This window comes from Pseudochaenichthys georgianus, chromosome 5 (genome assembly GCF_902827115.2).
Source record: "Pseudochaenichthys georgianus chromosome 5, fPseGeo1.2, whole genome shotgun sequence".
Taxonomy (NCBI): domain Eukaryota; kingdom Metazoa; phylum Chordata; class Actinopteri; order Perciformes; family Channichthyidae; genus Pseudochaenichthys; species Pseudochaenichthys georgianus.
Genome location: NC_047507.1, coordinates 21,190,236 through 21,262,324, shown reverse-complemented (window position 1 = coordinate 21,262,324; position 72,089 = coordinate 21,190,236). Strand labels below are relative to the sequence as shown.

The following is a 72,089-nucleotide window of genomic DNA, read 5'->3' as shown; positions in this document are numbered from 1 at the left end:
AACGCTGACAACTCTTATGTGCAACTATTTATCACAGATAATTGTGCACTTTAAATGCTCGAGCACCAATCTACAGTTATGTTCACAGCGATCAGTACTCAATTCAACCTATGTATCTGTATGATTATTATTATTTTGTTGTTTTGTTCCCCATTGTAAAGCGTCCTTTTCGTGAAAGGCGCTATAAAAATTGAAATTATTATTATTATTATAACATTTGAATGCATTCAAATCTATAGGAACAGGAACATGTGTGCAGTGTGTCAGCTGAAAGGGGTTGAATGATTAAACTCTCAGTTTAATATTTGACTCCATCAGTCGTACAGAGGCGGCCACTCAGTCAGGCATTAGGACGGACAGCTGTGTTTAAAATCAACAGTAGTCCAGGTGCGGCAGGAGGCCATCTGGTGCCTGCAGTAGCCCACCTTCACCGGACCCTGTGTTGACTCAGGGGCCGCGAGCAGGACACGCCTCTCTGCCAGCCAGGAGCTTCTAAATCTGCTGAAATAATTCTGCGCTGAGGAGATTTGGTCAGTAAAAAAACATCTAACCTCCTCTAGTTTACGCCAAACACTGTGAATATAAAGTTTCTTGATAACTTTGATGAGAGAGGATGAATGTTTTATTTGTTTCATTTTGGACCAATTAGTTAACGTGAGAAGAATCATCCATTGTTGGAAATATTGAGAATAAACCACATTGCTAACCATTCCCTGCACTCTCACTTATTCATTCCCCACATCAAATAATATTATAATGAGTGAATCTGGTTGAGGACGGCCTCTCACATGATCATAACACTTGACCCTGTGACCCCCTCTTTACCCACATGATGACATGCTCCCGTACCCACGATCAACCCAGCTGAACTCAATGACACATGCTTTTCTTTTGGGTCACGCAACAATGCTTTTGTTGGACGGGACTTTTTTAACTTTTGCTCTGTGCAAGATACCAGCTTTTTAAAGAAAGAACTCACTCATTAAAGATTTTTCATACAGCAGTGGAGCAGTTTCAAAGAAATGCATAAAGTGTAATCACTGGCTGCTACACATCTGTTTGTAATAGTCCACATTGAAACCATGTTGGTTAAGGTGATCCAAGGTGGCCAACAGTAAAGTTAATATTTGGAATCACACTGCAGTTTCTCTTGACTCCAGCAGATTGGAAATAACTCTCAAGAAACGTAAACAAACAACCCGTGTGGTATCATTATGATTATAATGTGTGTGACTCTATGGCCTCCATGGACATTTTCTCTCATTTTCTCAACATTTCTATTTACTCTCAGCCTACTCTGGCATGTATCAGAACGAGAGGTCACCAAACAAGATCGCCCGTCATAACTTATTATCCATAGCCGGAGCAAGTCAGCCATGACCAACTGGTTTGTAAAGCAAAGTCTGCACAAACTAACAAACTAACAAATGACTGCAGGGGTCTGCTCTGGTGGGACAAAGTTAAAATGCAAATAGTTTATAATGTTTATTTCACTGAATTGAAAGGACGTCATACCATTGAGAAGATGAGATGCAGAAGGATGTCAGCAGGAAGTGAAAATGTCAGAGAGAAAAACGAGCTGGAGGAAGCGGGAGCCTGAGAGATCTTTCGGAAGAGACAATGTCTGCTTTCTGTCTGTCCTCTCAGTGAAGCCCGTCTTACACTGAAGAAGGACTCCATTGTGCGGACGTCTAGTGAGGGTTTTCTGTCTGAAGCTGCGGAGGGACAGTTAGTGGCACGACCATGCTGAGGAGCACCACAGGAAGACAACTTATCAAGGTCACTCTGCTGACCTCTGCTTCCTGCTCACCAGAATCACCAATTGTGGGACAGAGCAGCTTGCAGGCTTTTCAGATGACTGATTTCCCACCCAGACGCTCTCACTCACATCGCTCTTTCATTAATCTCCATTTGATGTTTTATTCCTCATCGCTCTTTCCTTTCCCTCTCCTCCTCGCAGCGCAGGATTGATGTCTCCTCTACTTCTTCTTATCTCTCCCCACCTTGAGTTCATCTGACTATGAGCCAGGCAGGCCGCACTCTCCCACACCACTGAACTCTGGGATGCTTCCTGTGTATGCAATATTTTGGCAAGACAGAGGTTACTTCTCTGTGCTTTCTATATCAGCCACATGAGCATCTTTCAGCCAAGAAAGATGGATAAAAACACCAGGCCAAAAACAACAACTAAATATGAATAATTGCCCTAAAATCTGACATTAGGGTACGTGTGCGATCTTAAGAGCGTCTTGAAAGACTGCGTATTTGCTTCCTGATTTCTGGGTGCAGGCAATATTCTGGTTTATTGACCGTAGCCTTCTGTGTCTATTTTACCAAGGTAAACTATGTGGCAATGTATGTGAGTGTGTGAGAGTGTGACATATTTGTGTTTGGCAGTGAAAGTGTGTGTTTGACTTAGCAGTGCTGTTGGAGGTGATGCCTTTGCCTTTGTGACTAGCACACATCGGACCATGTGGTTGTAAATGGACTCTGAATGCCCAAAGATTCCTTTCACAACAAGTCATTTAGAGAGTTTGTCACAATATGTGGCTTTGGCATCTGCTGTAGGGTTTGTTTGGAAAGACTTCTGGGACTTTTTGGTATGTATTGCAACCGTTTCCTAACATATCCAGTTTTAGCTCTGCAATGTGAAGGCTGCATGATGTTAAATCTTCTTTATCTGTATAAACAAAAAACAAACCTCACATAGTCATGAACAATTGCCTTTCCCTTGGGCTCTATCTTTTTTTAGACAAAGAGTGGGAAACTGCTGCTTTATGGGAGAGATAAAACACAAGGCTCTGCAAAAAATAGAAAAAACATTAATTGTCTCCAGAGAAGCTAATGTTTTTTTCCGTTCTCTTTACTGTGGTGTTTTTCAGTTTTTCCACAGTAGAGTGTGGACACATTACGGCTGCAGCCAATGCTCTTTGTAAGAGATGGCCGCAGGCCCTGCAGAGGCCGTGGCACTAACTGAGCCAAATGTGTGTGAACTGGGATGTGACATGGCACAGGCTCAGGCCCGTCCCGACTCACAGGCAGATACACAGATTTAATAATAGATAGCAAATAATAGAACTACATTCCAGAGGTGGTTGTTTATTAAAGTTTGAAAATCTGCACGACGGCAGAGAATGACTCTTCGTAATATTAAAGAAATTGAAAAATAGCATCAATGCAGGAAGAAAAAAGCTTGGCTTGGACTAACAGTAATGCTATTATGCATATTATATATTTATGGATTGCACACAGTGGATCATAGAAAGCAGTGATGACATAATAACCGCTGTAATGATCATTGATTTTCTGCAGTGGGGAAATCCATATCTGGTTTTGCAGAAAGCGAGTATGATGTAATGACTGTGTGTGGACTGGAATATACACTGAAACAGCTTCTCACTTGCAAACAATTCAACTAATTAGTGAAATAAGCAAAACGATCACTATTTTACTCTTTGAGGCTGTTTTATTTATACTATGGAAATGTGGGTTTGCTTGTAAAGCAGTGTGTTGTACTAAACAGAGGAAGCAGGGTCTGACCTAAGAGGCCCTGTTTGGCCATGAGAACCAAAGCAAAGTCCTCTGGGATATTTCACCCTGTGTCATCTTGTCTGTTATGATTCCCATGAACCACAGACCGGACTTTAGTAAGCAAAGGAAGAAAGCAGCTGTGTGATTTTAAATTGAGCTGGTGATGACTCCCTGGTTCTCCAAATCGTGTCACAACCAAATATACCTACTTTATATATGTACATAAAGGAAATGTACAGTGAACCTCCATAATGATAGAATTGTATTTTCATTATTTTTGTATATTCATTAATTCCTAGCCAGAAAGCTACTACAGGGCCAGGGTGGAAGTCTGTGTTTTATTAAGATATATAAGAACAGGAACAGCAATGAATTAATGACTCAGGAAATGATTTTTTTTAATTCTGGCCAGGTTATTATGGGGGAGTTTCTACCAGCCATTTTGTAGCCAAAAAAAGGAAGACAAAAAACAAAAAAGACCATTAATCACATTGATTCTTTGCCAGACTGCAGGCTAAACACCCCCCACACTTCACTTCCTGTCCCCCTCTCTGCTGGCTCATATAGGTTGATAGGAAAAGCTTTTGTATGTGTGTGTGTGTGGGCGTGCGTGCATGTGAGAAGTCTCTCTATAGTAACCTAAAGAGATACGTTTATTCTCCATGACTGAACTTTGTTTCTAGCAGTGCAGCAGACAGGCTTTTAACCGTAGTCATATTGTGTGGCAGATATATAAGCGGAACACTGCTAGGCATCTGTCCAACAGTAGTATTTTAAACTCTTCAGCTCCATAGACACTGTGTTTGATAAAGCCTTTAAACACCATCTCACAATTTACACCTTCTCTTCCTGTTTTACTAAAGGACACAACTGAATATGATATTCTGCTTTCACGACAACATGAGAACCTGAAATTCTGAGTAACGCAAACAACTTTGTGAATCAGTTCACTGGAATTAACTCAGGACCCAAAGTAATTCAAACTCATTCATGTGGTTATAGCCAATATCTCAGTATCCAGGCATCATGGTTTAACTGCAGCAGCATTTTGTAGACTTTCTCAGATGGAAACCTGCTTTCTCTGAGTGCTTCGCATCATGCCAAGTTGCCTCCAGCAAGATGTTCACATGATGTCATTTCTCTCTAGTTTCCAAGAAAACGTTTTCTCTGAGGCAGATCTATGTGATCAGAGTCAGCAGCCTCCTGTAACTGTAAATCTGTAGAAACTCAAAACAATGGCTCCCTTCATCTAAATCAAATAAAATGAAAATCACAAGTTTTTGTGACCAGATTTATCTGGCGTCTCAAACAAACATTGAACTTTTGTAGATTTCTAGATTTCTTTCTAGACTCATCCCTCCATCTAATATGCAGCAGTTACACTTATAGGAGTCTGGGTGAAAAAACTGATGAATCGTCAACATTTATTATCATTAAACCACTTCTGACTACTTTCTGCCACAAGGATTTTAATTGTTCTTCTGGGAGGAAAAATGTTTGTTTATTTATTAAAAGTAACTGAATTAGCTTCTTAAGTAAGCACAGTATTTGAATAATTTGGTTGTTCTTTTGTTAACTTATTCAGGTGTGAAAACTCGATTGAGAATTAAGTTCTAAGCATTATGCTTAATGCGGACAAGGCGTTTTCAAATAACTGAGCAAAATAAAAGCTTTTTTAAACACTTGCTAACATTTCCACTCTGCACAAAATAGCATTTTTTCTAATGTAAAACAACACTATGAAACTGATTTGTCATTAGTAAAAAGATCCTTTTTGACATAATTCAGTTACATGCTGATGTGTGACACCTGAAATCGGGTTTGGAAGTAAGGGGTGGTATTTTTTATGGTTAGAGAAACAGCCCCTCAAAATGCCGGTAACTGTCAAGTGAGATTAATGTAAGGTCCCTTTTTTAGTGCAATAATTCTGAATATGATTGGACAGTCTCATCAGAGACTTCGGGTAGCAGCTCTAATTAGAGCGTGTTTCTCTCAACACACAGGAATCACAGGGATGATTTTTGCCAAATTTAAACACATGGCCCATCTTCTCTTTCTGTGAAGGGATTATTACAACATGGGAGATGGGAGTGAGGGATTAGTGTGGATGGGTTCATGCTCACAGCGGTAGCCAGGACTATCAGTGAGGACCAGGGAGAAGAAAATCCTCTGCTTTTACAGTAATTAACAGAAAGTTTGTTGTGTGTCCACTACATCAGACTGGGCCACCCTGAAAGCATGCGACGCCTCAGCAGATCTGCTTTGGATCATCTTGTGTTTATGGCAACTGGTGCTAATATCTGCCAGAGAGTCTCACTTACTATAATCAAACTGTGGGTGACAACCATGGCTGATGCTTCAAAGTTTGAAAGGTAAGTCATTTTAATAATCGATGATGGTGGGCACAGTTGATCATCTTCCTTACCTAAGGTTGTTTAGGATCCTTTATCAAAGAAATGTTGGCTTGATAATGCAGTTCTGCTGAATAATAGCTTGATTTCTTTTGGGGCATGTTTTCATTTGAAATATTAGGCATGTCGGTGGACCCCAGATAAACCATGCAAGAACCAGAAGCAGAATCCAGACGTTGAGAAGCAAAAAAAAAATCTAATTTGTGGGATGAAGTCACCTGAACGTTTTCTGGCAGTCCTCAAAGAAGTTAAGAGAGAAGCCGTACAATGTGCTAAACCAATCTGTCCAACAGGAGCAAAGTGAGTCTCTATTTTTATGATTCTGTTCTCGGGTTTTTCACTAGAAATAATGTGATTAATTCTAGCCTTAATTACCACAATATATGACACAGTTGTTGCAGCCTTAAGTCTGCAGTGTTTAATCTAATTGGGGTGTTCAATTAATAAAGCTTTACATAATTCACAATGTACATGACAGGTCTCTTACTCACGGACAAACATAGATCTAGAGACTATGTGCTGTAGAGATGAGCAATGGCTTGGATCCATTGCTTCCTCTCTCGTCTCCTGCAATCCCCTTTCTCTGAATGATTCTCAGTGAGCTGGGAAGGTGATGTATTGATGCACTTTAGCAGATGCACACCACTGGGAACAAGCGTGTGCTAAAAAAGGGGAAAATCAGCCAGAAAAACCTGGAGTTGAAAAGTTCTTTTTTTCTGGGTTGTCACACACTGTTCCAAACGTCCACGTCATGGTGAATGTGTCCTGATAAGAGTTCATTATTCCCCAGCTGAGCGCTCAACAGTGTGCAGCAGTGACAAACCACCAGGAGACCCAGATAAAGAGGCTAACGTCACCCAACAAGAACAATCTCTCTCCTGTACCCTCCTGCGGCCTCGATAACAGACATGATTGGTGAGACATGCAAGGAGCATGGGAAATCGCTTTTTGGGGAAAATCCTTTATCTTTAAAATGTCTGGAGCTATTTGTCCTCCAAATGTTTGGTCAAAGCGAATATGTAAAGGTGAAGGTGAAGTGATCATTAGCTTATCTTGGTGGATATGTCACTCTTTGCGTGTTTTTTCCTCAGAGGACCCAGAACTAATAGGACCATTAACCAATGTGTGTGGATGAGTTGGTACCACCTGGAGGCTAGACCACAATGATAGCAGAGACCAAGTTAAATGAAGCAGGGGGCTGTTAGTGAGGCGTTCTGCTTCATAAAGCAAAGGGAGAGTAAACCTCTGCTCCATCTGCGACCAGCTGCTTCGCCTCTCTTCACCTCTTTCTGCTCGGACACTTGGGGAATTACCTCATCAGCCACACAGCGCTCTGTGTTGATACAGCCTCTGTTTCTTGCCTGTAAATAGCTCCGTTGCCCCGTTAGAAACCTCTCTGAAGAATTCAACTTTTTGTTGAGTAAGAAGAGAACTTTTATTGAGAACATAAAGTCCTCGGTGTCTAACGATTGTGCTCTAAAATATGCTTGAACATTTACTGAATGCCCTGCCTTATGTGGGCTGGAAAATCTGCAAATCTGAGATATTATCATGTTTTCAATGTATCTTTTCTATTATACACCAATTACACTAAGCCATACATTAACTTGCTCCATCACCCTGCCCCGAGTATTATATTTCTAATGAAAACAAAATGAACCTTCATTCATTTGCAGAGACAGTGTAGAGAGTTAAAGCCCCTTTTAATCCAGCAACAAGGCATCATTGTCACTATAATGAGCTGTAATGGAAATCAGATGACCATGGCGAAATAAATAAAATTGATTCGGGTGCCTTCTGCTAATGCAACATTATATTAACCAACCATATATCCTGTGTCGCATGCAAGATGTGAATGATAAAAAAGAGAAAGAGAAAAACTGATGTAAAGTTTAAATTATGAGACAATCTTTATTTCATTTAGCATAGTCACAGCATATAAAAAGTGGGAAACAGTCAAAGTGACTCCGACGGTTGTCCAGGATATACATGGCTCTGTGTCAGACGTAGCCAATGATATTGTTGCAGATTAACGGCTGTCTGCAGCGTGATTTCATGAGGGCTGCAAAGTTGTAAAAGTCTGGGTCCATCTCATTGAGGCCTGAGTGAGACTGGTGGAAAAAAGGGACTTTGGACTGAGATACCGCTACTGGACAGGACAGACGCTTTGCAGCATTCGCAGTTCTGTCAACGTGCGCAGAGTCTGTGGATCTCATCCTCACTCTGTCCTCTACACTTTTAGAAAACCCAACCAGTTTCTTCCTCATGTTGACAAAGAAACCCCTCCCCACTCTATTTCCTACATTCGGCTTCAGCTCATTGGGTTCAGGACAATCTGGCAACTCCATCCAGTTCTGTACGAGGTCTGCAAAGCTGTTGTCGCCCAGAACTAGAGGTTGGCGGTTGCGTCCCCTGGTCAGTAAAGAGTTCGTCCAGTCCTCTTGGTTTGCATCAAACGATGTCCACGTCTCTAGACAGGCGTCAGACGTGGATTTGGGACGGGTGCGTGCACTTGGATCTCTGTTTGTACGGAGGCAGGCTGAAGAGGACACCCGCACGTTCCTCGTCCTCCTGAGAACCACCGCTTCATCCTGCCAGGACGCTTCAGAGTAGCCTGAATCAAACTCCAAGCTTTTGTGACTGCTGGGAGAGCCCAGTCTGAGGCTCAGGCTGGAGTCGTCCTCGTCCTCCTCCAGAGGACTCGCCAGACAGCAGGCCGAGTCGTATGTGCTGGCCGTGCTGGCGTCAGATATCCTCAGGCGTGTGCGCTGCTCTCGCTGATATGCTCGCTGCTGACAGGCCCGAGCCACCGCAGAGTGGCACACCAACGCTGGGAGCTGGGTGCTGAGGGGGCGTCTGGCTGCAGGGCAGGTCCTACGGAGCTGTTTCAGGTCCTGCAGTGACCTCATCATGTACTGCATCTGCTCCCGTAAGCAGTCGCCTGAGTCAGGCAGGCACAGCTGAGGAGACAAAGAGAGAGAGGGAGAGTCAGACAAAGTGTCAATACATCCAACACCATGGCAGATCTGTTGATAGAGCCATGCTGAAAATAGCACATTACTCAGCCTAATTGAGGAGGCGTTGAAGAATGGCTCTAATAAGAGTTGACTAAATTCACAGTTCTTTGGCACGCTCAGACTTGCTTAAAGTCAGTTTGAAGCTATTAAAAAGAACTCATTTTCTGTTATTGTAATCACGAAGGTCAGCCGACCTGCTGATCAAAGAACGCACAATAGACAGATTTTCAAAACAAAGCAAATCCATCTGTCCATTAATTTACTCAACCACACCAACAACTTAGGGAACGCCCTGTTCTTATTGTGTCAGGTGTGATTCAACTGAAAACCCAGACAGAAGTTATAAGAGGGAGAGTTGTACTAATGTCTCCCCTCAGCTATTTCACTGCACACTGAAACAACATCTGCAGTATATCAAGGAATAACTGGGGTCTGCTGGATCCAGATTTAGCTGCAGGGGTCCTGCCTCTTTAAGGTTGCCTGCCTATGAAATTCACCAGTGACACACTAATATAATACTTGTGTTTCCTCTCTGACTCCTGTGCTGATTGGTCAGAATCAGCCAGTGAGCAGTGATGGCTCACTCTCAAACACAAACAGGGCATAAGAGACCATGTGACTGTGTGTGTGAGGCTTTAAGGGTAAACGTGAACAAAGATGAGGTCCCATATTCTTTGTAAACCAAGTCTAGCTATTCTGGTCTCTTAACTGAGCCTGGATTCATACCATAGTATATATGGGCTACTGAATAGTGTTTATTTTATATATAAAGTATGAGATATATACACACCAAAAGTCAGAGGAACCACAGGAAACAGGTTCATATGTGGCCATAGAGGTCACATCCAACACAAGGTACTTGACTCAATGCCAGCACTAACCTCTGAACCTGTCATGACCTCTCTACCCTGAATCTACACATTCCGTTTCAGTATGTAACCCTGCTGCAAGACCTTGGTTTTCATCATAACTCTGTGAGATGTTGCAAGAACTTGAGAAAGTACCCAAAGCTATTGTATGGAACAAAAAAAGCAGGGCATGCAATATCCGTAGCCTATAACTAAATAATCAATTAATATAATAAACTACTCTTCAAAATCAGTGAGTGTCCGTTAAACATCTCCATATGCTGCCATAACTGTCATTATTTACTCCAACAATGCTGCTGTGTTTAGATCATGAACTCACACTGTGGAGGCATCTGAGCATCACTGACCGTTCAGCCGTCTGCTGCACTGGCAGATGTTTACTCCAGTTGATCATATCATACTAATGATAGTAGCTAGGGCTAATATTACTCAAGGTAAGCAATGTATAGGCTAGTGCGTAAATGCAGCTCGGTTATAATGCAAACAATAAAGTACAAAACTGATTTCGAACAGAAAGCGAACTCACCATTTCTTCTCCTCTCATTTGTAAAACTCAGATTCTGCAAAAAAAAGAAAAGAACCAGTTTTAGAAAAACATACCCACACACACTTAGGCTAATCATTCCGTAAGAAATCACAACAGCGTGTAAAAAGTAGGCAACACAAGCACACACTCACTTCTAATATGGCACTCTATGTCCAAAGTAAGTAATATATCCCATAAACAGAGTTAAGCGTCCCGGTTCTTTCAGAAGGTGTTACAGTGTGTCTGCAGATGCCTCCTGAACAGAGGTGTATGATCTGAGTGACTCTTCAGCCCTGCTCGCCTCCTTTTACAGCTCCGCGCCCTGATGCATCGTGTCTGAATGAGCCAATCAGAGCGCAGGACGCACACACAGCTCTTTTACAGACCCGCTTCCGTGTGCAGATGAACCCAGCTGCAAGAGCTGCAAGAGCTGCAAAAGAGGAGAAATAAGTCCCATACATTGGATCTTAGATCAATATAGGAAAACAATTCCTCATTGTATACTTGATATTGTAGTTTCAGGAACCGTCTCCTAGATAAGATTATGATTATTTTTAAATTTCACATATATGTTTTTGATTCTAAAATGACATCATGCTTAAGGCTTTGAGTTGGTTTATGAACCTACTCGTAGAATTATATTATTTTTTAATTAATGGTTTATGTTTTGATCCTTCTCTGTAACTGTATGTGCCCATGATTTAGTTTGTTGCATTATGATCTGTCTTCTTCCCCCCTTAGCATTTTATATACTGTGCATTTTTGTAGACAATGTAGACAAAAGTATGATCTCCCATGAAGATATATTTTGTTTTCTATTCTAGAATAATTTGAAGACTATCAAATATTCACATTTGAATCTGTGGTTTAATTTCTTCTTCATACATTCAATATCATTAATTGAGTACTTTGAATTATTATGAATGTATTCATGTGAAAGAAAAAGGAGTGATAGGACATAATTGCCTGCATTTAACGTAAGTGTGTTATTCAACACTAAATGCAGGCAATGATGTCCTATCACTCCTTTTTCTTTCACATGATTGTTTTAAAGTTGCATAGCAAAAACAATGTAAGCAACCAAACCCTTTTCTTGGGCTGCTTGTCATCTGAATAAAAGAAGCTTGTCCTACTGGTGTTAATGTTAATCACGGGATCAGTGTTTAAATACCTCCATGTTAATGTCATAATCCGGCACTCATTGGTCATTGAGCCTGCAACCCTGACAGTCGTTGGGCCCTCAACATTCAATTCACACTATTCACTAAATGGATGTTTATGCAAATCTGAGAGGAATGCATCTGTTCATTACTGTAGTGGGTAAATCCAGATCTGATGACCTGCTGTTCGGGTGCAGATTTGTCTCCACAGCAAGGACAACATTAGCATACAGGTACTTGCAGCATGTCCAGACCTTGTTAACCGACTAGACCCTAACACATCCTGCTCGGGTCTTATTTGACTACTTTAGGGAGATCTTAAGCACTTTAATACTGAAAACTGTCTCTTTTTCAGACTTTTCTTCAGTGAATTCTGTCAAATGCTCATATTCTAACACACATTTGCACATTAAGCTTCAATATACAGGACAAGCTACAGTACACACTTACATTGAACATATTATTTTCACAGAGTGCATGTTTTTGTTAACGCCAGGCTTTCACTTGTAAACGAGATAACGTTTCTAAGAAAAAAGCATACCACCCTAAAAGCCCCCAGTCCTTACACTATCCATTAAGTAATTACACATGCCTGGTAATGGAACTGTGATTATTTCAATTTTCTATACAGACTGACCTTTATTCTGAGTCTCTCTGCTTTTAGGAATCCCTAATGGCTATAATCATTAAATTAGTTGGTACTTGAACACATGAATGGTTTACTTCCCTTTATGAAACGGGATTTTAACATCATGCTGGTGTTTTTTTATTTTTCAGAACATTCATAGATATGGCAGTGGTGATGTCCATTAAGTATAAATCCCTAAACAATCAGTATTTTGTTCAAGGCAGGTCACACACCATCAGAAATAAGTATTTTAGCCCCCCCTCCCCCCCTTTTTTTTCTTCTGGTTGTCGGCATGTCATTTCTGGCTAGTGGCTACAGATGAAAATAATTAATTTGACCAGATATTATTGATGCCATGGCTCACAGCTTAAATGCAAGACTAATAAAACCAATAAATTCAAAGCAACATGTTTTGACACAAATGTTTGATTAAAAATTGGCTTCAACAACAAATATGCTTGCTTTGAAAATATTGAATTTTACTTTGAAAGATACCCAAAAAGAAAATGAATTCAAGATAACATTTTTACTGTTATTTGTGCAAAACATGTAAACGTTACTCTGGTTAGTTGTGTGTCTCTGCAGGCAGGGTGAATGGTAGATTCTTTGAGATGTAGAACTGCAGTGCCCTCTAGGGAAAAACTGCAGAAGGTTTATACAAGTGAATTAAAAAAGTAATGTGCAGTTTTATAATAATAATAATACATGTATTTTGTAAGCGCTTTTACAGGTGCTCAGAGTCGCTTTACAGAGGTAGTAAAACATCTCTATATTTTCTTTCACATGACATCTCTATCTTTTCCACATCTTTTCCACACTTTCACACTCAGTAAGGATGATAGTAGTTGTAATTGTTGTATTGATTATTTGTTAAATATATTTAGGCTATATCATATTGCTTTTCTGTATGTCCTTGATTATTGGTGAGCAGCACCGTTCATTTTCATTAGCGTATTCCTGTAAACTATGTGATCATTTTAAATTGAATTTAAAATTAGCAGGATTTTGTCTGTGTAACACTGGGCAGTAAACTGGTCAGCGACTCACAGATTTGGTTGAGAAATCAATGGTTATACTGTAAGACCTTCTGAGTAGACCATATCTGTAACATATAATGCTGCCAATTTCACCAAATGTGCTGTTGCTTGATCTTCATCTGTCTGAAAAATGAGTATTACTATTGTGGAGGGCATCTGGAGAGGATTGGCAGGATGAGTAGAGGGTCATTAAGCTAATATGAGCGTAATTAATTATCCATGTTGTCCATGTAATATGGATCACACCCTGAACAGCTTCCTAATCATTTTATATTAAGTTAAATCCAGACATATAAAATAGGTTGAAGCATATCGTAAATGTGTCAAACGAGGCCTTTTAAAAACTTGAATAAGGATTTGACAATAAATAATGGTTTTCACAAAACACTGGTCATTGTCTGTCCTCGTATTTCTTCTCTTAGATGGTCTACGGAAGAATGTGAGCGCTAGGCATTAGCAGTATTTATTTTTCGAAATAAATAAAATCTCCCTCCTTTAATTTATTTGTTCTCATTTTGAATGTATTCATAAAATAACTAAATCATCTTACTCCCCCTTTGTCATCATATGCCTGGCTCTTATTTTCTTTTTAATTGTCTGTCTTTCATTTATATTACAGGGGTTTCTACGGAGCCCCCTAGGGGACATGGAGAAGAAAAAAAATAATAATTTGAACAAAAAATAAATAAAAATGTTTTGCGAGATATCGCAAAACCTTTGCGAGATCTCGCAAAACCCCTTTGCGAGATCTCGCAATACTTTTCATTTAGTACTTCCTGGTCAGTTCGGCTGCTACGGCAACACAGAAAGCACAACAATGGAGTGGTTCATCGATTTTACTTTGAGCTTGGCCTTAAATATAAAGATATAACATCAGTGCTTGGCAATAGGCACGGGTTTCACACATTGACTGTATATATAAAAGGGTTTCACATAAGTGAAGACACCTCAAGAGAACACTCAGAGCGAGGGGACATGCACGTTCCTCTGAGCTGAGTTATTGACAGATTCGAATTTCGCGGATCAATAACTCATGAACATAACGTTGTAAAAATACAAACAACATGACTTTACAATCATAGCAAGGTAGACAACGAGCTACAGAGTCGTTTTTATCAGAACAGTTCGATACGCGCCGTCATCCGAGCTAAACATCAAGAATTGGTCACAATCTGCAGCTGGAGGAAGGAGAAGAGTGCTTAGAGACCGTCTACAAACTGCAACGGGGTTTTGCGAGATCTCGCAAAGGGGTTTTGCGATATCTCGCAAAACATTTTATTTTTATTTTTTTTCAAATAATTTTATTTTTCTTCTCCATGTCCCCTAGGTGGCTCCGTAGGTTTCTGAAACCACTGTGGTGGAAGTAGAAACCACTATTAGCCACGTGTCTCTCAAACTCAACAGCCAGCAATCTTTTATAAAACAAACTTCTCCTTAATATTCACCTCTTCATCTGGTAAATAAGGTAAATCATACTTAATCGAGAACATTTTGTGAAGGCAAAACTGAGACACTGGTGTTTGTAGGAATTGATATCCTTACATTAGTCGTCCACTAGATGGGGCCATCGGCCAGTTTAATTTCAGCAGGAAGTTGTGGTTCGGTCAGCCTGTGTGTTGTCTGTATAACACAGAATAATTATACCCAATATGTACAGGAATGTTGACATTTTCAAAAAAGCCCGGGGCTTTTAATGTGTGATTGTTTTTGTATTGCTTGATTTTAAATTTGACTTTAATTATTTGTTGTTCTTTTCTTTTCACTATCTCTGTAAAGCAACTTTGAGCACCTGTAAAAGCGCTAACAAATGTATCTACACCGAACAAAAATATAAACGCAACACTTTTGTTTTTGCTCCCATTTTTTATGAGATGAACTCAAAGATCTAAAACATTTTCTATATACACAAAATAACCATTTATCTGAAATATTGTTCAAAAATCTGAAAAAATCTGTAATAGTGAGCACTTCTCCTTTGCCGAGATAATCCATCCCACCTCACAGGTGTGGCATATCAAGATGCTGATTAGACAGCATGATTATTGCACAAGTGTGCCTTAGAATGGCCACAATAAAAGGCCACTCTGAAACGTGCATGTTTGCTTTATTGGGGGGGTCCGAAAAGCAGGCAGTATCTGGTGTGAGGGGTAGGGGTAGGGTTAGGGTAATGTTGTGAATCGAGTGGCCTGTGTTCGTCGTCCATTACATACGCCTGCCCATACCATAACCCCACCACCACCATGGGCCACTCGATTCACAACATTACCCTAACCCTAACCCTACCCCCAGGCCCGGTTCTACGGGGGTGCATAAGGGTGCATTGCACCCTCATTTGAAAAAGTAAAAGTGAAAAAAAAAAAAGTGAAAAAAATTAAAAGTGTAAAATATTACATTTTGCCTACTATTACTAACAATAGTAGGAATAATAATAATAATAAGAAGAAGAAGAAGAAGAAGAAGAAGAAGAAGAAGAAGAAGAAGAATATAGTTTAAATAAAAATAAATTGTAATTGTGGTTGAATAGCATTGTCTGCTGCATTTATTTGATCAATTTAAACGGTAAGTAACATTATTATGTCAGGTGCGCGTGACCTGTGCCGCTGCACATTCATCATCTGCAAGGTGCTTACACAGCAGTCAATGATGGAAAATGGTTAAAACAACCAGCCCTTATCGCCAGCATACACTGCATCTACTGCAGGTAATAACAGTTCAGATCATGGGGACATTACGTTACTGTCGTGGACACTAACGTCCTCCTGCCCGACTCGCCGGCTTTGCCCGCCTCGCCCGCCTCGCCCACAGAGGCGGAGCAGCCACAGCCGTCTTCGTTACCCCAAACACCACCACCCCTCGGCGGCCCGCAAGTGCCAGAGGACCTCTGCAAAACAGAGCCTGCCCAGGTATATTTAAAAAAGTACCCAACTCGCCTGTACAGTGGGGTAAGGCGCTCATATTGCAGCTCATGGTTTCAAAACAGAGATTGGCTGGAATATTCATGTAAAAAAGATGCCATCTTCTGCTATGCATGTAGACATTTCGGTTCAAGTAAGTCAGATGCCTTCACCACAACTGGCTGCAACAACTGGCGCCATGCTCTTATGGCTACGTGATAAGGGACTGGGAAGGCATGATCAAGCAAAGAGCACATAGATCCATAGATCTCTTAATGTTGCTCTCAAAGTGCACCAGATTGATGCTTTTAACTTCAATATTTAAAAAAAATCTTCCCGGGGGAGCATGCCCCCGGACCCCCACAGAGGAGGTGAGGACCCCCATAGAGGGTGTTAGGTACACTCCCCACTTAAAAAAAATAGCACTACTAACCCTACCACTGCACCCTCTCTAATCTCAGATGCACCCTTAGTCATTTTTTTCTGGAACCGGGCCTGCCTACCCCTACCCCTCACACCAGATACTGCCTGGTTTTCGTACCCCCCCCCAAACCCCCCCCAATAAAGCAAAACTGCACGTTTCAGAGTGGCCTTTTATTGTGGCCAGCCTAAGGCACACCTGTGCAATAATCATGCTGTCTAATCAGCATCTTGATATGCCACACCTGTGAGGTGGGATGGACTATCTCGGCAAAGGAGAAGTGCTCACTATCACAGATTTTTTCAGATTTTTGAACAATATTTGAGAGAAATGGTTATTTTGTGTATATAAAAAATGTTTTAGATCTTTGAGTTCATCTCATGAAAAATGGGAGCAAAAACAAAAGTGTTGCGTTTATATTTTTGTTCAGTGTATTATTATTATTATTATATGTAAAAGGCCTGAAGCGAGATTCTGTAACTTTTGATAGAAAAAATTAAACCTCCTCTTAGAAAAGAAAACACCATAGCTACATTTCATACTCAAGTCTTGTCAATGTAGCCTCACTTGGACTGACATGATCAGAATACATTTATGTTTAATGTTAGCACACTTTAGATATAAAACTAGACTTAATACCAACATAACTTTACTACAGATACATTCAGTTATAGTGCTCTATAACTGTGTTGCTATTCCACTACATTTAAGCATTTACTATCATTCCTTATTTGTTATGTATAGCCACCATGTCTTCTTTTCAGCTACAAAGTCTCACTTTTGTGGAAAGTAAATATTCTAAACCCCAATACTTCAGTTTTATTTATCTTTGTTTGTTTTTAACCCTTTTGTGTAAAGAAATGACAAACAACTGCAAAGTTACCCACAAAATATGTTGCAATATAACAGAAGTAACAAGAGGGGGAAAAAAAACGTGCACGCAGGTCAGGTGATCTCTACTTTTATTTAAATTAAATCATATAGGACTTTAAAAGCATTTTAATATTTACCAAAAAACACTAACCTTTTGCTGAATTACATTTTTGTCTCTCATTAATAATCACTATATATATTCATAGGTGCTAGGCAGAAAACACAAGAAAAATATAGGCGCACAGTAGGTCAAACAGTATTGAAAGCATATCTAAGAATTGGTTGTAAACAGAAGTCAAGGCACACACATACCACGACAGACATGGAAATGGTACTATAAAAAGAGAGAGAATGTTAGTTACACACATACTTTAAATATCAGTTAGAATTTTGTCATAATTTCCCCCAGCATGTGAAGCATTTTTTATTTATTTTTTTCAGCATTTTAACATTTTTTATTTAGTTTTTTGTAGGAATATTAGATAATTTGTGCAGATTACAGAGCTAATATTTGCCATGTTGAGTCATGCAGAACAATATACGGTTTGGCTATGAATTATGAACTTATGTAAACATTATAAAAAAAAGCACTTTCCTTTATCAGTCATATTTTATGTCCATGCCTGTGCTTCATCTTTTAAAAAATAAGCTTCCTGTGATTAAAAGTTGAATAATTTGCACATCAGAATTTCTAAAAGTAAAATAAATGCATTTATATAAAAAGTTTTCCTTTACCTCCTTTAGTAATTGAAAATAAAGAAGAAAAAAAAATAGAACAAAAATACAATTATACATGTTGATTTTGTGGTCATAGGCCAAAGAGTTAACAATACGAGCGACTGGATCAGCATTTGTTGAAATTCTGCGAGTCTCGTCGGGTTTTTAGTCTCTTAGGTGTCTTTATAAAAAGCAGATCAAAGCAGAAATCGTGGTTGGCCAGTGCAGTCATTCATGATGTGTGTTTACTCCCCCTTTCTTCATGGTCATTGGAACTCTTCCATTAATCTGAAAAACAAAAACAAACACACCTATCAGTCATTATTTCTGACGGGCTTCAGTCGTTGACCTGCCAGGTTTCTCTCTCTGAACTCACCTTGACTCTCTCAGATTTGTTTTTTAGAAGAGGCCACAGTCCTTCAGGTTGTTCTTGATGATGACGTCAGTGACAGCGTCGAACACGAACTGCACGTTCTTGGTGTCGGTAGCGCATGTGAAGTGGGTGTAGATTTCCTTGGTGTCCTTCTTCTTGTTCAGGTCTTCAAATTTGGTCTGGATGTAAGCCTGGGCCTCCTCGTACTTGTTAGGGCCTGAGGAGACAGAGTGGAGAGGCTGAGTCGCTGAGGAGAACACACTCTCTGAAGGGTCTTTTTCTGTTCTCTTGTTCAATTCATCTGGAATGATTTTGCCAATCCCTCAATTTTTGCCTCTTTGGTATTATCATTAAATTAGAGTCACATCATCGGTTTGTATCTCTGACCACTCGGCAATGTTTGAAAATCCAACGTGTTGTTTAAACACTCTTTCCTAGTCAGCAGATATTTTCAGTATCCAGAAAGACCCTTCGAACCATCTGCAAAAAATATATAATTGGCTCAGATCTTTTCCAAATCCAAACAAAGATTGGACGTCTAAACAACAAATGGTTTTGCTGATATTAAACAATCTGAAACAAAATGTTAACAATTGACCACTATTAGTCTTTGTTTAGATATTCTCCCAAAAATATGATGCATTGATATTTTTTTCTGTCGAAAGGGGAAAGATATTTTCTGGTCATCTGGACTGGTAAATATAGTCGCAAATAAAGAAATAGGTATAATATCTTTATCATATTAGATTATGTTTTCATCCATATGGTTAGAAGAGTGTTTAAGGATGTTTAACTTCAATGTGATAGTGACACATAAGAGGCAAAACGTGAGTCTAGATTTAGCCTGGTTTAATGGTTCTATACAGAGGCAGACTCTAACCCCAAGTACAAGAGTAATTATTACACCCTATTTACTAAATATTTTACTTGTTAAAATCTATTATTTGGTCCTGTCCTGTGTTTGTGTTGAGGCGGTCCCACCATACCAGAGTATTCGGGGAAGCAGATGGTCAGGGGGCTGTGGGCGATCTTCTCCTCGAACAGGTCCTTCTTGTTGAGGAACAGGATGATGGAGGTCTCTGTGAACCACTTGTTGTTGCAGATAGAGTCAAACAGCTTCATGCTCTCATGCATCCGGTTCTGGATGGGACGGGTACAAGTGGAGATAAAGAGATTGTTATCATTATTAAAAAGACGTTCCCTGACATCCCAACCTATCCTCTCCATTTTCCTCGGAATCACCTCCTCGTGCAAAGCTTTTAAACATTTTTGAGGATAAGCCTAACTCACCATCTCCTCGTCCTCAGCCAGGACCAGGTCGTAGGCGCTCATGGCGACACAGAAGATGATGGCTGTGACTCCCTCAAAGCAGTGGATCCACTTCTTCCTTTCTGAACGCTGGCCTCCAACATCAAACATCCTACACACACACACACACACACACACACACACACACAATAAATATACAGTATAATGCCGGAGAAGAAACAACACTTCCGCCTGCTGACAGGCAGCAGCCTCAAGGTCTCTTTCTGGGAATGTGTGTGCTCTCTGCCTCTCTCTGGGCAGGTTGTTTCTCTGCACAGACCTCATCATTTCTCCTGCCATTTCTGGGCATTTCTGTTCAGTGCAGTTGCTGTGGTAACGACAGCCTTAAGGCAGGATGAGGTAAGGCAGCAGAAGGTTTTTTTACTGGGATCCTGAGTTATTCATGAAGATGAAGGGTACCTAGATGGATGATGGAGGATGTTCGTCTGGACGTTGCAACACTTAAGATGTTCTCCGTCTAACATTGAGAGGAGGCTTTTCAGCTGGCAGCTAGAGGCAGAGTGTAGCCATTGTAGCATCGCATGTATGGATTGAGAGCTGACTTCAGATATTAAAATACAAATGGGGAAAACAGCATATGTTTTCAGAACATATAGACAAGAAGAACACATTTACATTGTCAAAACAAGTACACTTCTGAGAAGCGTGGCAAAAAACAAGCATTCAAAAGGGTAGTAATGTGTTTGTATTCAGAAATATCTTTCTTCCTCTCTAATATCCTGCTGTGATACAGACTAACATCTCACACATGTCTACATTTTTTGTGTGTGGGATATGTCACTTTTCTGAAGTTCCCCTCGGTTTTTCTCGGTGTCTAAAAATCACTGTAACAGGATTGAGTGGGACACGCTGCTTTGGTTAACCGTTAAAGACATCTTTATCTCAGATGCTAAAATCAATCAGCAACTTGACAAATCAGTAAATAAATGTTTTTCTTCTTGCAAAATGTATTGACTTTCCAAAAAAGCGAAGCATTGTGTTCTGGCAGACACAGAAAATACTTTTTGTACAAACCGAAACTCATGACTCAAAGGCACATCAATTCAATTACCTCAGTCGGAAAAATGTGTCAGTCACTAGCGATTCATAATTGTCAGAACAAAGTACTCTGTGACAACAGTTGATTTTCTGATAAGATATGGCTTTTAAATTGCTTTCTCATTGCGTTTAAAGTCTGTTATTGTCATCAACTAACACAGCGATTCACTGAGAATATCTTAAAGATCAAATGAGTTTTTGTAATGATCATTTTTTCGGATACATTTAGAAACATGCAAGATATTTCCCGCACAGCTCATAACTAATGTGTGGCGCTACTTCAGGTGGCGAGCATGAGCCTCATTTAGTAATTACTGTCACCTCCTGAGCCCGAGTCCTGAAGGCATGTCGCCCTCTGATCAGTGTGGTTACCATTTGATCCTCTAAAACACATGTGTCAAACTCAAGGCCCGGGGGCCAAATCAGGCCCGTGGTGGATTTAATTTCGGCCCGCAGGATAATTTTGAATTACTAGGCGTGTGGTGCAGTGGGTTACGCGTTGGTGTTCGGGTCAGGGGGTCACAGGTTCAAACCCCACCGCAGTCAGCATGTCGTTGTGGCAACACTTCACCCCAAATGGCTCCTGTGGGGATTGTCCTCAGTATTGAGTATGTAAGTCGCTTTGGATAAAAGCGTCTAACAAGTAATGTACTATTAGATCTGGCCCGCCGGTATATTGCACGCACACCTTCACTCAATCCTGAGGATCTCCGCAGCTCAGAGCCTGAGCCCAAACATTGATGAACTTGCACCCAAGATGAGATGCCAAGTATCTGCTTGAGCTAGCATCACAGAGCAGCACACTGAGTTTACATGGATGTTTCCTTCTGCACTTTCTTTCTTGCGACAACAGGGCATGTTTGGTTTTCTCTTTGAGGGAAATAGTTTTTTTTAAGCTGTTGTTGGCCTGTGGAAAAATGTAATCATAAGAAATGACTCTGGATAAGCTGCAGATAGAGCCATAAGAAATGAATGCAACTGATTATTTCATGTTTAATGTTGTTTTTATGGGCAATAATTGAAGCTTTGTTAGTTCCAGGTTTAATATGTGCAATAAGTTCATTTCAATAAGTTTTGCAATAAACATTGAACCAGTCCGGCCCTCGACTAGTACCCATTTTTTTTATTTTAGCCCACTGTGTATTTGAGTTTGACACCCCTGCTCTAAAATAAACATCCATTACACATAAGTTCTAAATAAGTTCTAAAACATCACCACTGTATAATCGATTTTAAAATGTTATTGCTAACTTATAAAGCATTCAATGGTTCGGGACCCCAAATATGTCCGACATACTGCTCTGTTACAAGCCACCCAGAGCTCTGTGTTCCTTCCTGTTGCCTTCTTAAGTGTTAATGATCATGTAAAGCACTTTGAATTGCCTCTGTGTCTGAAAATGTGCTATATAAATAAACGTAACTTACCTTACCCTATATTAGCAGGGACAGTTTTTATGTAAACGAGTATGTCTCTTTTGCAAATGAAATATTTAGCTGTACAATATAAACTGATTCTTTTAGACCTTTAATACTTTATTAGCATTTTACAAAATGAAGATTAAAGGAATAACTGTGAAAGGAGGGAGTGTCTTACTTGAAGTGCAGATCCTTGAAGGTGAAATGTGTCTCCACGATGCCCGTGGTCTTCACTCGGGTCCGCAGCACGTCCTGCTGTGTGGGGATGTAATCTGGCTTGCCTATCCTCGCCAGGTCATTTAGATAGCTGTCGGGAACAAGGACACACACCATATATATTAACACTGTGCAGTAACCTCACAGAAATAAAGGGACCTTAAGATGTTAAGGGTTTGGGTTCTTTCAGGTGAAAGGTCTCATCTGTTTCTTCTCACAGACATGAGAAGTACAGAAGGTCCGCTAACAGCTCTGTGTCGTCTCAGCACAGCCAGTTACAAAGTGACAGTGATGAGAGCTGTACAAGGCTGCTGCGTTACCCCTGCTATACCAGAGATCACACAGTCATGAACATTCATGTTATATAATGTACATTACAGTAAGAAAAGGAAAACTAGGTAAGCAATGCATACACTGAATCCTGCAGTGAGATCCGTTCATATCCACATGCACACAATACATAATGATTTGTATGTAAAAACCTATATTTCAATGTAATATCTTGACACTGTTTGTCTCTATATTTTCTTTCAAATCTATTTAGAAGAAAAACTGTGTGTGTTCAAAAACGGACAATAAAGCATTCACACTGTTCAGCATACCTAAAGCCTGATACATTTTAACACAAGACCACAATCCACTTTCACAACTATAAAGTTACCTGGTCGACAAATAAAAGTCCAAAAGTACATTTTTACGTAATTCTTTCAGCACAATATTTAACTAACTTGCAAAAACGATGTTATAAAACAAAGTGTTGGTGCTGGATGTTATCCCATTCAGCCCGGCTGTAGATATTAGAGCCTCTGCACCACTATTTCATGCCACGACAGTTTAATCATAATCCTGCTCCACACGGGCAGAGGGTTAGGATGCTTTTGAAGTCCACACATCAGATACTGTAGCACAGCTTGATTTAGCCATTGCGGTTATAAGCCTCATAGCAGAGAGGTTCAGTTAATGAGAGCCGTGCCATGTCTCTCGCTTTATCTTTCCCTTCCTTTCTCTGGCTCTCAGCAGGTGCTCAGACATGGATTATTCTCTACTGCCAGACTCATTTAGTTCCCTCTTAAAGCAACCAACTCTCTCAGAGCTCGACAAAGCCATGACGGTACATTGTCCAATCTCAGAGCTGCTAAATGTTAGCCTGTTAGCTTCCAGGTCCCCTCAGCCTTAGCAAGAGCAGTGAGGCAGAGAAGATGAAGCTATGTTAATACCGGCCAACACAAACAGAGAACAATATCGCTCCCCGTGGAAGATAATACAGCCGTTACTGCAAAGCAATCACTTGTGAAAGAGTTAACACTCCCCTGACAGTTCATCGCACATTCTGGCCGTGTCATGGTGTTATCAAAGGCTGAGTGTATTAAACAGAAATCAGCTAATTCCTGCTGCAGTTTGCGACAAGACTCAGGCTCTCTGATATCATCCCACAGGGTACGAGTGATAACCTCTCACCTCTTACCAGCAGCCTCTCACCATTACCTCATGTTCTCCTTGTTTATTATACTGGTACATTACAACAACGCTGCCAAAAACAGTGCTCAGAAATTAGATTAATTCAAGTAATTAAAACCAGCGGAGAGAGATTGAGGTTGTCATGTTGTTGTGGATTAGCGACACAACTGGTGTTTGAAAGTGAAAGCCCCGGGTTAAACAAAACAGCAGGCTATTAATATCATTATTAATAACTGCAGCTGCTCTCTGGTGTTATTTTATGTCATTAAGGCACTCACTATGCTGCTGAGTCATTGAGCTGGTACTCTCTGGCCCGTGTGAAGCAGCCCTGCACGCCACCGTCAGCCCACAGCCGCTGGATGACGTTGGACAGATCTTCTGGCAGGATGCCCTGCTCCTCTGCTGCTGCGGACAGAGCAAACAGCTGGCGGGCATCGTCCTGACATGAAGAGACACACACAACACATTAGATAGAGCCAATTTCACAGAAAGATACAAAGTCTAGTATCACTTGTTTTTCTTTTTCAATGGACAAAGCTGTTAAGCACTGCCGAGTTGATTTAGGACATCTTTTTCACATGGCTAATTATATCCCACTTTCTGCAGGGCCCAGTAATGGTGGGCATGGATGCATGTTAGTATTACAAAGAGTTTAGAATTGTGATGAAAACAACTATACATCAGCACAGATTCCTCAGACTTCAGCTAATCGAGAAGAAGAAGAAGAAAACCAGTTCCCAAACACATAACCTTTAAAACAGTTACTTGGAGAATCAAATCTCATAAGGGCCTTCAACATGAAAAGCACTGAAGAATGACCACAACTGTTTACTGCATGCCATGTAATAAGTATTGTTGTCAACATTGACCTTCTAAGCTAACTGTGACAGAGGCTTTTTTAAATGTAGCTGGAAGTAGCGAGGGAAAACATTATGTGCCTGTGGTAATTGGTGCTTTTTAAAAACAACGTTACTTAGACACTGCAGATAAGAGCTCCGACCGATGGACACAGTCCTATGATGGAAAGAGAAACAGCATTTGTTGAAGTTTCCTGCAGCCCTCTGCACTCCATAGAATCAGACATGTCTAATGTCAAACTGTAAACTTTCACAACAAATTATATTGAAGGAAGTGAAGACACAGTAAAAGTAAACAGAAGAGTAAAGAACCAGAAATGAAGGATCGATCATTGGCTTACTTGGCATTGTGTCGTCTCACAGTCACCTGCCATAAACTCTGCACGGTAATGAATCCGTCTATTAAAGTTAAGTGGCCTGGAAAAGCAGATTCATCGAATGGCAGGCAGGACATTCATATTAAAAGTAATGGAATGCACTTGCCTTTGTTACCCTGAGACACATAATAAGTGAGCAATGACATTTTGCAACTGTACTTAGTTTGCACTCACTGGGACTCTGAGAAGGGCATCGTCCACAGATTACATCACCTCCACCGAACCCCTCTGACCCGCTGTGTTTGAAGGCTTAAGTAAACTTCTGATGTTAGGTATTAAGAGCAAACCTCCATGGATTAGTTAATAATTAGCTTATTCGACCTGAAATAGTCTTGTGACCCTGTCATGAATAATGTTTGCAACTTCAGCAAATCTGTAAGCGGCACATCTTGGAAAACTAGTTAATAAAACTCCAACCAATGAGTGATGTGTGCGCTGTATCAACTACTTGGTTACCAATAGTCTGCAGGAATTGTCACATTTGGCAAACAGTGAAAGCAGCGTGTTTCTTGTGTTTACATGAAGAGATCAAACAAACCCATTAGGTCACATGCTGATTTCAGAATAATGCTGACTGCGTTTTCTCTCACGTGAGACGAATATTGTCTTTTTAATTGAAAACTGTGAAATGTTCCAGATTAGTCTGTCCTCTCTGTAGGTCATAGCAGTGGTGGATGGAGTTTCTCAAATAAACTCAATTCACTCCGTCCAGCAGAACTCGTCATGCTGAGTTAGCTCCCTTGGCAGAGCGGATCCTCACATGTGCCAAGTAGTCAAAAAGCTCTTTCCATACAAATAACCCATATTTATCCAACTCCAACTGAAGGTCACGCAGGAGAGGGACATTTGGAGACAACACAAGCATCAAAGATTTACAGAAACTGCAAAGTAATGTTTTTTACAAACGGGTCTAAATTGAATTGCCTGCATGAAGGCATGTTTTAGTGTAGAGCCACCAAGCACAGAACTGTATCCACTACATGACGCACATCTGCTTTAATACTTATTCCAATTCAAGTCTGGGGATCAGGTGGGTTACAATTTCCTATGTGGTATCCGCACGCTTTTAGAAACATACATCTACTTTAATATAAGTATAACATATGAGTTGAAATGTGTAATTGGTGTGAAATGTTGGACTGTGCCAAGAGGGAATAAAAGCTGTCTCCTTTTCTCCCCATGTAATCAATTCAAACACAATCATTTTAGGTTCACTTCGATGTAGGAGTTGACAGATTGATTCATCATAAGGAACTATAGAGACTCTTCTCCAGATACTTACTTGTCTTATACTAGAAATTATCTTTCAAATGATCTGTGAAAATAGAATATATGAATCACATTCATGAGATGATGGCATTTTCTACTCTCATGAGTAATGCCAGAATTGTATTTCTGTCACTTTATCTCCCCGGGTGGAGATGATTTACTGTTTCAAAAACACACACACAAACACAGTTATAAACTGAAAATACATGGCACTGTAGGAGTCCATCTTAAGCATCTGCTACCCAGAGTTGATTTCCAAGTAGAGACTGTGACACTGCACTCGAGAGAAATTCTTTAGCTGCATAATTCCTGCTGCCTCAAATCCTCAAGGCGGTGAGGAAGGAGGCGGTGGAAGCTTGGCAGGTGATTAGTAGAGATGATATAACAGATATATTACACTATACTTTAACAGGTTATCAGTTACTTCTGTCACTACCTCAAACACGGGAACAATTGGACTCCTACTTAAATCCTTAAAAGAACATTGGTCTTTTGAGTGTTGTAATGGCTTAAGCTAGCAGCCGCATAATATTTTCCAAAACAATTCAAACATTGTCATTGGCCTTGCTGCCTCAGAGGATGATGGTGTGTAAAAACCTTCAACTTTAGTGTCAGATACCTACCGCTCTTGTCGGTTCATCATAGTCGATCTTAAGGTTGGCCATAGCTTTGATGATGGCCATAACGGACTGGATTGTGTTGCTGTAGACAACGGCTCTGTACTGCTTACACTCATCTTCTGAGTACCCATCCTCATGGATAATCCTGAGAACAGAGCGGAGGAAGGGAGGAAAAGGGAAACAATGGCATGTCAATGTAGATGAAATCCCATGTGACAATGAAACATAACATGCATATTCATGATTACAAATGACATCAAATGGTCACATTTTTCGTGATCACAGAACCTTACAACGTTTGTTATAAATAGTCAACAGGGTCGCAAGAAACGTGTCGAGAGAAAAGACGCAAATTAACTGCCAAAGATTTGAGAAGAATAAAACGTTCTTGCTCGTGGGGCTGTGGACGAGTTACATAGACAGAGAGGCATGCGGTTGAGAAAAGCATGGGGCTCAGACTGAAACCAAACAGAACCATCTCCTCTTGTCTACCATGAGACCAGAGCCAGGATGCTCATTGGTTGTGTGGTGTGCTGAATGGGAGCACATTAAAATGCAAGTGAGCCCGCTGTGAACACTGTGAGGCCCAGCCAAGAGACTCAAAGCCCACTCTGTTCTCCCTCATTCAAACATTACTTCTAATAGTTGATGACATGATCATGAAGCACTTTGCACAGTTTGTTTTAGAAGCTGCTTTTTAAGTAGGTATTTGAATCTGTATCCAACATTTGAAAGATGTGGACGTTTGGATGATTTATGTCATTTTCACTGAAAATAATCATAACAAATAAGAAATTGTGAGTTTTTGTGAAGATCTGTACAAAGTTTTATCAAGTTTTTTTCTCAAGTTAAGCTATACAATAAGATTAGTAAACTGCAACATCTCAATTTAACTAAGAATATTATTATATTACATGTTGTCTTTAATACATATTGTAATTTCAATTATGATATCAAATTTCGATTCCAAAAACATTTTGATTTATTGTTGAGCCGAACCAAAGCACCCCAAAAAGGACCTAAACAAACTATAGTTCATGATATATGATACACAAAACCAAAGAGGGATTTGAAATGACCAGATGAAGGTGCTCTCCACACCACAACATGACCATTGCAGTGATATCGTGTGGACCTCAGCTGCATCCTTCCCCTTTTTAAATAATTCAATACTTTTGTGGTAAGAATAACTTGCAAGTCGTGTTTCATTCATAGGAATCCCATCAATAATGCTGTTGTACTTTGTACAGCAGAATTATCCTTTAAGTCACATGTAGGTGTCGTGGAAACAGGAGGGAACTTTTCAGATGTCTTCCTAAGAAGTAGATACAAATAAAGCCCATCATTAGTACTGCAGTTTCCTGTGACGGTCAGAGAGGCATACAGTAATTGAATCCTTTTGTCAAAATAGAAAATCCTACAAAGAGAGGCTCTGAAATCCATTATTTGTCCATCTTACATACAAATAGACAACGAGAGAGAAATGTTGCTCATATAAGTCTGGATCTAGTGTGGGACCGAGGGGTTCCTTTTGACTGAGTTATGTTTGTTCTCTTTAGGTAGACGAAAGAAGTCACTCCTACTCCTCTGAATGTAAGAAAAGACTGCGGTGTTGTGCTCTTTCTACTTCCAACTTCCGTCAGTCAAAGGCAAAGCTAGGTCTTTTTCACAGGGAACATTTGCAACAGCCCTGGTTTAGTGTATGCATCAATAATGTTATTCATGTATTTGTCATGCTATGGCAAGTCAACATGTGAAACAAGTCTATATACAGTTAGTGGGTTTAACGTGATCTCAGGATTACAAACATTAAAGATCAAAACATGTATAAAGAGAAATAACTTTGCTAATTAGAGATATTGGTATTTGTGTTGTGCACATGCGTTTTAAGAGAGACTGACAAGAGTGATCCTCGAACATGACCCCAGCCTTTCATTTGTGCTTTATCACACAAAAATAAAAGCTTAGGCTATAAAGACACATACAACTAATGTGTGTCTTCCTGTTTGCTCAAGTCTTTTCACATATCTTTGAGACATGTCATGTTTGAACATATCAAGCTTTTTCTTCAATTAACACGTTTGAAACTTTGAGAATTATGGATTTCCCTCAGAAAGTTTCAAGTTACTCACTTTACCTTCACATTTGCAAGGCTATAACGGTCTTACCGCCTTTAAAAACAGCCTTTCAGATCCGTTACACCCTGTGCCTAAAAGCAGGAACAATCAGCAAATCAAGTGTCGTGTTTTACATAATAACTTGACTCACTTTCTCCCAAACTTTCTCATAAGACTTTCAACATAAGTTTTAAGTAGCTCACTTCTTCTTCACTTTGTGAGGCTATTAGGCTATAGTATCCCCTGGTCTTTCAGTTTTAAAAACATCCTTTAAGACCTAGTTTAACCCTACAGATGAAAGCAGGAGAAATCAACATGACTCACTCTAAAATGTTGTGTCCTTTTACTGTAGCATTAAAGATGTGAAATAAAATGAGCTATAACAAATCAAATGTATGTTCTATGTCTTGCCTTAAATGTATTCTGAAGCCTATCTTGGTATATACCAGCATGCAATTCCAGGGTCCATATTCTGACAGACAGTCCATTGAGTGGAAGAACATATGGTGAAGAAGTGTCCATGCTGATGCTTCAGTGTTATAGAGCACTGTCAATCATCTTTTGTACAACCCGACTACAATGTTATCCTTAGCAAATGCTTACCAAAGCCTTGTCAGATAACAATCAGTGCAGCAACAACAATGGTGGGCTTTCTTCACCAGACTACGTCTAGATTGTGCACACGCAAAACTGACTGGAAGCATTTAGACTGGAATAATTAGATGTACTTTGGTACCTGATGTGGTCCACCACGTATAGAGAGTGCAGAACACATACAGATATCTGTATTCTGCGCAGTGACTGAACTCCCCGCTAGATTTGATTAATCACTTAACAAATGTTTCTCTCCTCCATGACGCTGGTTACAAATTATGCGTGGTGCAATGTGGGTTAATGGCCTATTTCAAGCCTGTTAGCTCTAAACCAAGAATGCCATGCTGACTGTGCCAAACCCAAAGCAGCGCTCACCATTTCAGCATTCAGAAGATTGCATTTATCGAAGGAGGCACATCCCTGCATATAACATGAGCTGTAGAGCAGAAGAAGATGTGTGTGTGTGTGTGTGTGTGTGTGTGTGTGTGTGTGTGTGTGTGTGTGTGTGTGTGTGTGTGTGTGTGTGTGTGTGTGTGTGTGTGTGTGTGTGTGTGTGTGTGTGTGTGTGTGTGTGTGTGTGTGTGTGTGTGTGTGTGTGTGTGTGTGTGTGTGTGTGTGTGTGTGTGTGTGTGTGTTCTATTAGAAACTACACTGGAAGACACTTATGGACTAATGCATTCTGCTTCCTTCAGACTTTCTCTGGTATTTCTCTTGATGTTCAGTGAAACAACAATTACATGCCAATAATTTAAACGCTTTTGCCTGACTTGACAATTTTGCTTGGTTTTAATAACCCAGATTTGATCTCTGACATGGGGTATTACAATGAAACACAAGACGATTATTCTTGATTACGAATTACATTAACTTTTCTCTTGTACTATCACAGCAAAAAAAGTGTCTTATCTGACCTAGGCTGTATGTGGCTGTATGTGGTCAGAACGTGGTGCATCAAGTTGTATACTAGGATCGCATGAGAGTCACATCAAGCACACCGTTTTACCACAAAACCATCAGCAAATGAAAAACACAAAGTGCTTACATCCACTTTTGTTATGCGACTTTTAGGATTTTGATGTCAAAGGGTGCCTTTTAATCATTCAGAAGATGGCTGTCGGGGAAGCCTATTAACATTGTTGTATATTTTCTTTTTTTTCAATTTTCGTTTCTCTTCAGGTTTTTTTTTAAAGTGGAAATTAAAAACATGATTCATTGGAACATGGGGTCCACCGAGAACATGGTATTATCTTCTACAAACCGCCACGTAGAAAAGGAACAAGGCTTAGATTTGAAGCCAGCACATTTGGTTGTAAGGTGATACTTCTTCTTTCCACTTTCTTTAACATCAACAAATGAATATGCTGCTCTAATTATTCTAACAGCTTTACAGAACATACTGATCCTTAAATAAGTGTTGTAAATCCACCTTTGTGTAAATATGCCAAATGAATGTAATTGTGCTGTTAAACCATACATTCATTTGTCTGAGAATATGGAAGGACAAGCAAAACAATGAGCAGTTACGCACTTCATCTGCTTCACAATGGTGCTCTTCCCCGACTCTCCAGCACCTGCAGAGAGAACAAAAACAAGCAGAGGTTAAAAATATACTCCCGTTAGCTGAGAAATGTAAACAGGCAGCCAGCGAGGCCGCCTCACATCTGGACCCTCGTCTCACTCCCTTCCCTTCGCCTCCCAGTCTTGCCTTCAGCAGCAGAACTCCGTTTCATCCTGGACTTGCCTCCTGTTTTCTCTTACTGTACACCTACAGCAGGGGTGTCCAAATGATGCCCCGGGGGCCAAATGCGGCCCGCAGGCCATTTTGAATTGGCCCTCAGCAAATTCAAAAAGTACAATGAAATCTGGAAATGAGCCTTGTGCTTGTTTTATATTGTACTTCTTAAATATACATGAACAAATATATTACACAGTATTCATGTGTTAATAAAAAAAGAAAAAAAAATTCTAACAAATCTAAGTTGATAAGAAAAAAGCCCAATAACTTATTTACATAACAAGTTTGAAATAGACCCTTCCTATTTCCTCTTATTATAAGCAATCTAAGGCTTTCATTTTAAGGAATGAACAGCCAACAAAATGAATTAAACCGTATGGAGAGATGAGATAAGCAGTTTTTTTCAAGGATCAAGCATAATTGACCTACATTTGATTGATTTTGCTAACTTATAACTTAACTGATAAGGCAAACCTCACCTCGTGAGCAGCCAAGCCCATCGTATATATTTTTCTGTATGTGGCCCTCGTAGAAATACGTTTGGACACCCCTGACCTACAGGGACTCTGAAACTCACTTCTATCTGTAGTCTCAAATGGTGAAACACAGGGCTTAAATTCATCCAACATCCCGACCTCTCTGAACCTCTAAAGGGACACAATCCACCTTTCATATTCCCTCCTTTCCATATTAAGACGGGTCACTTTATCGTGGTGAACATTTTAATGACAGGATATGGGTTTTTCTTATCCACTGCTGTGTTTATTCTAATAGCCTGAAGTGACCAGAGAGAGCTCATCTGCCACAAGGAATCCAACACTACACACACACACACTCACATATACACACCCAGGGGTGCCTGTCAGTGCACTCTCCATTCGTACTCGCCTGGGGTGAAGTCTTTCTGGGATGACCCTTAAAATACTACACAGCATGCGGCACACACATGCACAGCAAAGCCTCTGGGTAGGAATGGGCTAAGATAGCTTTCCGGACAGCTGTCAGCTCCTACAGCTCCATGCTATATGAGCTCAGACTGGAGAATGTGCACTTTGCCTTGAAATAAAATACCCAACCGTCTAAAAGGTGTGCGTCACATTTATTAGAGTGAATCTAGGCTGACCAAATGTATCAAAACCAAAAGGATGTTAGCCTCCATGGTCTGTGTGAAAGGGATTTTCTGTTGAAAGCTGTGTGACATTCTCCATCTTACATCCACCTCCTGGTTCTAAAGTCCCCTTTCCTCCCACCAGGCCATTTTACAAATGTTATTGCAATGAAGCTCTCATCCATCTGCTGTACAGGCTGTGGACCATACTGTTGAGCAGAAGGAATGCTCTCTTGCTCACGGAGTACCTTGAGTTAAAAACTGTAAACATATTCGATGGTGAAGAAAATGGGAAATAACTATGATGGAGACTTATTCAATGGAAATGGGAAGTGTGCTTTCATATTAATAAAGTCATTTCTGTCAGAATTCAGATTGAAAATGTTGCATAACCGACAAGCTTTTGTTGGATTCAAGCCACAATATTGGTTTCAAGCCAAAAGACCATCAAAACGTCTCCTTCAATTGAGCATCCACACACCAACGCTGTTTAACCTTCATACAACAACGAAGGGATAAGCATTAGTGATTTCTTTAAATAATTGTGCAAAACACAGGAGAGTTTGACCTTGCAGCCTCTGTGGCACAGTTGAACATATGTGAGTCTGTAGCCAAAACACACTCTCCTGAAAGAAGTAAACATACTCTTTGGAGTTGGTCCAGTGAAACTGAAGCTGCTAACAGTCGATAAATAGGTAGCAGCTCACCTTACCACACACACACACACACACACACACACACACACACACACACACACACACACACACACACACACACACACACACACACACACACACACACACACACACACACACACACACACACACACACACACACACACACACACACACACACACACACACACACACACACACACACACACACACACACACACACACACACACACACACACACACACACACACACACACACACACACACACACACACACACACACACACACACACACACACAGTATATTTCCAGTTATCAAGCCTGTGCATGTGGAATAGGTTTAGTTTATTGGATCTACTGCTAGATACCCTTTCTGTTTCACACACACATGACAGAATCCTCAAATAATTACTTTAGGAACAACACATTGGAGAATAAAGTGAGGTTTTACAATATTTTCCACCCAAAAAAGGATTAGTAAAGAACAATAAACTGCTGCTACAGAAATCCATATTATGAGTACTTCAAATACCCCAATTCCCATGCATATATGCAGGCAAATGGTGTCCTGCACTGCACTGTTTCACTTGAATATTGCAGCTGCCAGCTGGCAGTGAAAGGCTGCCAGCAACTGAACAAGCACTTGTACTTTAAAAAAACGGTTTGCAGAATTTCTACAGGACTGAATACAATCTTCTTAAATGACCTCAAAGTGGAGAGGGAAAGAAAAGGCCTTTTTAAATCGTTTTGAAATCACATCCCAGCTCATATTGTGCACCTGTTTAACAAAATATCGCACACGTAGGCTACTACAAACCAATCATGCTAAATTCTAAATCAGCCCACATTTCATTCTTGTTACAGTACATTGCTTGAATGTTCAATTTGAGTGGAGAATATTTCACAGTTCAGAAGCTTAAGATGCTCTAACTTCCGTTTCACTGGTAGATGAATTGAATGAAACTCACACACTTGGTAGGCCAGCTGGGATTGCTGAGGGATAAAAGGCTGGACTGTCACTAGATCGGGGCAATGAGCAATGTTGCAGGTGGTTCTGTGGGGAAAAGCTTTGGCAAAAACCAACGGCCTGACGACAGACTGATACCACTGATACTGTCACTATTACACAACACAATTTGCCTGATCTGTGGCTAATGCTACATATGAGCATAGCTTCATTTGGACTGAGGAGGCTCAAGACTGCAGCTGCTTGAACAACATCTCACAGTGTGAACAAACCAACAAAGTATTCCCTTTGATTCTACGTTCTTTCCTCACAAACAGTATAATTTAAAAAACCACTTCAAAACTAAAGCTTCAACCTGTACTAAATATAACCTAACTGACCCTTGCCTTTAAAAACAAACTGAACTGACATGAGGATGAACTGAAAAACACACTAATGCAGCTCGCAGGAAAATAAATAGTGCCCACTGCCTAGCAACTGGGCAACATGTCGGCCAGTTGTGGTTGTCTTTGACTCATGGTAGTACATTAGGAGAAAAAAAGGCAGAGGGGGGAAAAATACAGTGCTGCCAGTTCAGTCTGCAATTTTATTTGAATAGGATTGCAAAAGTTATAGAAAATAGAAAAAAGGAGGATGGATGTGAGTGTTTCCATTCTTACATTTCTTCTGTCTGCGGCTGCGCGTGTTTGGGAAGAAGGGTTGCTAGCATGGAAATATGTAGTACTAGGAGAAAGCAGAAGGGAATCTTTCATCTCCCAGCAAGTCTAAAGGAACATCTTTTTAAGTAATAAAGTGACTGGCAGACAGACAGATCAAACACCATTATAGGTGGCAGGGGAACCTGTGGGAGGGAGCATGCAGGATTAACAGGGGTCCAGCTGTTGCATAATTATTCAGAATATCTGTAGGTCCAGAGATCACGAAATGTAGAACCACAAGATCCCCAAAAATCCCTCTTGTCAACTCAAAGTAATGTGTTTGTTTCTGAAAATATAGTGGTTCAGTGTCCTGTGAGGGATTATAGGTTGAGTCTCAATAAGGAAAGGCAGCTCCTTGCAATAGCACCGGCTATAACAGAACTGGATGTATTTTTGTTAAGTTAATGCCAATAAAGCATATTGAATACAAGTTTCTAATTGAAAGAAGAGCATAAAAAGGCGCTCAAAGGCTTTTCTAAAGAAAACATATATTGTTTCTCTTGTCCTGACGGTGATTACAGTATTATAGACACAGAGGGCCGCCGTGATTCAATTCACTGTTTGCTGAACTTTCTCCAATGCCCTTCATCATACAGATAGACTTCATTTGGTATTTAGGTGGCATGAACTTTAGAATAAGCAGAAGCCATCAGCACTAAGGATCATCACTATCTGGAGATCAAAAAGCTTTGCTGAAGGCTTTAAACTCATTTGTTCTGTTTAAATGTCAGAAATATGTCCTAAAAATGAATTTGAGTTTTCTTTTGCAGAAAAAGGATCCGAGTAAAGAAATGACAAAGCCTTTATTGACTCTGACCAGGGATGAAACTTGACAGGAAGAAGAAGTGGTGCCAGACAGCTCTTCTGTGAGGAATCCTGGCATGCCTGAACCATCTCTCTAGTTTCGTTATTCAGTGAAGCGCAATACACTGACAAGTGCGAACATAAAAGGAGGATAGAACGAAAGGTAGCACCTTTGTTCTGTGTCAAGACTGAGGATCAACAGCTGTAAATGATCAACCTATGTCTTCATCCTGCAGTGCCATGCCATGTGTTGCAGCATCCAGCAGCCACAGCCTCATAACATGCCAACTGTTTTAAAGGTCTTTCTCCTCTGGTGTTTTACTCTGTGTGTGAATACATGTGCAAATGTGACCCATCCTGGTGGGCCCGCGACCACACAAAGGCAGCAGTGTGTCCCTGCTCGATCAGAACAGAGCACGCTGTTGATGCTGAGGCCTGGACCCTACCAATCAACACACACACACACACACACACACACACACACACACACACACACACACACACACACACACACACACACACACACACACACACACACACACACACACACACACACACACACACACACACACACACACACACACACACACACACACACACACACACACACACACACACACACACACACACACACACACACACACACACACACACACACACACACACACACACACACCTTAACCAACACATGCCTAACCCTTAACCTTACCCTAACCCTACAATTAATGACCTCCATTTTGTCCCCATAAGGGAGGTGAGTCCCCACACGTGACTATGTACACAGATTTAGGTCCCCACAAGTATAGTAATGCTAGGCCACACACACACACACAGCAAATCGCCGTATAGCTCCTAGCAAGAGAAATGGCTCGAGGGTACGTGACTGAGAGAGGTTCAATCTCACACTGAGGAGAAGAACATATGTTCAACTGTGACATGAGTTTAGACACGTTTTAGAGCATGAAGTTGATTAGTAAGAGTTAGTTAGAGTGAAATCCTAAACACACCATGATTTTGTTAAAGTGCCAGAAGTACCCCTGAATTCCTCATGAAATTGCTTTCGGCAATACAAAACTTTAAGTAATGTACCATCGAAGCCCCATTTCTTATTGGGACAATTGGGATCAATCTGAGAAAAGGCGTTTGGATTAGAGAAAGAACATTTAAATGATCATGTGTATTATGAAAGACACATTTGAATGTACATTAAATTCAACTGAAGAACGTGTAGACACCAATATAATGTACAAAGATGCGTTTTTCATTTAAATTTAGACCTTAACCAGAGTAGGGGCGTACTAACCCACATATAATTGGGATCAAATATAATCCAATTGAACATTAAACGTTGCACAAAGTCAGTATTACTAAAGGGCGATAGTACTGCATTGCACTAAACTGCATACTGTAGGTGTTAATGATATCTGACCACATTACGCAGTAGTTGGTTGGTTGTGTGAGTGAAAAATTAATGCTGCACTCTTTAATGAGACAATTATTTAACTGATTCTTATTCTGCCACTGTGAATTTAGAGAAAGTTAGGTCAAACAAAGAGAAAGTTGAATAACACATTGGAAAGAGTACAAGGATATTTCTTTGAAGTCCACTAAATCTATAATGGTCTGGCCCTCGGGTCCTTCCTGTCCACACTTCAGAGCAAATCTGTTGAATAAATCAATACCTGACCCTTTAGTGACGGGCTGACCAATGGATACCAACATGCACTGGCTTTGAAGCTGGAATCTGGAGACATTAGAGGCAAATATTGGATGTTATGAGGCTTGAAATCAATATGCACTTAGAGAAATGGGACCTAACGCTTTTAAGATCCCTTAAATGTTATTTCTCCTGCTTCCTTCGTGTACTGATAAAGACAGTGTTAGACTTCTCTCCGATTTGAGACTTCACGTATTCTCTTTTCTCAATCTCACCACCCTGTGACCAGAGATGGGGTCGTTACTAAAAAAAAGTAATATATTACATATTACATATTACTTTAAAAAAAAGTAATATATTACACTACTTCGTTACTATCTACATAAAGTAATTCGTTACTTTACTCGTTACTTTACTCGCAGGGCCGGCCCGCCCCTCCCTACAGGCAGATCACGCAGACTGCTAAAGTTTCAAATGTTCTCTTTAGTTCAGTTTCCATTGTCGCATAAGACTGATCCAGATAGCTCCTGAATGTTTTCCTATCTGACCATGGCTGTCCTCTGTCTCCTGCTATCTGACCGTGGCTGTCCTCTGTCTCCTGCTATCTGTATATTTTGCGCAGTCTATCTCTGCTCACGCTGTTGCGTCAGCGTGTTCTCCTGCGTTTTGGCCATGTGTTGCACTGGAGCCAGACTTCAGCCGAGCACGTACGAACTGCGCATGCGTGAGTGGCAATAACTCTCCTTACCAGCAGGCAGCGGTAGTGTGTATTCGTCATTCAAAACAAGCAACAACCGGAAAACAGAGAAGAAGGTGTGTGTGTGTGTGTGCGTGTGTGTGTGTGTGTGTGTGTGTGTGTGTGTGTGTGTGTGTGTGTGTGTGTGTGTGTGTGTGTGTGTGTGTGTGTGTGTGTGTGTGTGTGTGTGTGTGTGTGTGTGTGTGTGTGATATAAATAAACAACAGCTATGTGCGTTAGCTTCACCTAGCATGTGTTCTTTGCAGGTGTTTGTTGAGGTTTGATTATGACTGATTTTAGAAAGTAACGAAGTAACGCGTGTCGGGGCAATGTTAGTAACTGTAGTGTGATTACTGGATTATAAAAGTAGCGCGTTACACTACTCCGTTACCGACAAAGTAATATTATTACAGTAACGCGTTACAAAGTAACGCGTTACATCCAACTCTGCCTGTGACTCACTACGACTTAAAAAACTAAACAATGAGATGTCTGTATTCACACAATCTCCCAATTAAACATTAAACTAAGCATACAGGGGAAAGTGATGAGGCAGCGGGTGATGATGCCAAGATTAGTTACTAAATAAATGAAGGCAGTAAGGAGAAGGAAACAGACGTAGAAAAAAGGGGATAAAAACAAATAAAATAATAAACGCTGAGGGGGCAATTTCACACTACAGAGGGATCCAGTAAGACAATTCAGCCTCACCATAATGACACACGTCTCTTACGCAACAACACTGCCTCATCACTTCTCCATCTCCAAATCTCCCTAAGGCATCACTCTCTATTTATTCTATAATGTAATCCATTCAAATTTCCATCATTTCTTAAAGGGATCCTTCCAATGTCCTCGGCCGCCTACACACCAGCCGTGAGGCGACCCGACGCCGCCTGTTCTTCTCAGCTACGCGTTGAGGAAATGTGCCCATGCAGACTGGAGACCAGAGGCCCTCGGAGAGACACATGTCCCACTTCCTATTCTCAGATCCAATCAAGGAGGAAATGGAAGCAGCTTGCATAAACGTGTGTTCACTCGAGAACGCAAAAAAAAAAATGTGAACACACAGTCGGGCATATCTGTCCGTTTGAAAGACAGGGACGGAGAAATGTGGTTTCCTCCGACAGATGGGTACCGTGCCCCGGGCAGAGAACAAGTCTGGACAGCAATGTGACAACTGCTGCCAAAGAGGAGAGGGGTCAGAGGCTGGAGGATCTACTTCTTCTATGTGGATTGACTGGGTGTAAGAGAGTGTAGAAAGACACATTTAAATGACATTTCTGCAAATGATCTCAACAAGTCTGCAGCCACAGAGATAATCAATAATGTATTGATAACCATTAAAGCTGTGCGTCTTACTTTGATGGAAAAGCAGCTATAATTATGCGGTTAGTTATGTTTTACTTTGTGTGGAAAACCCCTGCCATCAGCAAGGCTCAGATAATGGATACAATCAATTGATCAGTAACATCACCAATTAGAGGCATGAGAAATAAAGGGGTCCAGAATTTCTTGTGGGACTGTAAAAAGGACACAAAGGAATCAATGGAGCTTTAGGCGGGGTGTGGTTAATCTCCTGTAAAGGTGATCCGATCAGAAGAGGACCGCATTGAAGACACACCTCCAGAGCAATTAGATGAAACAAAAACACAGCCTTTATATTAGTCAGAGATGGGGAATCATTGATCAAATATTAATAATCCAATGTGAAGTCAATTAAGTGAGAAAGTGTCAAAGGTGCTACAAATGTTATGTTGTTCCAGTCATACGGTTTCTTAAATCAGATTTCAGGCCATAAGCCTATCAAATAAGCATATAGAGGTTAGCCATATTTGTCTTAAGCTAAGGATGCTACACAGGCATCCTTCATCCGTCACAGAAACATTGAGGGCTTCTGAGGGAGGAACTGCAAATGAAAGAGGGGGTAATAACAATGTAGCATGTTGTGGAATCGATCACGATCATGTTGAAACGTGTGAAAAGTCAATGAGGCTCACAGGTACTCAGGTTTCTGTCACTCTTTAACGTGTAAGATGTTTGACAGGTTACTGGGACATCGGGAACAAAATGTCCCGTCTTCTTGCTCCCACGGTGGGATATGGAGAGCAAAAGCAGAGAAGAAGATCAAAAAGGGAACAGCAGCTGATAGCCAACTCTTCCCTGCTGGTGATCTCACTTCCACACCTTACGACAAGCCTCTAACTGCCTTTCTACTTTCTTATGGTCAAAAGTAAAGAGAATACCATTTCGTTATTACGGTTATTCAGCTTTTATGGCAAAAATCCCGTAATGTTTTTTATAGCACGATAAGCTTATGATGTGAGGATCATCGTAACATAGTGACAGCCGTCCTCAGGTTTATTTACAAAGAAGCAACATACCCATGGTTGGTTTTCACCTTTAAGGCACGTTCACATCGTGCCCTTTTCACTGATCTACCCGTCAAAAAGCATCATACTCAACTCCCCTGGCAACAGTTTCTCCCTTTAAGGCCTTTTTACACATGCAGCATGCAAGTGAGCACACACACACAGAGTTGGATGTAACGCGTTACTTTGTAACGCGTTACTGTAATAATATTACTTTGTCGGTAACGGAGTAGTGTAACGCGCTACTTTTATAATCCAGTAATCACACTACAGTTACTAACATTGCCCCGACACGCGTTACTTCGTTACTTTCTAAAATCAGTCATAATCAAACCTCAACAAACACCTGCAAAGAACACATGCTAGGTGAAGCTAACGCACATAGCTGTTGTTTATTTATATCACACACACACACACACACACACACACACACACACACACACACACACACACACACACACACACACACACACACACACACACACACACACACACACCTTCTTCTCTGTTTTCCGGTTGTTGCTTGTTTTGAATGACGAATACACACTACCGCTGCCTGCTGGTAAGGAGAGTTATTGCCACTCACGCATGCGCAGTTCGTACGTGCTCGGCTGAAGTCTGGCTCCAGTGCAACACATGGCCAAAACGCAGGAGAACACGCTGACGCAACAGCGTGAGCAGAGATAGACTGCGCAAAATATACAGATAGCAGGAGACAGAGGACAGCCACGGTCAGATAGCAGGAGACAGAGGACAGCCATGGTCAGATAGGAAAACATTCAGGAGCTATCTGGATCAGTCTTATGCGACAATGGAAACTGAACTAAAGAGAACATTTGAAACTTTAGCAGTCTGCGTGATCTGCCTGTAGGGAGGGGCGGGCCGGCCCTGCGAGTAAAGTAACGAGTAAAGTAACGAATTACTTTATGTAGATAGTAACGAAGTAGTGTAATATATTACTTTTTTTTAAAGTAATATGTAATATGTAATATATTACTTTTTTTTAGTAACGACCCCATCTCTGCACACACACAAGCATATCAGATGGGAAATGGGATGGAGAACAGGTAATATCTCTAACCCACCAGCTTTCAGAGGTTCTATCAATGTGAAGGTGAAGTGCTCTTGTTGACAGCCTGAAATCTACCACAGCCAGGAGTAGAAGTGTGTATAACAATCCAATTCAGAAAAACACTCACTTAACAGGGAAGCTCAAATCTGACTGGGTCGATGTTTATGCTCTTCAAATTGACTGATGAGGAATAAAAGAAATGGGTGAGGTCGCTCCCTCTCGTTTATTTCTTGGATTTGGCCCAAGTTCCTCTCCTGCCTCATTTCATCGACTCTGAACAGCAGCAGTGAAATGATTTGACGAAGCTGAGAGCAGGAGCAGCGCACAGCCCCTGCAGTGCCACGGGCAGTAATCGCAGCCCACCGGATGGAAATAATTCATAATTGATGGTGATTTTCGAACGGTTTGCTGGGATGAAGGAGCATCGGGTACAGGGGTGCTGAACGTCTGCAGCCCAGTGAGCTCTTGTGTAATGTGGCGTGACATCTGAAGCAGGCTCCTTAGCCCATGGTGCTTCTGTAAAGCAGATACTCAAGCATGGTTCCCAATAAAGGATGGATTTACACCAACACTACTACTAACATGTCCTCTGAAGAAAACTGAATGTAATGGTTGTCCGTGTGTGCTTACACCCAAAAAGAATCGAGTGATGGATTTACCCAAAAAGAGAGCCAGAGCTATTTGACAGATGTTGCTTTATTTCCAATGCTCTATAGATATCGCGATAATATTGTTACTGTGAATAATCTTTGCCAAAATTACCATTGAGTGAAAATCTGATATTGTGACACCTCTTATATCAATAATAGATATCTGTGCCAACAAATATTTAAGAAATATTCACATTCCTTAGAACAATAACTCGGAAAATAATAAACTAGTAAAAACACACATCTGTCCAAATTAGAAAACAAGATTAATAAATCTGTTGGAAGCCATGGTTCTTTGTCCAGGCATCCTTTATCCTTACTTGATCCTATTGCATAAACAAACACACGCTTGTTACCCACCCCACCCCACCCCACCCCCCCCCCCCCCCCCTTAAGCAGCACTATGGTCCAGAACAAGAGTCAGACATCAATTTAATATCCCATACAGATATTCAATGTGCTGTACTGAACAACAATTAGGCTAAGACGTGTATTTCGAAGAATTAAGCAGGACACAGCTTTGTTCACTGCTCAGAAAGACTCCTTCGACTGTTTCTAAACACGACTTCCTGTGCTTTTTACGTCATTAAGGTTCGGTCTCATTTCCTTTATTTTGCGTTTACATTCCTGACTTTTTTTTTTTGTAATCACTCTGTGTGTGTTCAGCGCTTTGCACGTCTATATTTAATGCTAAAGAGATTGTAACTTGGTGTTAATCTCTTTTTAAAAGGTTGCTCTGGGAGAACATAAATAAATGTGAAAATGTTTGGTCACGTTGAAATTACAAAAATGTGCTAATCGTTTGGATCAGAATTGAGAAAAATAAAATACCTCAGTTATCCAGAGCAGCAAGCTCCCTCAACACATGATAAGATCAAGGCCACTAACTCAGCAGCAGCTCTGAGGAATATCTTCCATAGCTGGCATATTTCACACTCTTTTCCCAGCTCTTGGCCCCCAGAATTCAGTGTCTCCCTCTCTTAGCGACACCCTGAGAAAAACAAACCTGAATTCAAAGTGTATCAACAGTTATGTTTTATGTCTAGGATTTCGATGGATGTTTGTATAAAAGAAGATGAATATACTACAGTGATGTATATTCATTATACTTTGTGTCAACAAGCAAGCCACTCCAGTCACACTACACCCACAGAGGAGCCTCTCTACACAATTATCTTACATAATTATCAGTCTTACTTAAAGCAGAGAAACACAGTCTCATTAGCAGCCACAGCAGCCTCCCAGTGATAAATGAACCAGGCTCAGGATTGTTAGAATACCCAGTTGATGAAAACACTGTTATACTGACCCTAGGTACAGTACAGCAGGACACATTTTTCCTCACTACTTACTGGCAGTATTAAGGTGAAAGAGTGTGGTGGTCTCTAACTGGAGGCATCTGTTGCATCATGGGCTATGGGCGACTGGAAATGCACTGCTGATGCATTATACATGTTTCCATTACCAGCCTCCTGCACTAACCTTTGTACTTAGACATGCACTTCCACAATCACATGTCCGGGCACATCGACAGAAGGATGGAGGAAAAGGTTTCAATTAATTATGGATCGGTGCATCACCAATTAAGCAATGAGATGAGGAAAAGGCGTGGTATAGACATCTGATGAAAACATGAAATAAGGCCAGACACTAAAAGCAGAAGTTTCTTATACGTCCTTCAATGCATTACCGTATTCAAGGTCAAAACCTGGAGGTAAATCAGAGTAAAGCTGCAATGATACGTCGATTACTTATTAGTTAATCGACAACTGTTTTGATAATTGAACTGTATTAACCATTATTTGGCAAAAAGGCCAAAGAAAAGTTGTTTCTAGCTTCAATTCAAGTGGCATTGCTATGCTACGGTGGACTTTCCATATATATGACATATGCTGAATAAAACAGGGAGCGCACAATGGCAATCTTATCCATGTCTTTTTACATCATCTAATAAAAAAAGGCCTATTTTGACTTGACGGAAGTAGAAATGTTTTTCTTAAACAATGTTGTATTCCTTCTGACAGTTAGTGTAATGTAAAGAAACAACTTTGTGCTACAGGTTTTGTTTCCTTGTTTCTTTAGACCTCCTAACAACAACAGTGGTAAACAAATGCTGTGTGAAAAATGTGTTTTTGTTCGATTAAATAGCCGTTTTTATATTTCTTCAGGATTCAGGATTGTGTTTCAATAGAAACAGAACATTAAAATGTGTAGTATGTTGAAGCACAATATCAAGACGCATAGAATATAAGGTGAAACAACACTATAAACTTGCAGAGACACTTTTATATTACATTGTTATCCACAATTTTGAAATTGGCATTCATTGGCATTTCAGTAAGGGCAATACACCTTTGGAAAATAAATGTGAAACCTTTGGTGTGGATGCATTCATTTATACGTGTGACCAGATCTGTCTTGGTTGATGCAATTTTTTGTGGACATGGCAGTCCACAAAGTCACCAGGCTCCCAGTCTGCTCTGGGATAATTACTCCAGACTGAAAGGCCATCGATCAAAGAACAAGTGAGGCGACCAAGGTTGCCGGAGACGACTGGCCTTCTCTCTGAAAATCAGAGGCTGTTTTGGCCTTGAAGCCGGCAGACATGAAAGGCCCGAGCAGAGCGATGCACCTGACGTCGCCACGGCAAACATCCGGCTCAGCATTTTAACTCAAGTTTTAATGACACACTATGAATCCAATTCTAACTTTCAGATATAACTTGTTTTCTTTAAAGACTTACCTTGAAGCCAAATAATGAACACAGCAGCTATATATAAATATTTTAAAGTTTTGCAATTACCATTCCCATTATATTTGGCAGTATAAGCAAAGCCGAGGAGCAGTGACCAGGTGTTTCTCTTGAGCTGAAGCTTAGACGTCATTAACCAGTAACATCCTAAGGATAAGTATATACTCACACCGTTTTTAAATACTTTCCCAACTATTTGTTTATGGTTATTTTGTGTAATTTGCAGAACTTAAATCTAATTTTGAACCGGATTGACATTGGCATAGCATTTAAGAAGAATCAGTATGGTCTAAGGTTTTAGGGAAAGGGTGTGAATGTTTATATATAGGAGGTTATATTTTTCAATATTAGACCCACTGTGTCAACACCTTTCATACATCTTAAAGGTCACCTATTGTGCAAAATCCACTTTGTCATGTCTTTTACACATCAACATGTGTCCCCTCTGTGTAAAGAGATTCTGAAAGTTTCAGGAAAAAAGATTTGCTCTCTTTTTGTCCTGATCCATTTCTATAAAAACCTGTCTGAAAATGAGCTGATCAGATTTTGGTCACTTTATGATGTCATAAAGATGTGTTGGCTTGTGTAACCATTAGCCAATAACCAACCGGTAACCCCCCCCCCCCCCCACCTTATCACCTGAATCTCCTCCTAGAGCACCATTGTGTTCTTTTTAACCAAATATCTCTCAGAGGGGAGTGGCTCCTTATTTTCATCTGAAGTAACAGACAGAGAATCAGCACTTTTGAAACAGGGCTGAAACAGAGGGGGTTATGGGTAATGCTACGATGATCTGTTTGGTATTTCCAACAAACACTTCAGAGACATGTTTTGTATATATCTGAGACCTATAATATATTGATGAAAAACAGTATAATAGAGGACCTTTCAGAATCAGATCCTTTAAGGAAGCCATGTGTGTTGTGGCTAGCTAATACGATTTCTTAAAATACAACAGTGTGTTGGTGCATTTAGTGTTGAGATATGAGTTTAAAAAAATCATTGTGACAGCTGGTTAGGAAGATAAAGACTTAAAGATTAGTTCAACAACGAAACTAATATTCCTCAACTGCTGTGCCGCATGACACTAATAGCAAGAGGAAGCAAGTTCTGTTACAAAGCAATCCCTCTGAAACGGTTTTTAAAAAGTTGTGCTTTTTCTTTCAAGTCTTGAAAGGTTAATAAAACTCCTGACGGATCCACATTAAAAGCAAGACTCTGAAATGTCCTTTGCTCATCAAGCAAACTGAGAGTCTATCTTATAAGTATCGACATGAACTGATGAATGCTGTGAAATCAACAAATCTGAAGTGTGCGATAGATTGAAGAGGAAAATAAAAAGTGCCAAAAGATGCCGTAATTACCCTGAGGAAACAGACAGGAAGTTTATTTCATCTCTGTGTTGCTATAGCAACCTAAAAAAAAGCACAGGAAATGAAAAGAGATGGGGGGAAATGGGAGGTTTCTCAACCGTTCACACACATTTCCCTCACACCATACAGTACAAGCTGAAACGTGCTTCGCTGACACCTCACTGAAATAAATACTTCATTAACATGTTAAGGAAGTTCATTCAACTTCACACCAATCTGAATTTGAACTGGATGAATAGAACAGTTAGAAAGTAGCTGATAAACATAACTTCTTCATTTGTGGTTGTTACAGATCACCCATTAGGATTAAAGCTCCGTTGTACAGTAGAGGGCTGTTGATATACTAGGTTTTGACTGGTTGGCTTTCTAGTCACAATTTATAGTGCCTGAAAGATCTGGTCATTTTGTCGAGACCTTTGGAAACTAGTGATTCCTCCTCTCTTCCCTCCATGTGTTTCTCTGGTAGATATGGGAATACTCTGTGGTCAAAGAGAGGAGGAAACTGAACATCCCCGGTTGGCAAACAGCCCTGAGCGTACCAATGAGCTGCGAGATGTCTGCAAGCACCTTGAGATACTATATCAGTATGTGAAACATTAAAGAAGCTTATCAAGATGTTCTAATCATGAAAAAATGTGGATCCTAAAAGAGATGATATTCGGTTCATGATCTAAAAAGCTTGCTCAGTGACTCACTGTTCAGGCACAGGAATAAACCTTGATATGGACATGTTTTCATTTCAACATACCATATTAGTTCAAGTATATTTGTCAAACTAACTCAGATCTAAGTTCAACCGTTTTCCAATTTGGGCTGAACAACAACATCTGTCTATCCACCCAAGTCTACCTACTTCACAATAAGACTAGTTATTAATAAAAGCTGTACTAATTCTTAAAATAAATGCATCTCCTGACTGCCAAGTTTGTTGCATCCTGGTCTGGACCGTGGTGATTTTCTGGGCTATGTGCACTAACCCAAACATGCATGTGAGGACATTACTTCACTGTCATGAAGTGAGCCTCAATGAAACTTCCTGCACACCAGCTAGTGAGAATATACACCCAAAAGAACCACCTTGAGTCGTCCTCAGTCACCAGTCAGCAGAATATCACCTGTCAGCTGAACACTATCAAGACCCTGCGTGACACCATGAGAGACGATCAGCAGGGAGGATATCTGTTGTCTCCGTCTACACAGACCCTAACCAGGTCTCTCCTGATTTGTTAAGGTGCTCTGCTCTTTCAATCATTCAAACCCAGATGATAGACAGTTGCACTTTTCCTCTACCAATTCTCTCTGACAGTTCGGTTGCGATTATTTTAGTCTCAAATGTCGAACAGATACTTGCTTTCCATAATTCCATCAGACTTGCTTCCAAATCCTTGGTAATAAAAAAAAGAAAGAAACTGTAACAAAAAGTCCTGTAAAACTTTGAAATAAAAGTGCATGAATTTGTGTTGCTTTGTATTTAAAAAAATAGTGCATGCTCCTTTGGTGTCAGCTAGGTTTCTAGTTACAGGATTTCTTGGACAATAAGTGTTGAATGAGCGAATATTCTTTTAATGTCTTTTCTTTTTATTTATCTTTCATTAAAAAAAATAACTCTAAGGGCGTAAACCCTGCACATTGACCCCTTATGGAAGGACGAATGTCATTTCATTTTAAATTTCATTGACATTTTGAGACCAACCCACAATAACCTAGTTTCAGCTCTCATTGTGCTACGACTGTAAACCTGTTTCCTCTGCATATACTTTCCTGAACATTGACACATGAGTTTATTATACTCATGTGCTACAGATACTGCTTTACAATGTCAGACTCAGCCCAACCTCCTGTACACTTTGCTACTTTACAGCCTCATGAATTCTCTCTGTTCTATGACTGCCATAACTGACCTTTTCAGGCCGTTACTGTCACTCTGCTTCATCACGGTTCATTTAAGTCATGCTTTACTGTGCAATCACAATGGACAGACTAAATGTATGTTTAATCAGCATAGAGTGATGTGAATCGCCTACTATTTGTTATTATACTGTCATTTCGCAACAAGAGATGGCTGATGGCTGCACAGCATTATTTGAAAAGCTTACTGCTGGGTCATTTAGAATAATATTTCATTTTGATAAATAACCCAATAAATCAGCAGATTACAGGCTATCGTCCAACCTACCCTAAACACTGCAGGTACTGATCGCGTACTCTTTTCTTCTCTTCTTGTTGAAAGTTTGCCTAATTTTGATAGAAGAAATGTTTAGAAATGCGGGGAGATGAGCATGAAATGCAGTAACGGCCCTGTAACCACTCAGATGCCAAGGCAGTCCACTCATCCTTTTTCTAGCATGCTACATAGACCACTGTACACTACACATGCGGAGAAAAATTGGACAACGCTTTTAATGAGAATTGCCTTTCACAGTTAAGAGTAGATCTTAGATACAAGTTATTCATAAAGCATCTTGGAGAGCGTCAAGGTGAAAAACAGTTGGCAGTATGGGAGGTTTAAGTCAAGCTTCTCTGCGTTGATGTGTGTCTGATTGTAATGCGTGTGTGACTGAGTGAGGACTCCACAGGAATACGGAGCACCAGCTCTCGCACAGAGAGCTCTTTGTGTGCGCACATTGCCACTGAACCGGCATGTCCACCAAAGCCTCATTGCAGCTTTGTTTGGCTTGCTCTCCTTTTGTTTATTCTACTTCCTTTCAGGTTCCTCTCTCTGCAGCTGACCAAAGCAGCGGCCCCGTCCCCGGACTCCGAATCAGGGAGCGAGAGAGACTCGCTGAGAGAAAGTGGGAGATAAACAGACACCAGGCAAACAGACAAGTGCTGTGTAAAGTAAATCCTGTTTAGACAGCGCCGTGGTAATTGAAAAACTACCAGATGAGCTCTCCCAACAGAACTTCTATCAATCATATGCAGGTATCCTTGATCACAGACAAATAAACTGTGAAGGAGATAATGACGAACGTTTCTGCACACGATAAAATATGTCCAACGACGGTCATGTTTTACTTGGAAGAGCAAGATACCATCTAATCTGTTAGGATAATTGACTCGTTTTTGATCAACCCAGCCTTAACATTAATGTCCAATTGTGCTTCTGTTCCGACGTGGGATTACATGGAAATGCTGCTCTTGAAGATATCCAGTGTTCATCAGTATTTAAAGTGTGCAAAGTCATAAACTTATGTCACAGCCCCTTCATTATCATAACGGACAGAACTGATGTTGGAGACTATGAAAAAAAAAGACCCAGATTAGAAGTGTTCCTTTAAAAACAGTCATGCATGCACAGTCACCTCGGCTGCTCCCAGTGACATCCTCCCAGCCCGTCATGGTGCCAAAACAGACCTGGCTGTTTGCTTTCAAAACACACCCTGTTCCAGTGATAATCGCCATAGTAACCACCAGAGAACTGAAACCCAAAGCTATCCGGACCGTTTCACACATTAACAGTTAACTGAAGCAGATGTGTTCAAGCAATCAAACATTAGGTCAGGGATGACGAGAAGAAGCTGATTTAATTCATTACCACTGTTACAATGAGAGTCCACTCTCAACAACTCATTCCCTTAGCAACGCTGCCTGGCAACAGGGCCCTCAGGCCTCATCTGGTAGATGGCAGAAAGGAAAGGTGGAGATAAGGTCTCTTGCTTATTGCTGTTTTTTTCACATGATATGGTATTTATCCTAGGAAGATTCACTGAACATCTCTTTTGTTCTGGAAACTGCCGAGTACAACTGCAGTCTGATGGAAAGACCACTGTGTCTGGCTCAAAGGCATTTCCACCGTGGTAATAAGCTAAATGCAAGATATGCTCTTTCACTTCCTATTACTGTAGATCTATTACATTTCGATCAAAAGCTCATTTTAGCACAAAGCTTTATGTCAAAGCCCAACAGTGAGGCTGTAATGAGCATTACCATTACAGCAAGGTTTTTCTATATAATCAACATTAACCTGTACACTATTCTTGAGCTGAAGAGGAAGTTGGTGTTCCAGGAAAAGAAAGAAATAGAAAGACTTCTTTGCTATGAAATGCTGAACTCCCTTCTCTCCCTGACTGTGAGTCTTAGGACAGGAAGTCCGAGCAGATGCAGCAGAAGTTGCCCTTGAGTTCAAGCTGAGGCCCAAAGACAGAGCTTCACGGGTGTGTGTACATATTTTATTTCATTCCCGAGTCAAGATTTCATCATCCTTGATCAAGGTTTTATCATCGACAACGTTTTACATGAAAGCTTTGCAAAGCCTGCCATAACTCCCTGTAAATGAGAGCAACGTCAGATCAGAAAGTAATCTGGATTGAAGACATCTAAAGTACTGCAGGGTTTGAAGGAAACGATTGTGGGGTGTGTGTGCAGGGGGAGGTGCTAAAAAAGTGTGCATTTGCTGTCATTGTTTTTGAAATATAGTGGGATTCATGTCCTCTGTCACTTTCTCCAATACCCCAGAGGGTTTTCCTCGCTTGGTTCCTTCTGGTCTCATTTATGTTGTTTCTCAAAAGCTTTTTTCTGTCTCTCCTGTGTCAGATTTACCTTCGATGGATTTGTTTTTCTGCTCCTATTCTCTACAAACTTTCTGTCACATACTTTAATGCAGTGTGTTCATGCCACTTTGGGTTATATGATAAGGATCTTCCTGTTAGTCCAAATATAGCAGAACTCTAGAGATTGCACTTTACTCTTTAGCTTCTGCTGTAAAGAATAGTGTAGATAATTCAATCTGACAATGACATAGACAGATGAAATGTACCAGCAAAAATAAGCAGAATGTTCAATATGGATCCTTGTGGTGACTTCCGAACAGTAGTCAGAGCTTTAGGAGCACTTTAAGGCAGTAACTGGGGCAGATTGAGCCCAGCTGTCACTCAGTTTCTTGCACTGATATGAACACTTGTGTAGCCAAATAATATTCTGCGGATAAGGGACCTTTTATATATTTTTCCTTTGTTCTCACTCTGATAAGCATTATCATGGCAACTGCATTAAGAATAGAGAGTATGTATGGATTGCATGGTTACAAATTAACAAAGTGTGCCACAAATATGTGGTCTTTATTCCCGTCTGCTGCACAGCAGACTTTACAGAAGAGGAAGGTGATATTTCATCCTCTCTTCCCAAAATAAGTCTTCCATCCTCTTTTCTATAACCATATAGGGTCATTTTATTTTTGTTGATGCAGTGGTTTGTCTGGGTTTAACACTTTCTGCTTTTGTCATGCCACGTTTTCCATTACTTTAGGCTGCGTACTTCGCTGTTTTCTGGTCAAATTAAAAAGAAATCACTGCACAGAATGCACTGAGGAAATCTAGTCGGTCGTTTAATGTCCAATATTTAATGCATCAATACAACTCTTTGTATACAACATCCGACCCATGGCTAGCTGCCAACAATTTAATGCAACCTGTAAATAATTACGGGTTGAAAGAACTAAGGAGCTGCTAGTCTGCGTAGTCAATATGTGTTTAACTCATGATCTCAATGTAAGAGACATATCGGTCAGGCTATAGCTGCTGCACATCACGTTAATCACAAAACCTTGGAGATAGATTTAGGATTGTCAGAATAAAGCTGCACTGTGCGAGCAGGATAGCAGGGACATACTGCCCGGTGTAATAAAACCAACTGTGGTGTACAAAGGTTTGTGTAATGGTCCAAGAGGTCAGTCATTTATGACCAGGGAAAGTACTCAAGGCTGGCTGAACATCAGACAACAACACATGTTCAGGGAAGATGCTTTTAAAGCAGCCATCCTGTTTAATGTATAATTTAATATGTTAAAAAATAATAAAAAACAATCCACGGTTCAGTTGAGGTGTCACAATTACAGACTCGATTGTTTTGGATTGCGCCTTCAGAAAATTAGAAGATAATGTGTAACAAACAAACATGCATCACATGACAATAAAACTATTATTATTTGTAGGTGTTTTTTGAATGTATTGGTATCTCACAATTTGATTTGGATTCTTGGGATGAAGGTGCAATTTCAAAAATATATTATACAGAAAATAACACTGTAAAACTCAAAATGTGTTTTTAACAAAGCACTTTGTAACATGACCAGTTTTTCACTTGTCTGTTAGGATTAGTGTACGCCAGCTAGTATCTAGGTATCACAACACCTAGACACTTTTTTTGAAAAGAAAACCTTTAAAAATGCGTCGACTACCAAAGTCTACTAGCGCACCACATTTAAAAAAAACTGGAAATGATACCAAGCATAGTATAAGGAACGTCGTGCAAATCTTTAACAATGTTGTCTCCAGGTGTGATGATAAAAAAGGTGGTCTCCTAACATTTGTTGCATGCTTTTTCATGCAGGCAGATCTTATTCTTAGTAAATAACTGATCCGAAAAGTAAAATATTGTTGCATGACAGTATGACGTTTTTTTCTAAGTATACTCTGTGGTAATGACTGTCTGTGTATGTCTCTGTGAATACAAAACAAAAAAGGGAGCAGAAAAGCATTATGCAATCCAGTATTAATGTCAGCATAAACAAACTAGACCCAAACAGCAGAGTCATCTGTTGCTCTGCTCCTTCATCCTTCTTTCTCTTCATGTAAAAGGTCATGGTTGATCCTCAGACAAATGTCGAGTCCCTATCCTCCCTCAGACTGCATTAGGAGACATGATTAGCTATTTTATTTTTGCACAGTAACCTTCAGAAACCTTCTGTGACGAGAGCAACCTGATCACACCGTTTCCAGGTGTAGGGATCGGAGGCCTGTGTACTTCGCATTCTGTAAGGGTGAGAAAAAACTTTAGTGTGTTTCTGTAAAGGAACAAGTCTCTCAGTGGTCTGATCAGAAAACAGTATGAAATCAGAAGGAAGAGTGGATTGTTTTGGCAGCAGCAGCAGCTTAGAGCAATACGTCATAGTGCTTCTGTGGTCTGACCCTGCTCACGTCCTGCCTCACAGGAAACACGCTGCATAGTCCCAGCCCTGCCCTTCCTGTAGCCTCTGCCTGTGTTCATGCATGGTACAGTTTGCTCTGGTTGATGGCCGGTTCTTCCTCTCTTTGTGGAAACACTATCAGCTCACCCAGGTGACTATTGTGTGAACATCACACAGGGTATCTGCAACATAAACTTCAAGACTGTAAACACTTTAACAGAAAACATTGAAACTGCAGATGTTACAGCTCATAAGGAGCACTGGTCTGCCTTGCGCTTCTCACACTTAAACCCAAACTACCTTGTCTTTAATCCTGAAGCAAAACATGAGACTGAGCCAATGAAAACGCTGAGGAGTTGGAAAACATGAGGATTACACATGTGCCGAGCTGAGATGGGCTGTAATTGAGAAGAAACAATATTAACAAAACGGTCCTCCTGTGGAGACAAAACAAGCTGTATTTAGGGTCTACTAAAGCATGGAGACCCTCCCCCATGCTGCGGCAGCCAAGAGTCCTACACTGTCTCTATTTCCCCACAGTCTTTAATCACACTTGACTGGAAAGGGTGGGCCATTTTTCACCACAGGCCTTAGCATAAGCCTGCCATTAAAATTGCTAAAGAATGGGGATCTACTTTAACAGATGATGTGACAATGTGTGAATCGAATAAACCCAAACAGAATTACATCCTTAAGAATGAACGTGATATTTGATCTCAAGTGGATACACAGAGTCACATGCCTACATGTGTTCAGTGACGGAAAAGAAGGACGGCAGAAAAACAGGAAATCAACCTGCTGCAACCGGCAGCTTTGTGGGAAGGTTTGAGTCAACACATGGCCTTCTGTTTTTTGATCAGCCTGCTTTAAAGGGCAGACTCAGAGAAGACTGAAGGATTAGAGCAAACAAAGAAAGTCTCTGAGTCACCGTCTATTACACAGTATGTTGGACTTTAAAGTTTAAAACTAATATTTACTGCTGACAACATCTAACTTCCAACCCCAGATCAATATAGAACAAATCACAACAAACCCCGTAGGCTATGTCAGATATGCAGCCTGGAGTATTGAATGTATGGCTCTGCAGGCACTACAATTAAAGTGGCATTCGGGCATAACAAGCGGCGCTCCTTCGCTCTGTTTTCAAACCACCTCATTACAGCTGTCTGCTCTCCTCAACTTAACTGGCACACAAGACTCTGACTGACAGCAGAGCATGCAGCACAGCCATCCAACACTTTGTTATCACTCCTGTCCATCACTCCTTTCACATTCAGTTGAAAGACATCTAGATGTATATCTTTCCTCTTTATCTAGATTTGTTTGGTCTGTTCCAAACACTACAGCCCATTTGTCCTTTCTTCCACATGTATATAAAGGGATCCTCTGTCGGTCTCCGGAGGCTCCCAGGAATAAAGAACCAGTCCTCAATCAGCACACGACTTCAGGAAGCTGAGACAACATCTCTCGTGCAAAAACACACAACTGCTCGACAGCCTTCAAAAGTCTCCCAGTTTGTTTTAATCTCACAGTCAAACAACAACACATCACAAAGAACTGCCCACCATCATTTACAGCGACTTACTTGTGTAGCACACACTGCTATGGTGTAATCAGATGAATGGCTAAACATCCCAATGAAACGGAAGCAACAACAAGACAGAGTTTTGGCAAATGTATAACACTGCGAAGTAGATTGTCATTGTAAAGATCCAAGGCTAAAGCAGGAGCAATGTTAGGTCCTGACCTAGTCATTTTCAGTCTAGCAATTGATATAATTGAACTATGTGAGTGGGTTGTTATAATAAACAACACCAGTCAGCTGATAATAGATGAGTACAGCTTTAGAAACCTCAGGGCTTATTGTGGAGCACTTTATTGCGCTGCCAGTTTCCACACATCTTCACTTTCCTCTCAGCTTTTAGTAACTGAACAAGATGCCGATCAGTTCATCTTGAACCATGGAGCAAACACACATATTGCTTCTTTTTAGCAATTGCACAATTGTACTGTTGTCCAGTTCAAACATCTTACTAACCACACACACATTGAACCCAGAAAGAAATAAGAATAACAAAAGAGAAAAGTTATCCCTATTCCAACAAGCCAAGTATACTTTTTAATAAAAGCCTGATTCCCTCCAGTGCAGCTCGAGCCATGTCTGCTCATACGTACCAACAGCAATAGTTAACGGTGACCCCGGCCCCACCCTCTCTCTGTTCTCCCACTCAGTATTCCTTTGCTAAAAAGAGCCTCAGTGTGGGAGCGCACCGAACTGAGGCCCCACAGAAAACCACATAATTACAAATCACAATAAAGCCCTCAGTGATGTGTCGCTGCCAGAGGCTCAGCTGCACCCTGCTCTGCTCCACTTCCAGGCTTTTGCTTACAGCTACACAGCCCCCCCCCTCCCTCACTACTTTCTTTCAGTTCTCTAACCCATGCCCTCCTTCCACCTCACCCCTCTCTCTTTCTCTTGTCCCCACTATTCATCTTACTTCCCCAAGTCCTCTTTGCCCATGTCTTTTTTCGTTTGCATCTGATGGAATCCACTAGGGGGATCAGTAAATTGTCTTAACTCAGAAGAGCATTGTTTTATACTTGTGGAGAACTGCTATAACTCTACCACAGTTACGCACACAAGCTCATACAATAATTCCAGGTAAATAAGCTATTGTATCGATGCACCACTGTGACCGGGTATAGGTTTACTTTCTGAGTGAACACTGAACAGAAATATGCTCTCATTAGCCGAGGATTTGTGCCTCAGCAATAGAAGCCTCTTACAGTCCAGGTCGGAGCAAACAGAACCAAGCCAATCATTAAACCGTATTAAGAGAAAGGGGAATATCTCTCTAGTGAATTAAACTGTAATAATGATTCAGTAATTTATACAGCACGGCCGTGGTGGTCGGACCTTAGGTCCCTTTAAAGAGAATTACTTGCTTAAACTGCCATGCAGGTTAATGTGAGAAGAACGCAAGGAAAGAGAAACCATTGCTCCACATGAAAAGGTGTAACACTTCAATTAGTCTTAGCAAAACATTCATAAATGAAGCTGCAGTGATACAGACGGAAAAACAACACAAGTAAAGAGATTTAATGCAAATACATACAGTGTTACATTAGTGTTTGGAAGTGATGCAAACATTGGGTGTTAGACTCCACTTATTCCCCGAGGTGCGTTAAAAAAATAAAATCTGTTTCATACTATTACCAGCATGAGAAAATACTGCGTCGTCATTTGAAACTTCCTTGACAATTTCATTGAACTACTAGTTTCACATTACTCTCGAAGTCTTTGAAGGTTGTTGTTTATAACAGGAAGAGCCAATACATATCTTTGAATCTACTGATAGGACGTTTTGACTCTTGTTTTACTATTAATCTAATAGTGGCTAATAATCTAATAAAATGCACAATAGTTCCCTCAGAAATGCAGTGGAATTAAAGGCAAAGTGACAGTAGCCTTCAAATATTGAACGTACAATAATTAAGGGAAAAGACAGCAGACACTAAAGAGGAGACCAATCCTTTACAATGAGCTCCGAGGTAGATAAGGTGAGTTTATTTGACAATCAACTACCCCAGTGAAATCCTTCTACTTCCATGTTCTCCTTTATGCTATCACTGTCCCACACTATTATCCACTCTCTAACGACTGTGGATAACGCTCGTTCCAAGGGCTCAAAGGTTAAAAATGGAAATAAAAGTGTCATAAAAAAGGGCGTTCAATGCCATTGTGATATTTATGAACATGAGCCATAGCTGCCGAGTTATCTCAGGTATTCCTGATAAGTCAGCCATTGTGATTGTTTATGTTTCAGACTGGGAGAAGTGTGGCTCCGTCAAACACTTTCTGTTCTCTCTCTTTTCTGCAACAATCACCAAATGTAGGGCACATGTATGCTCACTGATATCTCCATGGCTGTTTTCACTTTGTCAGAGCGTAACTGCGATTACTACGACACACGCATCAACACCAAAATGAAATCCTCTCTGCGTGGGAAGGAATTCTTAATAATGTGGATGAGACCATCATATGCTCTACTTATTAGTTTTCCTAACCTCCGGCTCCCTAACATTCGAGCTACGAATGGAAGGCACACAGCTCCGCGAGCCATTGGCACAGTTGTTGCAATTTGAGTTCTTTCAGTGGAAAGCGCTAAACTAGTATAAAATAGGATTTAGAAAGAATGATGGGAAAAGTGAGGATTGAGGAACAGTTTGACATTTTAAAACGGATTTACAGATCAAAGCATATAATCCTATTTTGGTATACTATTTACATTTGGATGCATGTTGGTATATTATAAGTGAGGGAGTCTTTTTTCAGTTGGCATTTTAACGCTCTGACAATCGGTAAGGCAATTTTATGAAAACCAATAAACTTATATTCACGGGGAATTTCAAGTTACTGCTAATGTTAGAGCATTAGTGTACAGCTAAACATTAAACAGCACAACAATCACAGAGGGGGGGGGGGGCAGGATGCCACGCAGCCATTGGATGTACCTATTTTCCCCATCAGTGCAATAAGGAGCTTTTTTCCATCTATAAACACACACAAATGCAGTGTCAGTATAACACATGCGTGCACAAACACTTCTGTGACCGTAAAAAAGCTGCAATTGTGCTGTGGCCTCAACACACACACACACACACACACACACACACACACACACACACACACACACACACACACACACACACACACACACACACACACACACACACACACACACACACACACACACACACACACACACACACACACACACACACACACACACACACACACACACACACACACACACACACACACACACACACACACACACACACACACACACACACACACACACACACACACACACACACACACACACACACACACACACACACACACACACACACAAGCAGCTCCCAGGTTGCCAGCAGGTCTGATTAAAGTCTTCCTGGAGGACATCGTCCCCGTCAATGAGGGAGCCAATGAAAGGCATGAGCTGAGTCAGCGTCCTCCACCCATTTCCTTGAAGAGGAAAAGTTCAGGTGATAAAAGCTAGATGTCTTTCTTCTTCCTAAACCTTCACCCTATCTTGCCTCAGCCACATTGGACCATAAATAGCCAGGTGTTGCTTGTGAACAGATGTGCTAGTTTGTGTTGCTGTTGACAATATTTCTGTTACACTGAACATCACACAAAGCACTGTTCACTTCATATTTCATCCAAATGTGTGCTGACATAGTTCTGCACATATTTTAACACTTTATGTCATTTGTTATGGTATTACAGTAATGCACTGCACATTCAAATGCCCATGGCTTACTTACATACAAATACATGCATAGTTTCTGTACAGCGGCATGCAAAACGAATTCATCCTATTTTCATCACAGGAGTACTTCAACTGTCACAACAGCAGATAGCATAATCTATTACTAAATGTCTCTTTTGTTGTCATCTTAACTTTATATTTGAATATGTGCTTTTCATTTTAAACTCTCAGTCTCGCCTCTCAATCATATTTGGCTCATGGGAAGGTTTTTTAAGATTAAAACTAGTTTTGTTTTTCAGAGGATGTCAGCCTGTACATGCCAAAATGATACACCACACAAAAGCCCTTGAAAAACACACACACTCGCACTAAAAAAAAATCACACAAATTACAAGTGGCACAAACCAGCCAAGGATATTTCTTAAAGATACACACCTTTTCTCCACTGTGCCCTGCTGATTTAAGGGTGGGAAACAAAACAATACACCAAAACATATTTTATCGCACTAGTACATTCCTTCCAAACATCTTTAGCTGAGATTGACTGGGTATGTCCAAAAGATGAGTTATAACAGTCCTAAAGTATCATTGCTAACACTCTTTAAACTCCACTCATTGTGAGCAGACACAGGGGTGTGTGTCATGTTCACCAGTTTATCCTCCTGTTAGGTTTGCCACTTACATTGTGAAAACACACTGACACACGAGTATTGTTAATACTGCTGATATTTTAAAGACAAAAGAAAAAGGGAAAAGAAAGGGTGGCTGCTTTCATTTCTTTTCAACAAGCACAGGATTTTCTAATGAATAAAAGCTTTGAATCGGACTGGTTTGAGGGCTTCATTGTTATGTTTCAAACAGTCTGTTTTAAAAAGCGGAGACTACAGTCTGAGGATCAGAACCAGGCTACTGACACAGGATGGGTGTGCTGGTTTCCTCCACCAGCTGAACAAAAGACTCACATCTACTTCTCGTTTACATGCAGCCAGCTGAAAGAGGAAGTGACAGATGGAGGGGGTGACAGGCTGTAACAGGAAATGACATCAATTCTATCTGCAACACAGTTAACAACTATGATCCAAAATTGCAAAAGAAAGAAGAAATAGACTGAGATCTTAACGGAAAAGCATAACAAAAGAAGGCTACTTTCGGTGAAGTCCCAGGCATAACCATTTGATAATCAGAAAAGAGAGGTTATTTTTAATTGATTTAAAGTACAACAAAACTAATCAACGTATTTAATTAGAAAAATGGGAATATGAGGTAATAAAATAATAAAATGAGCTAAAGAGAAGGTGGTTATAGTGTCAATTTCCTTTAAATGGCTTGTCCTCAGAGGATCATCGTTTGTAAAATCAACAGGAAGCTCCAATTGGTTTTGGAAGGTGAACACACTTTTTATAACGTACAATAATGTATCATAAAGAAATACATTTCCTTCATTAACTACTTCATACAGCTTTGAATTTAATGTAGTGTAAATGTGTTGTGCAGCATTACACTGAAAGCAACAAAGAGTTGGTAAAGAATATAACCCAGATAAAAGATTGTATCAGTTTAGTTGTCAGATATTGAAGAGCTGGAGACAGGCGATTCCACAGCAATAAACTGACCCCTTAATGACAGCCTTCTCTGTGCAGCTGTCTCAACATCACCCTGAGGCCCCTGGAGGAAAAAACATACCCTCACCCAGTGTGACATCTAAACTATTCCCACCATCTATCACCTTTGCATGGGCCCCTGCTGCTTAAGTTATGCTAGGCACCTCACTTGATGCTCTCTCTCTCTCTCTCTCTCTCTCTCTCTCTCTCTCTCTCTCTCTCTCTCGCTCTCTCTCTCTCTCTCTCTCTCTCTCTCTCTCTCTCTCTCTCTCTCTCTATCTCTCTCTCTCTCTCTCTCTCTCTCTCTCTCTCGCTCTCTCTCTCTCTCTCTCTCTCTCTGTGTTCAGATGAGCACCAACAGAAGCCAGAATCAGCTGAAAGCCAGCAGATTGACAGATCAAGAAAAGGCCAAGGTGGAACTAAATCTGAGAACTTAGCAGACCGAAAGGGTACACTGTGGCTTCCTGCACCCCCCCCCCCCGCCCCCCTTTCCTCTGTCTGCTTTCTGACAGCTTCACGCCATCATCATTTCACATCTCCGCGGCGACACACTGTCACTCGGTAAGAAACACAGGGACAGGTTGATGATAACATTTGTCATGATAAAATCTCTTTTGTGGCACACCCTCCTAAAAGACAGTCTGCCTTTTTTTGCACAGCCATCCAAGTGTTTTCTCTACCACCTAGAACCCATTTGAACAGCAGCTGAACTAAATAATAGATGAAGAAACTGAGCAGATTGTGGAGAAGTACAGCAGTGATATTTGTGTTAAGTGAAGCCTCCCTGCTGATCATAGAGACACGCTCCGTCTTCCACTTGGTTCAACCTGAACTGTGGCCCGCCCTCTGCTTCCATCCTTACCGTTTACCTCATGAGCTCTTCCAGTTCAATGAACCCTCTCTTTCTTAGTTTGTCATCTTCACTTCTGTTCCAAGATTGTTAGGATAAAATGTACAAAGAAGTCCGCCTCCATTGAAGCTATTTTCTTTCTGGGGCTAAGACTTTGACATTTGGCTGTTCATACACACAGTCTCAAAAGCTGAGTGCAGGACGGCCCCCCCGGGGGAAGCCCAGTGCAGAAAAATGACAGGATGACCCGTGTGGATGGAAGGGAAGTGAAGTGAGCTCATTTCCTATAATGGCAAGAAGAAGGGACATGGATTGTGGGAGGGGATAATGGCTTGGTCAGACAAAGAAAGCCCCCACTCCCACACCCAAGCCCCTAAGGGCACTTGGTATATAAGCAAAATAAAGTGGGGACCTTTGACATTTCTGGTGATTCTATTGGGGGGGGGGGCATGACTTTGAGGAGTGAATTGTGTATTCTCAGGACACTAGCAAAATAAGCAGCACTGCAGGGAGCACAGTAATGACTATAAAATACTGTCGATCAGGTTTGGGTTGAAACTAAAGGTTTTTGTAGCCCTGTAGCTACATATGGAAAAATGCCAGAACACTCAGAGATGTGCATGAGCGGGCCAGTTCATTCAAAGAACTAAAGTGGTATCAAGTGATGCATATAAGTCAGATGTAATCCCCCAGGTGTTCAGACCTCCATTCCAGACAGTTCTGTAACACACCGTATACAGTGCAGGTGAATTACTTTGTTTGTTGTGCTCACACTGATCAGAGATAACATTTAAAAGGCTCATCAGCAGCACGTTTAACCACAAACATCGCCCAGTTACTCAGGATCATCTACAGATCTCTTCTCTTCACGCCCTTGTCTACACTCAATCGTTTCCAGCATGTTTGATCTTAGGGAGAAAATAGCCGGTTAACCAACATGAACAGAATTAGGCGTATTGTTAGAAACTCTGGCAAACAAATAATGTTTTAGTATTTTGAGAAGCTTTAAGGATGCATTCATTGCACTTGGCTGGAAGTAGAAGTGGTGGAGAATATCTGAAAGCAGTTTAATCAAATCAAATGATATCTGCACGGCTGGATACCCCCGTGAATAACTGCTTTCTGAGACATGGTTGAACTGACCCTTTAAAGAAAGATATCAAAACAATACGTTATTTGAAAGCTGTTTCTGTATCGGCCTATATCCAAGGCTCTCAATAATAGAGCTTTGCATTTTGCAACCGTTCCCGTGTGAAGTGCTATCTGCAGTATCTACTTCCTCCTCCTACACACATCATCGGAGGTTAAGTCCTTGCACAGAGAATAATGCTTGTGATCTGGTCCTGTGTCAAATATCTTCACACCCTGTGGTGATCAAGGTGAACTCTGAAAGGCACAGACAAGCACAAACCCCCTTTCCTCACTAAGATGTCCAAGCAGCAGGAATAATGTAGGAATACAGCAGAGGTCTATATTTGAGGCAGCCGTGGAGGATCTTCTAAGCTATGAGTATTTCCTGAGGAGAGAGGATGGTAAAGCGCTGTCCCTGTGGACTCGCACTGAGACACACAGTCTGTAGGAGCTGGCTTTATCTTAGCTCTCCCTGTAATTGCAGGATATTCTGCCCCTTCACACACACACACACACACACACACACACACACACACACACACACACACACACACACACACACACACACACACACACACACACACACACACACACACACACACACACACACACACACACACACACACACACACACACACACACACACACACACACACACACACACACACACACACACACACACACACACACACACACACACACACACACACACACACACACACACACACACACACACTATCCAGTGCGTCATACAGCTAATTGGGCAGCACTGTGGTGCAGACTGTTGAGTAAACACGGTCACCCAAAAAAAATAGGGCAGCAGCTCATATGATAAATCTCACAGAATCGGCACATATCTGCCAAAAGTGCTCATTGTAGACGTCAGTAACAAAGCACGCTGAGTTTTCAGAGGAGATTGGTTGGGGAGCTGTGGAAGTGTTCCGGAGAAGGCACTCGGAGACATGGAGCTGCGGAACAGGTCAGTCTGACTGGCTTTCTCCAGAGAAACCAAGGTCCCTATAATCAGCCAACTGTAATTACACCCGACACCCACTGAATCTCAGACACTGACTTTAATAAGAGGGAGGAACCCAGTGTCTATGCAGCGCTGACCACAAGGGCTGACCAGCAGGAGAATATGTCACCTTGTGTTGTCATCAAACACAACTGTCTACAGTAAATATGTGCCTGCACTGGAGACTTACTGTGCTGTTGATGCTTCTTGGATAAATATGGCCCTGTTATGTTTGACTTCTTGGGATTGTTTCTGATCACACTCCTGTGGAGGTGAAAATGGAGAAGGAACTTGGGAGCAGCTTTATAGAGTTTTGCAGAACAGTCAAACACTATAATCACCAAGAGGTGAAGATAAAACAACAGGATCAGTTCAGAGAGTCCCGATCTCCCTGCCTCTCAAGCCAATAGCTCAGGTTTCCCAGCTCAACCCTGCTCACATCGATGGCTTTCACAAATCGAGCAGTCGATAGACGCCCTCTCTTTGTGATCAATACTGTGTCTGCATCGCTAAGCTTCCAGAAAGTTACCTGATCGAAGCTGTTAAGAGAACTGAACGTAACAGTTTGGTCTGCTGGAACCCACAGGAGGAAACTGTGAGCTGTGACGATGTGTGACAGTGGTTACGACCTATTAGAATTAAACGAGCTTAAATGTCACCCTGAAGTGTTTGGCTGTGGCTCTCTATTGCAACGAGGAAATAAAAAACCGTTTGTACCGTTACAGATACAGACTCTGGGGTTGTTGTTTTGAACAGCGTACAGTATAATACAGATAATCCGTGATAGGTTTGATGGGTTTCGTTGTTTTTGAGCTAAGAAAACATTGAAAATCATAATAGCCACTAGGTTAAACTGCATTTTCACTGACTGGCATTGGTTCGACTTGACTCACTTTTTGTACCAGGTGCTTTTATAGTTTTTTATTTTCCACAGCGGATATACCTACTCATTGTAGGTGGGTTGATCAGCTGTAATTTAAACAAATGGATGTCATGCAGGGATGTCCTGTTATGTGCTAGTGTTGATTCAGTGGTCTGAAGGGTTTAACCCCAACCAATTTGTTCATTGCTTGGAAACTCAGCTGAACCTTCCACACGTTTGCCTGAAAGAAATCTGAGAAAGAGCAAGTCCAGGCGACTAAGTGTGGCCTATCTAGCCTCATTTTTTCATTGGAGCTCACGTCATCCAATATCTGCTTCAGTGTTCACTGCGAGGCTATTTCCCGACTTCCTGACCAAGGCTTTAGCAAAGTATGCAGATTATCAAGCGAGCATCCTCACGCACACTGCAGAGAGCACATTTAAAAAGAGGAAGAGAAAACGGCTGGTTTCACATCATGTGTTCTTTCTTTTTGTCTGTGGTTAAAACATTTTAATGCTGGTTTATAATAATGACAACCTTGTGTAACGACATGGTTGCCGTGTTAGTTATACAAGATATCTCTTTGCATCCCCTCTCCACACACAGTTAATATATTCCTAGCCTGAAAACATTAACTACAAATTCACCATCCCGTGGCATGAGAAATGCAAAGTGGCTTCCGCTTTCATTTAGGTTAACCGTTTAATGCTTTGATCAGGAATAAAACTAGCTGCAGGCTGAACAGTACGTCAGCCTTACATTGTTACATGGCAGCCTCACTGCAGTGACCACTGGCGCTATGTAATGGAATCCAAGTCAATTACACATGGAAGCACCAACTGTAAACTGACTGTATAATGTGTACTGCAGAGCATGCCTTATATCATGTCATTTAACAACACGTCCACTATCCCCGATGGAAAGGGAAAACAGCGCTGCCATATCAGTTATTTTTTAAGACCTAAAATAGACCGAGTTGTTTTCCTTCCAAGATCAGCATTTTTTCACCGCAGCCCCCTTTTTATTTTGTATTCATTTATCAACTCTACCTTGTCGAGCTGACAGCTATGTGGGGAAAAGGGAGTTTGCACACGTGCTTCACGCCTCTTTAATGGTCACACATAAGGAAGACGTTTTTAGTACGACGTCCATAAGTCTGTATATTGCTACAATAAAAGGAGGCTGTCAAGCCAGCACATTACATAACAGTATAGCCTATCAAGACGCTAATCTAAGCCAGTGTGTTTATGCACAATTAACATTGTGTGTGTGTGTGTGTGTGTGTGTGTGTGTGTGTGTGTGTGTGTGTGTGTGTGTGTGTGTGTGTGTGTGTGTGTGTGTGTGTGTGTGTGTGTGTGTGTGTGTGTGTGTGTGTGTGTGTGTGTGTGTGTGTGTGTGTGTGTGTGTGTGTGTGTGTGTGTGTGTGTGTGTGTGTGTGTGTGTGTGTGTGTGTGTGTGTGTGTGTGTGCCTCATGCAGAAATGTGTCCTACTACTAGACTGCAGTTCTCACACTTTAAGCGTGGCATGCAGCCAAAATACATTTTCGTTGAGCTGGAAAAAAAGGTTAGTAAGCCAAAGGATAGAGTGAATCAACTAAAGTGAGCAGAGAAATCTTTGTTGTGAACAGGGAGGAGGATTACATGTCAATCAAAGATCAGAATCAACAGGGAAGCCTGTGAATGAGTGCTTCCCGTTAATGAAAACTTAAGCCTCAATGGTATGAAGTCCTCGCTGCTACATTAAATTAACTAATGGCTTTCTCTGGGGACAGCAAAACAATCAAACACAGCCTTCTTTTAGGCCAGGCAGGCGACAGGAAAAGTATTTATAATGGAAACTCCTTATTGCATGACACTGTATGAAATATAAATGGGGAAGTTAAGATTTGTATTATACATTCTGTGGTTTCCCTCTGTAATCCAGAATTGATTCAAAGAGAGATTCATCATTGTGGTAGAAACGAGGAATCATTCAACATTAAACCCACAAACAGCTCACATTAGAGTCTCGCGAGTTTGCTCTGAGAGGGACATTGACAGCACAGACGGTTTACTGGTGAAGGAGGCAGGCATTCTTTTCACAGCTGTTCCAACAGATTCCATGGCAACAGATGGGAGTGCTGAAAAGCGTACCTGGAGGTGTGATGTTGCACCTCTGGAAGGATGTCACACCTCTATTACACATACTTAATAGATTATATGATTTCAGCTACAACTAAAAAACACAACATGGAGACACTGTAACGGAGCATTATTCTAACTGACAAAATGCACCTTAAATCTTGAAGGTATTATTAATGCACCCTTTCCAGATCTAGAACTTAAAGTTCACTTTTCAGAGACTGGAAATCCTACAAAAGATATTACAGGTTTATAGCCAATAGTATTTGCACACCGTGACAAGATTTTTTCCAAATGCACAAGTGTGCTTGCATTTTTGTAATGACAATAAAGTAATCTAATCTAATCTGAAGGGGAAAAGTCCTTTGTCCATACATTCACAAACCCAGGGTTCAGATTCAGACCTCTCCTATAATTCCCCCACACACTGCTCTGGATGGTAATTACTGATATTAAACCTGCTGTACAGCAGAGTATGTAATTAGACTTCAAACCAGTGGCACAAGTTAACGGCCAGACATCTCTTTAATGACCCAAGAGAGAGAAACACAGTATGCGGTCTCTATCAATTTACAGAATGTACTGTTTTCTGTCAGGAAGAGGAAGACAAATCAATGTTGTGTGACCGCCAACCTGTTACAAAAATGCCTCCAAACTACTTCTGATTTATGAAAGCTATAGTATACTTGAGCATGGTGAGAATGAGAATATGAAATAGTTATTTTCAAATATGATTCAAGTTGACCCATATTTCTCTGCACACAGGATCAATATTAACCAGAGCATATGTTCAGCATGGCGTTTTCAATACAGTTCTATGAGTGGCTGACTCAAAATTGCATTGACTATCTTGAGGCAATAACAGGAGTAGCTTCTGGAATGTGAATCAATGGAAATGAAATGAAACACGTCATCGATGCTTGAATTTACTGATTTGAACTTTTCATCCTACAAATTATTGTTGAAGCAGCCAATTTGTTGTGCTTGTCTGAGCTGCATATCTAGTAAGGTTTTCTTTCTTAGAGGATACTTGCTTGAAAAAAAAAATAGGTATTGTAAAAGTGATGAGATGTAGGATTTTATTACGGATGAAAAATAGTTATTTAATGACTCACAATATAAAGCCTGATCAAAAAAACTAGACAAGAATGATCATGCAAGAAAGAACAGTTATGCATGGGAACATTATGATGTATTGATACCTTAGTCGAGACTGTATGATTAAAGTGATTCTAGTAAGTTTGATTCCATTTGACATTTAGAGCATATTTTAAGGATTAGCAGGATAACATTGACAATCATTTTCATAATGCCCCATGCCATAAAGGACCATCTCAAATGATAAGGCTGGTTGGAAGTAAAACAAGATGTCAGTGTCTTCAATATCAAAGCAGAACAAAGCAATGTGTCCAGTAAGCTACAAGTCAAAGGAAGCAGGGAGACTATTAAAAGCCTGGGAAAGCCTCATTCTCTCTTTGCTACCAAGCACTACTATGAATCAGTTGTTTATACGTGTGTGAGTGCTGGGAACAGTCAGGGCTGTTGACCCTCAGTCCAAACAGCAGCCGCCCACTCATTATCAACCAGACCTTGGCTTGTCTGACCCTCAGTTCAGTCCTGGTGGGAGGAGACCTCTGCAAATATAAGACTGCCTATTTGGCTACCTTGTCAAAAGAAATCAGACACTCAACCTTTCACTCAACATCCAGAGTTTAGCATTTAACACCACCAATTGCAAGATACGTGATCCCGAATGATGTTTTAACTCCAAACATCCCAAATAAAGCCCACATGTTTACAGTAAGAATAAAGGCAAAGGGCAGGACAGGACATTCAACTTATAATTAACATACACACTATGGCAGTGGGGGGGGGGGGGGGGGGGCTAGTCCACAGGACTGCCCATTGCCTCATGTGTGTCTCCAGAGGGTTTACACTCAACTCTAACCAATAGAGTTCTGGTGTAGCTGTAAAAACACTTCAACAGTGTGAATGATATGAATGAATGCCACACTTTAAAAAGGGGAAATGTGACTATTAAAAGCTAAAAAAGTAACTTACTCGTGGGCTTTGTGTCTGTTATGTGTCTGTTATTCTCCTGTGTCATGTGTGTACAAATGGTCAAGTGTTCCATGCTATTGCACAATTCATCTGTGGCCATTAATGAGGCACTTTTGCAAGACAGTACAAGTGTTGTGACACAGTACTCACCCAGCAGCAGCAGTTTCACTTCTCTCGCCGCCTTCTCCCCATCGTCTCTGAGGTTTTTATCAATCATTTTAGACCTCTCGGCCGCGGCTTTATCTTCCTGACTAACCGTACAACCCATGGTTCCTAGTGCGCGCTTCAGGACTGCTGCTTAGTGGGGAAATATCACCTGAGAAATAATGTATCGGCTAAGTCCGAAAAACCCTTATTTTAAAAAACAAGGGCTGAAGTTGGGTAAGGCGACTTCTATTTTTGGTGAGAGGCGACAGGTCTCTAGAAACATAGATTTCCTCCTGCAATGTGAACTTGGATTTCTAACAATTCCCAAAAACACACTTGGTTGTTCAGTCACTTCACCAGCATTTGTGGTTTCTTGTCAGAGTTGAGAAGTTGTCCAGCGACTCAAGGAACTTTTTTCTAACGTTCCACTTTTAGGTAAAATGGTAGTTCGTACAGTCAAACAAGAGAGCAGGTTAAAACACACGAAAACAGGAGTTGAGCAAAAATAAAAAGTATTCCAGCTGTTGAAATCCCGAGCACACACGGATTCCTGCTGCCAGTGAGGATAGCGCACACACACCACACACTTTTCAGATAATATTTCTCTTCACTGCTCTGTATGTTATTTTTGCTTTAATCCCTAGTGCCGTTAAGCATTCTTCCCCCGCGTTGAGATTTATCACGTTTGAAGCCACACCCGTAGCCGCCGTGAAGTTCCCCTCTGTCCGACTTCTAACAGAGAGACAGCCCGTCACCTCCCAGCTCAGCAGCAGCAGGGCCAACCTTCACCAGGAAGAAACGCCCACTCCCATTGCATCATGGGAAATGTAGTCAACGGCGGCGCGCCACTGTTTTCATCAAAAGGTAGGCCTATTAGAAAAAGCCTTCATTGCCCCAAGCGTCAAGGGTTTATGTGATTCCCAAAAGAAGAGATAACAGGTGTTTTTTGTTTTTTAAAGCCTACACATTGGGGAACAGCTTGCTCTATTAACCAGTACGCTACACTTTCTCAACCTAGGTTAGCCTACTGTTCTTTTTTCATATTGACCAAATACAGCAATAGGAAAATACTGAAGTTTGTCTTTTTGTATCAAAGTAGAAAGTAGGACTAGTAGCTACAAACCATTATCTGCTATGTTGTTGAATTAACTAAAGGAAGAGTTGTTGATATTACGAATGCAATCTAAGTATAATGTTGTATACCCAGTAGCAGCAAGACAGAGCCATTTCAACTACTACCAAATACCAATATAAATAGCCTATTGTTGAATCTATAATAGTACTTCATATATTTCACAAAACTATTTGTCTATTTCAATGTTCGAACTTAAAAAATATCCTATCCTGAAGTTATTTAACTGAAGCCTTTGAGTAACTTTAGTTGGGTTAAAAATATATACTTCTGACTGTATAAAGGTACAACTGACACTTATAAAGATATCATACTTAAAATATATGTAATAGTTTAAGCATCTGTTCTTTTTTTTAAAAAGTAATAAAAACCCACATTGTTACATTGCTTGATGGTCATAACGCCAGCTCCATAGTGTCACCTAGTGGACCGGCCACTTTTATTACACAATTTATCTACCACAGTCTTATTAAAATCCAATTATGTGCATATTTATGCCAAAGACAGACGATGGTATTATTGCATTTGCATACTCAAATCTAATGCTAAAATATCCAATTGTCTCACTAATATCAGTCATCTCGACAAGGGGGCTGAAAAGTTGTTGAATTACCAATTTGTTTCAAATTTAAAGAACAGTCAGACAATAATCTCCTGTTTCTGGTTCGCCACATCTGACAGAAGATGAGAGATCAAAGTTTTGTTACCTCATTATCTTTATTGCAACATTGTTTACAGTACAACAACTGCCAGCAACATATTAAAATATATAGAGATACAAGAAAATCGACATGAATCCAAGGACAAAAAGGTTTAAAAGCACTTTGAAAATGATTACATTTAACATTTTAATTGGACTAAAACTGTAATTGCTATTTACATTGTACAAACTAGATATGCATATAGAATATAAAGGGTATACATTTACTGTATATACATTATTTATAAATGCTGGCCAATGTCAATACTTATTATGTTACTTTTCAATCATACACATTTCAATAAATCACACAAAGATGGAGACTTATAACACTGACATCTAAATAGAGGTCCTCAGAGATCATCTTATATCAGCCACCAACACAGTGTATCCCCTAACTGTGCTGCCTGAAGTTAATTTCATTTGTGTGTGTGTCTTGTGAGGTTTAGAAGGGTGTTTATGTTTGCATCATTGAAAAACTCACAAAGGTCAAATTAGGAACAGGAAGTTGGAGATCAATATAAGTATTGCATTGGTTAAACAACACCACACAATATGTTATGCCCCAGTGGCTGATTTACACGATTCACTCCGCATACAAATACATAAAGACAATATCTAGATGCAATGGTAAACGAGGGATTAAAAAAAAGTTTGTTGTGTAGCAAATTGACCGGACAATACTCACATAGCCTTTCAGCACTCACTGTACTCTGGTGTAACGGAGTTTATTATTAAAATATATTGATATTCAGACAAGTAAACCAACTCACTATCAAATCCGAGTTAGTAGGGTTCTGTCTGCCAAGAAGCAGCAAGGAAGTCAGAAACGACCCAAACTATACCACTGATCATACGCCACTGACTATAAATGGTTTATATATTAAGAAAAAAACATTAAATCAATAATTTGACAGGTTTGCATTTCATCACTGGTCAGATTCAATCGAATAAACATTAAACATAAAGTTTAAAACAACAGTGAAACTATCAATAGAGGGAGACAAACACTTGAATTATACTTCTGATTAGAGTATATAGGTCCAGGTTTAACAACACTAATGCATATACGTAGGTACTATAGTTCAATTACATTGGAGCCATGTTTTCTTTTATTAACAATACGGACACTTGAACATCTCCAACAGTACATCCAATTCATTATTTGTATCTACAGAAGGACCAAAGGGGGAACATCATGATGGCAGGGGCTCACAGGTTCACTAACCTTAATGTTATTTCAAGTAATGTTTGAGAAGACATCCATATTAAACCATCAAAACATTTCCTAATTTTCTCGTAATCTACATTAGATTGATTACTTCACCAAAGATTTCGGTTTACAAAAGATACATGCCCTTAAATCACATCTGACTAATATGTGAATTGCTCACATTTGCTTTGTTCAACTTGTTAATGGCTACAAGAAGTTATGCTTATCAAATGGAAAGTGCTTTTGCTAACCAACAACTTTTCAAGATTGTTAAAGAGACAGAAGTCCCATGTCTGTGTCATTTGTGTTGGGGATCAAGCTTGAGCTAGACACCAACATATTTGCCGGCACCAAACTGTTGCTAACGACTTCTTAAGTGACCCTATTTTTATTTAGTTATCTCTGATCACTTCCAGTACATGTTCATCATACAGGTAAAAATGCTCCCTTCTCGATCATTAAGAACACTGAGTGGTCATTTCTCTTCTTCTCATATATCACTTATACAATCCACCTGATAAGGTTTTTAGTACCATTTTATCACTTTAATTTACACAGTAATACTTGGAGAAAACTGTGTACATCTAGGCAGTGTTTTATGTAGTGATCTAGAGAGCCAAGAACCATTAAACAACGGCCATAACCTGAAACCTGCCTCTCTCATATTGATCGCCTCCGAAAGACCTAGCTGAGGATTATCAGTCCATACTGCATCATCTGAGGTTTT

General features: G+C 40.6%; 2 protein-coding genes across 2 annotated transcripts; both read right to left on the bottom strand.

Annotated features, from left to right (window-relative positions):
* Positions 1 to 7,828: 7,828 nt before the first annotated feature.
* Positions 7,829 to 10,654, bottom strand: LOC117446823 (PAK4-inhibitor inka1-like). Its single transcript, XM_034083277.2, has 3 exons — positions 10,507 to 10,654; positions 10,355 to 10,388; positions 7,829 to 8,902 (listed from the first exon to the last, which is right to left on the bottom strand). The coding sequence occupies exons 2-3, from the start codon at positions 10,370 to 10,372 to the stop codon at positions 7,943 to 7,945; spliced, it is 978 nt and encodes a 325-aa protein (XP_033939168.1). The 5' UTR covers positions 10,373 to 10,388; positions 10,507 to 10,654; the 3' UTR covers positions 7,829 to 7,942.
* Positions 10,655 to 17,439: 6,785 nt separating this feature from the next.
* LOC117447191 (guanine nucleotide-binding protein G(i) subunit alpha-2) lies at positions 17,440 to 69,070 on the bottom strand. The gene is made up of 9 exons (XM_034083865.2): positions 68,321 to 69,070; positions 31,277 to 31,319; positions 27,041 to 27,182; positions 24,193 to 24,353; positions 22,419 to 22,547; positions 19,748 to 19,877; positions 19,444 to 19,597; positions 18,461 to 18,674; positions 17,440 to 18,372 (listed from the first exon to the last, which is right to left on the bottom strand). The coding sequence occupies exons 1-8, from the start codon at positions 68,436 to 68,438 to the stop codon at positions 18,484 to 18,486; spliced, it is 1,068 nt and encodes a 355-aa protein (XP_033939756.1). The 5' UTR covers positions 68,439 to 69,070; the 3' UTR covers positions 17,440 to 18,372; positions 18,461 to 18,483.
* Between the last annotated feature and the right edge of the window lie 3,019 nt (positions 69,071 to 72,089).

Coding starts and splice junctions, on each gene's coding strand:
- LOC117447191 (XM_034083865.2), bottom strand. CDS start 68,438: ATGGGTTGTACGGTTAGTCAGGAAGATAAAGCCGCGGCCGAGAGGTCT. Junction 31,320..68,320: donor AGTGAAACTGCTGCTGCTGG/GTGAGTACTGTG, acceptor TTCTCTCTGCAG/GTGCTGGAGAGTCGGGGAAG. Junction 27,183..31,276: donor ACCATTGTGAAGCAGATGAA/GTGCGTAACTGC, acceptor CTCTGTTCTCAG/GATTATCCATGAGGATGGGT.